Source organism: Lolium perenne, chromosome 5, assembly GCF_019359855.2.
Source record: "Lolium perenne isolate Kyuss_39 chromosome 5, Kyuss_2.0, whole genome shotgun sequence".
In the NCBI taxonomy this organism is placed as follows: Eukaryota; Viridiplantae; Streptophyta; class Magnoliopsida; order Poales; family Poaceae; genus Lolium; species Lolium perenne.
Window position 1 is genome coordinate 266,327,245 of NC_067248.2, and position 72,089 is coordinate 266,399,333.

Below are 72,089 nucleotides of genomic sequence, written 5' to 3' on the forward strand. Positions count from 1 at the left end.
CGGCCAGCCGTTGGGGGGACCTGCCGACGGACCTGCTAGGTGACATCTCCACCCGCCTGGATAACGTCGCCGACTTTGACCGGTTCCACGCCATCTGCAGGCCGTGGCGCGACCTGCATCTCCACTCTCCGGCTGCTCGCGGCGCGTTCCCGCCATGGCTTCTGGCGTCGTGCAAAGGCCGCTTAACCTTGAACTCGGTCGTCTATTTAGGGGGCGGTGTGACATCGAGCTACAACCGCAGCTGTGACGACATCACCCTCGTGAAGCCGCCTGGCGCACCATCCGCTCGCAACATGAACTGGGTGGCCAGCGAAGATGGCACCGCCGCTTGGGTCTTCACATGGAGTCCAGAGCCTAGACTCGTAGATCTTCTCACCGGACAAATCACCGTCTTGCCTTTCTTCCCGTGTGACAATGAAACAAGGCGATTCATGGAGAATCCTCAAGGCATCGTTTACAACGACGGCACCATATTGTTGTATAGCGTTACTCCAGAGGAGGTCGATGGGTGCATATATTCATCACGCCCATCTTCACGGCAGCCATTCTGCGTCGCGGTGATGGGGCGTGGAGGTCCGGGACAAGGAGGATAGGCATGCCGATAAGCTCCTATTTGTCGGTAACATATCATGACGACAAGGTCTTGCTGTGCATGGCCGAGAACCTCTGGTGTGTCCTGACAGTGGACAACTTAGGAGGCGAGAAGCTCAAGCCATGGTGGAATTTAAGCAACCAAAGAGACTACTTCCGCGATGGAAGCTATGTTTTGGAATCCCGTGGCAAGCTTATCTGGGTATCCATCCTAGTACTTGGAAAATGGGTGGCACGGGCGTTCTCTGGGCGACCTACTGCCGCGAGGCACACTTTTGGTGAAAGTACAGGTGTTGGAAGAACGAATATGTGCTGGGTGGCCACAGATGTGCGGAGTTTGGGCGACCGTGTCCTGTTTCTCGGGTCCCCGACTAGCTTCGCCGTGGACGTGGCGCAGCTGGGCGTGGCTGATGGGTGTGCCTACTTCGTCTACAGGCTTGAAGTCTTTCGCTACAACCTCGTCAGCGGTGAAGCCAAACTCGTGGAGCGGCTGCGGCCGGCATGGGCTGCCACCGAGTCTTTTATGTGGCTCAGGCGTCAGGCCACGACCTACCATTACTCCGATTCAGAAAATCAAAGAAAGGCTTCAAACAAAATACGGTGTATAATAAAGTAACTATTTGGTAGACCTAGATGCGTTTGTAAAACGTGTGACTTGATACACAATTTTCACCAAAACACTCCTTCTTAAATTTTGTGTTGCAATGAGTTGCTTTTCCCATCACTTTTGCTAATTCTTACTTCTTTCTACGGATACTATACATGTTGAGGGGATGCTAGCTGCTTCAGTGATTCCTCTTCGTTCGCGCCAAAAAAAATTGAAAATAAAATTAGGTGCACAATGAGTTGTTTTAGTGGAGATACGATCTCGAATTTGCGTGATTCCCTCTATTATGCGCCGAAGCGCTGGTTCTTATGTTGCCTAATTTCAAGTGATGCCAAATATGGGCACAACTAATTCAAACCAAATTAAGAAAATGCAAAATCTTCGCACGTTGTCTTCTTATATGACCTAGTTAGGAGAAAAATTGTGAACTTGGAATACAGGTATTATTCTAAAAAAATCTTCATAAAATACCACGTACGAAGATAAATGGCTTTCAGGGAAAATGAGTTAGGTTATGACCTTAACCGGGGCATAGTTTATCAAAAAGAAGTAATATTGTGCACACTTGTATATCTTTGAATGTTGAACAATGTTGATGAAGTTTTCTTTACACGAAAAATCTATTTTTTATTTTCTGATTGCCAAAACGCGTTTTTTGCAAAGAAAGTACAAGAATATCTACTTGTAGGCATGTCATGCACTCTAGAATTTTTTTCTTAGATAACCATAAGATAAACATATTTTCACATGAAGAATGCTCTAATCTTCACCAAGATATTTAAGGATACCAAAATAATAAGAGTATGTATAGACACAAATAGTCCATCTAACCAACATAGATTAATTGGCAGAGGAATCTAATTTAATAGTGTTATCTATTTGATTTTTCTTGTATCTATGTGAAATCAGTCAAATAGGGTTATAGGAGTATATTTGAAGAATTAAATATAACTAAAGTGTTACTAAAAATATGAACACATTGATGAATGTAGTTTTTGAAGCATATTTACTTGCTTTTTTTTTGCATTAGTAGCGATATGATTTTGGTATTTTACCGTGTGCATGCACACCTTTTATGTTAGTTTCAACATGGTCCAGAATGGAAGGACATAATAATGACCACAATTAATGAAACTGTCATTTTTTGATACAAATATGCTGATTGAAGGCCAGTTAAAGCAATAAAGATATTTTGCTTAGCATGTGGCACTACGGGAAAAACAGGCGTCGCCGTGCGGCTTTTCTTTGCCGTGAGCTACTGCACGGCAAAGAAATCTTTGCCGTGAGCACACAGTAGGACGCACGGCAACGAACACAAGCACGGCAAAGTCTGGGAGCAGCGCACGACAATGAAACCAAGCACGGCAAAGATAGACTTGGCGCACGGCAAAGAAACTTCTCACGGCAAAGTCCAAAGAAAGCGCACGGCAAAGAACGTAGACGGCAAAGTCCTACAAGCCGCACGACAAAGAAATAATGCACGGCAAAGGCCCTGGGCATTGCCGTGTCTCGCCCCTTTGCCGTGCAGGCAGACTAGTTGCACGGCAAAGGGTCCTTTGCCGTGCGTTGTCTTCTTTGCCGTGCGCCAACATACATTTTATTTGTTTTTCGAACTATTTTATTTCATCTAATACTTATATTTATTTTGTTAATTAGTTTTTCTTTTTGATGACTATTTATTAGACAATGTGCAATACAAAATTAGTCTCCATGTTCAACCCCCACATATATCGGGGTTCCGGTGCTCCGGCGATCGTCCCCCTCCTTCCCCAAAAACAGCGGGACGACGGGTCTACCCCCGTAGATTTCTCCGCGCGAGGGTGCACAATGTACTTTTTCATTCTTTTAGGTTTGTTAGGGTTAGGTTTTAGGTCCACTTGCAAGTTTTGGTGGCATTCCGGTGCTCCGGGGCTCATTCCCCCTAAAAACGGCTGTCTGTGGGCCCCGGATGGTCTACCCCCCTAGATTTCTCCGCGCGAGGTTCCACCAATATACCTTTTCATAGGTTTAGGTTTGTTTAGTCCATGGACATATGGAAAACCATGTGTGGCACCCTTTGGCACAGTCTAGCCCCCGATATACCCGCGGCGGGACACTTCACCGTGAATCTGTTAAGTGTTATCCCCCGAAGGTGAGGAATGTCAGACCGGGGATCCATGCCATGCACCATTTGGTGAATCACACCTTGCACCACACTTTGACACATATCATATGCCCACATGCAAGATTTGGTGGGGTTCCGGTGCTCCGGCGGTCGTTCTCCCCGTCCTCCCCCCAAAACAGCGGAACGTGTGCCCCGGCGGGTCTACCCCCTAGATTTCTCCGCGCGAGGGTGCACCAATGTACTTTTTCATTCTTTTAGGTTTGTTTAGGACATATACACATGGAGAACCAATATTGGGACCCTTTGGCACATATACCCGCAGCTCGAGCCATTATCACACGATCGAGGGTGTGCCTGATCTACTGGTTAGGGTTAGGTGTAGGGTTAGGGCTAGGGTCTAGGGTTTAGGGGAGCTACTTTTGCACCATTAGACCTTGCACCACACTTTGACACATAGCATAGGCCCACATGCAAGATTTGGTGGGGTTCCGGTGCTCCGGCGGTAGTTCTCCCCCTCCTCCCCCCAAAACAGCGGAACGTGTGCCCCGGCGGGTCTACCCCCCTAGATTTCTCCGTGCGAGGGTGCACCAATGTACTTTTTCATTCTTTTAGGTTTGTTTAGGACATATACACATGGAGAACCAATATTGGGACCCTTTGTCACATACACACGCAGCTCGAGCCATTATCACACGATCGACGGTGAGCTGGATCTACTGGTTAGGGTTAGGGCTAGGGCTTAGGGGGTAGGCCTAGGGTTTAGTTTAAAGGTAAGTATTTATGGTTAGGTATAGGTTTAGGATTTAGGGTTAGGGTTAGGGTTTATGATGCATGGTTCTGCAGCTCCGGTGTTGTGGTTTAGGGGTTTAGAGGGGTTTAGGGCACGAAGCCTCCCCAGTTTAGGGTTTAGGGTTTAGGGGAGCTACTTTTGCACCATTAGACCTTGCACCACACTTTGACACATATCATAGGCCCACATGCAAGATTTGGTGGGGTTCCGGTGCTCCGGCGGTCGTTCTCCCCCTCCCCCCCCCAAAACAGCGGAACGTGTGCCCCGGCGGGTCTACCCCCCTAGATTTCTCCGCGCGAGGGTGCACCAATGTACTTTTTCATTATTTTAGGTTTTTTTAGGACATATACACATGGATAACCAAGATTGGGACCCTTTGGCACATACACCCGCAGCTCGAGCCATTATCACACGATCGACGGTGTGCCTAATCTACTGGTTAGGGTTAGGCGTAGGGTTAGGGCTAGGGTCTAGGGTTTAGGGGAGCTACTTTTGCACCATTAGACCTTGAACCACACTTTGACACATATCATAGGCCCACATGTAAGATTTGGTGGGGTTCCGGTGCTCCGGCGGTCGTTCTCCCCCTCCTCCCCCCAAAACAGCGGAACGTGTGCCCCGGCGGGTCTACCCCCCTAGATTTCTCCGCGCGAGGGTGCACCAATGTACTTTTTCATTATTTTAGGTTTGTTTAGGACATATACACATGGAGAACCAAGATTGGGACCCTTTGGCACATACACCCGCAGCTCGAGCCATTATCACACGATCGACGGTGTGCCTGATCTACTGGTTAGGGTTAGGCGTAGGGTTAGGGCTAGGGTCTAGGGTTTAGGGGAGATACTTTTGCACCATTAGACCTTGCACCACACTTTGACACATATAATAGGCCCACATGCAAGATTTGGTGGGGTTCCGGTGCTCCGGCGGTCGTTCTCCTCCTCCTCCCCCCAAAACAGCGGAACGTGTGCCCCGGCGGGTCTACCCCCTAGATTTCTCCACGCGAGGGTGCACCAATGTACTTTTTCATTCTTTTAGGTTTGTTTAGGACATATACACATGGAGAACCAATATTGGGACCCTTTGTCACATACACACGCAGCTCGAGCCATTATCACACGATCGACGGTGAGCCGGATCTACTGGTTAGGGTTAGGTGTAGGGTTAGGGCTAGGGTTTAGGGGGTAGGGCTAGGGTTTAGGTTCAAGGTAAGTATTTATGGTTAGGTATAGGTTTAGGGTTTAGGGTTAGGGTTAGGGTTTATGATGCATGGTTCTGCAGCTCCGGTGTTGTGGTTTAGGGGTTTAGAGGGGTTTAGGGCACGAAGCCTCCCCAGTCTAGGGTTTAGGGTTTAGGGGAGCTACTTTTGCACCATTATACCTTGCACCACACTTTGACACATATCATAGGCCCACATGCAAGATTTGGTGGGGTTCCGGTGCTCCGGCGGTCGTTCTCCCCCTCCTCCCCCCAAAACAGCGGAACGTGTGCCCCGGCGGGTCTACCCCCTAGATTTCTCCGCGCGAGGGTGCACCAATGTACTTTTTCATTATTTTACGTTTCTTTAGGACATATACACATGGAGAACCAAGATTGGGACCCTTTGGCACATACACCCGCAGCTCGAGCCATTATCACACGATCGACGGTGTGCCTGATCTACTGGTTAGGGTTAGGTGTAGGGTTAGGGCTAGGGTCTAGGGTTTAGGGGAGCTACTTTTGCACCATTAGACCTTGCACCACACTTTGACACATATCATAGGCCCACATGCAAGATTTTGTGGGGTTCCGGTGCTCCGGCGGTCGTTCTCCCCCTCCTCCCCCCAAAACAGCGGAACGTGTGCCCCGGCGGGTCTACCCCCCTAGATTTCTCCGTGCGAGGGTGCACCAATGTACTTTTTCATTCTTTTAGGTTTTTTTAGGACATATACACATGGAGAACCAAGATTGGGACCCTTTGGCACATACACCCGCAGCTCGAGCCATTATCACATGATCGACGGTGTGCCTGATCTACTAGTTAGGGTTCGGCGTAGGGTTAGGGCTAGGGTCTAGGGTTTAGGGGAGCTACTTTTGCACCATTACACCTTGCACCACACTTTGACACATAGCATAGGCCCACATGCAAGATTTGGAGGGGTTCCGGTGCTCCGGCGGTCGTTATCCCCCTCCTCCCCCCAAAACAGCGGAACGTGTACCCCGGCGGGTCTACCCCCTAGATTTCTCCGCGCGAGGGTGCACCAATGTACTTTTTCATTCTTTTAGGTTTGTTTAGGACATATACACATGGAGAACCAAGATTGGGACCCTTTGGCACATATACCCCCAGCTAGAGCCATTATCACACGATCGAGGGTGTGCCTGATCTACTGGTTAGGGTTCGGTTTAGGGTTAGGGCTAGGGTCTAGGGTTTAGGGGAACTACTTTTGCACCATTACACCTTGAACCACACTTTGACACATAGCATAGGCCCAGATGCAAGATTTGGTGGGGTTCCGGTGTTCCGGCGGTCGTTCTCCCCCTCCTCCCCCCAAAACAGTGGAACGTGTGCCCCGGCGGGTCTACCCCCCTAGATTTCTCCGTGCGAGGGTGCACCAATGTACCTTTTCATTCTTTTAGGTTTGTTTAGGACATATACACATGGAGAATCAAGATTGGGACCCTTTGGCACATACACCCGTAGCTCGAGCCATTATCACACGATCGAGGGTGTGCCTGATCTACTGGTTATGGTTCGGTGTAGGGTTAGGGTTAGGGTTTAGGGTTAGGGTTATGGTTATGGTTTAGGGTTATGGTTAATGTTAGTGATTCCGGTGCTCCGGCGGTCATTCTCCCCTCTCCCCCGCAAAGAGCGGTTTGTGTGCCCCGACGGGTCCCCTAGATTTCTCCGCGTATAGTATTAAATAATACACATTTTGAATTATCAGACATTTCTTGAAAAGCATGACACATATAGTATTAAATAATACACATTTTGAAAAACAAGTTTAATATAATTTACAAATAAAACTTAATGTTATTGATAACTAAAATGGAGAAAAAAGCTTTGCCGTGCGTAAGCGCACGGCAAAGAATGCTGCCGCACGGCAAAGGCAGCTTTGCGCACGGCAAAGACTTCACCGCACGGCAAAGATGCTTTTGTGCACGGCAAAGGCCCAGCCGCACGGCAAAGCTCCTTTGCCGCACGGCAAAGAGGCTCGCACGGCACAGTTGCCGATAAGGCAACCCACCTGGTCGGCCACCACCACACAAACGCGCTTCCCCCAATCTCTCTCGCATCTCGCACACGACGCCGCCGCCTCTCGCACGACGCCGCCGCCTCTCCCACGCCACCTGCTCTTGCTTGCCCCTCCCCCGCCGCGCGTGCTGCTCGCCCCTCCGCCGGCCCGTGCTGCTCGCCCTTCCCTCTCCGCGCGCCGGCCAGTGCTGCTCGCCCCCACCGCCACGCGCCCCTGGTGCAGCTGTTGCTCGCCCCTCCGCCGCCGCCCGTCGTGCTGCTGCTGCTCGCCCCCTCCGCCCGCCTCCAGCCGCGGGAGCTGCGGCCTCCACCAGCCGCGGAAGCTCCGGCCACCGGCCACTTGGTATGGCTAGCTTCCTCTTTTTTTTGTAAATTTGCATGTGTGATATATGGTTAGGTGTTGATGCTCCGGCTACCAAGGTTCACATTATAAATTTTGTGTGGCAGTGTGAATTAAGTAGAGGTCCATAGGATGCACCTAGCAGCGTAGCCGCACATGTAGCCGATGTTGCCACCGGCGTCGCCGCTGTTGGCGCCGTCGCCATGGAACCAGTTGTTGCTATCCATGCGTACCCGGGTGAGATTGATTCAGTCCGGTCAGCGGTATTTTGTGGGGCACCAACACCTAAGTATATATCACACCGGTGTGGGTTTAGATCATGTTACTTACTGTATTTAGGGTCGTTATAAAATAATATGCATGCTAACAAATGATCTTTATCGCTAATTACTTTTCTCGCTATGCAGACGATGTTTCGAGGTGGACACGGGGGCCGGCGTTGTCGGGCTGTTTGAGGAGCGTTGCTCAGTGGGACCGTTTTTCCGGAGGGGATTTTGCCGGAGGGTTGTTGATCTTCTTCGCCGGCTGTCGATCACGCTTCGAGGGTGAGAATCCGTTCGCCTCTCTTGTACCTAGGTTTTTTTTGTGTCTAGATCACCAAGTCTGTCGCGATACCTAGGCGTCTCTTCCCGACCGTAAGGGTTACGCGAATAAATATGCATTAGTGGTCTTGCATATTATGAACCGTAACTCTTACGGCATTTATCGGGACAGCCGGCGGATGCGTAGTTGGGTACGTTCTCCCTGCTCTACCCCGATCCGAGACAGGATTTAGGTAGCGCCTCCCCGTTGTTCTCCGGATGCACACCCCTCTCGGCTTTTTGCCGAGACGTGTATCGGGAGAGACGCGGGGAGGTGCTGCCGAAATTCTGTCTCGGATCGGGGTAGAGCTGGGAGAACGTACTCAATCTACGGATCCGGCGGTTGCTAGGAGCCCACCTAGTAGAGTTTCAGGTTGATGCACGCGTAAAAAAAAGATATGATGCATTTATTTCCTATTTGATATATAAATGCTATGTTCCTCTGTTTTGTTGCTGATTAGAGGATGGATAATCGTGGCTGGATGTACGATGGCAGAATCAGTCAGTGGAACTATACTGATGAATGGGGAGAAAAGACCGAGCAGTTTGTGGATAGGGCGTTTGCCATCCCTAGTAGACCTATAAGAGTTTGGTGCCCTTGTAGTAAGTGCGCTAACCAAAAGGCACAGGACAAGGACACTATGAGTATGCACCTGATCAAGTTTGGGTTCACACCGTCCTACAAGATTTGGACTTACCATGGAGAAAAGGCAAAGAAACGTGCTAGGAAGGAGGTGCGGCAGATTCAACCAAGGGGGGAATATGACACTGGTTTTGATAGGTGCTTAGAAAACTTGGCTAATGGTAATGTGCCTGAAAGCTCTCATGTAGAGGTGGAGACACCTCAGGATGCGGAGACAAGTGAGGACCCGGAGGAAAACACAAAGGAGTATTATGAGGCTCTGTTTGCTTCGCAGAAACCCCTACATGAAAATACAGAGGTTACCCAACTAGATGCCATCGCTCGCCTTATGGCCTTGAAGTGCCATAGGAACTTGTGCAGAGATGGGTTCGATGAACTTCTGGTCATCGTAGGCAGCCTTCTGCCGAAAGGGCACCTCTTGCCGCAAAACTTCTACTATTCGACCAAATTGCTCAGTGACCTTAAGATGTCATCTCAGCAGATACACGCATGTCCAAAGGGATGCATGCTATTCAGAGAGGAGCACGCTGACACAAATTATTGCATCAAATGCAATTCCTCTAGGTACTTTGAGGTAGACCGCAATGGTGATGGTCAGAAGAGGCAGACCACGATTGCCAAGAATATCCTCCGCTATCTTCCAGTTCTACCGAGGATCCAGCGGCTCTTCATGACCGAGGATACTACCCAGCAGATGAGGTGGGCCGTGGAAGGAAACAGATACACCGACAAGATGATACATCTGTCGGATGGTACTGCATGGAAGAACTTTGTCAAGAAATTTCCACTGAAAGCAGGTGACCCGAGGAGCGTAGCAGTTGCGATATCAACCGATGGGTTCAATCCATATGGTATGTCGGCTGCAGTATACAGTTGTTGGCCAGTGTTTGTTATTCCCATGAACCTCCCCCCTGGCGTCTGCATGAGATCAGAGAACATGTTTGTGTCGATGATAATCCCAGGGCCCAAATACCCGGGTAAGAACATGAATGTGTACCTGGAACCGCTGGTGGATGACTTGGTTCGTGGCTGGGAAGGTCGCGGGATCCGAACATATGACGCATCAAAGAAGGAGTACTTCGATATGTATGTGTGGTACCACACGTCTCTGCATGACCTGCCAGCACGTGCTTTGTTCTGCGGGTGGTGTACACATGGGAAGTGGCCTTGCCCACAGTGCAGACAGGCCGTTACTTTCTTCTGGCTAAACAAGGGAGGCAAGTATTCATGCTTTGATGAAGCTCGACAGTTCCTTGAGCGGAGGCATGCATACAGGAGTGATGTAAAGAGTTTCAAGAAAGGCCGTGTTGTCCGTGGCCCGAAGCCAATTCTGAAGACCGGAACGGAAATCAAGGCCGAGTTAGATGCTCTTCAGCCTAGCCCTGATGGGAATGGTTTCTTGGGATATGGGGAGACACACCAATGGAATCACAAGCCGTGCTTATGGAAGCTCCCTTACTTTGAGTTTCTCGAGCTCCCGCATAACATTGATGTAATGCACACCGAGAAGAATATCAGTGAAGCCATTTGGAGCACGATTGTGGACACTGAGAAGACGAAGGATAACATAAAGGCTCGAATTGATCAAGAAATGTGGTGTGATAGGCCGGAGTTGAACATGCAGCCACCTAATGGTGCCAAAAAAACTTGGACTAAGCCACACGCTCCGTTCTGCCTCACAAAGGCCCAAAAAAGGGAGGTCTTCCAATGGATGAAGGACTCCTTGTTTTTCCCCGATGGGTTCGCAACCAACTGGATGAGGGGCCTGAACATTGAAACGCTGCGAGTACAAGGACTGAAGAGTCATGACTACCACATATGGCTTGAGCGGATAATGCCGGTGATGATTCGAGGCTATGTCCCTGAGTCGACTTGGCGAGTGCTAGCGAGGTTGAGTTTTTTCTTCCGCCAGATTTGTGCTAGGGAGTTAGACACTAAAGTGATTGAGAAGCTGGATGAAGAGGCACCCGTGTTGCTTTGCGATCTAGAGAAGATATTTCCTCCAGGGTTCTTTAATCCGATGCAACACATGATCCTGCACCTCGCGGAGGAGTGCTTAAAGGGGGGCCTGAATTGGGGCCGTTGGCAGTTTGGTCCCGAGAGAGAAACACAAAAGCTTCGTCAAATGACTGGCAATAAATGCAAGATCGAAGCATCCATAGCCGAGGCAGTCCTGAACGTGGAGGTGGCAAACTTCACCACTAAGCACTATGATCCCAACATTCCCACAAAGCACAACCCGGTCCTCCGTTACAATGCCGCCAACAATGAAGAAGTACCCAAGCTTAGCATCTTCATGGGGCTTGGTGGCAAGTCAAGTGGCTCGAAGCCGTACAGAACGGACCTACATGAGCGGACCTTGATCCACTCGTATGTCTTAAACACCATGGTCGAAGTGAAGCCGTACATTGAGTAAGTGCGAACCATTTAATTATTCGCAAACATTCACTCGTATGTTCGTGGCTAACTCTTCCTCTTTTCATCGGTATAGGAAATTCAAGTCTATACATTGGAAGAATACCCACAGGGAGCCTACCCCGGAAGAATCCAAGCAAATTTTCGATAAAGGCGGCGGTTTCGGTTTCAGTAGCTGGTTTTGTAATTTGGTACTATTCTACCCAAATTAGCTAGCACTTCCGACATTTATCGGTCATTTCTCGTTCTAAACTTCTTGTGCTAAACTTGTAGGCAAGAACTGACAAAGAGATGAAGTCAGAGCTAAGAAAAATTGCTAGGGGCTTTGACCATTCCGTAGAAGCGTTCAACTCCTATGACGTGAACGGGTATCGCTTCCAGACCCATCAATACACAACAAGCCGGCCCAACGCGAAGACAATAAATAGCGGGGTGGTATGTCAAGGTGATGATGGGCTCCATTACTATGGAAGAGTCGAGGGTATATATGAGCTGAATTACGGGTTTCACAAAGGGCTAAATCCCGTCGTCTTCAAATGCCATTGGTTTGACCCACGTCGGGTGAGACGGGATCCTGAAATTGGGTTGGTTGAAGTTCAAAGGAACTCCGTTTATAAGGGAGAGGATGTGTACATCTTGGCTACCCAGGCCTTTCAAGTATTCTATCTCCCGTACGCGTGCAAAAACCCGACAAAACGTCTACATGGATGGGATGTTGTGATGACGGTGCCTTCACGCAATAGGCCGCCCCCGCCAAACAAGGACGATTACCGCCGCGTAGACCCCTCAGCAAGGAGTGTCGAGTTTTATCAGGAAGAAGGGCTCCCCGGCCATTTCACAATCGGCTTGCCGACTATCGATGACATGGTCGTAGACGATGAACAAGAAGACGCGGGCATGGATGGAGACAATGCAGAAGATGAAGCTGAGGATGTTTGTGCCCCGGAAGACCTGAGTTTGCTCGAGGTGTTCAAAGCAGGGATTGACCTCGATGCAGATGGACCACCTCCAGGTTTCATTGATGATTATTGGTTCGCCGAGCCTGATGACGATGAGGAGACACGCGGTCCAATCACGGATGGCGACACAGGCTACTGATCTATGTAGTAGTAATTTTGAGGCTAGCCTATTTGTAATAACTCTATGTAACCGTGATTGTCTAGCTAGGTTATTTGTAAGAACTCCGTGCTATGTTTGAGAGAACTCTATGCTAGCTATTTGTTGCTTCCACTAATTAATGTTCATCTATTTGCATTATTGTTGCTTTCATTAATGTTCATCTACTTATATTTCTGTTGCTTTCACTAATATTTATCTCTTTACAATATTGTGTACTAATAAACCACTCTCTTCATTTGTGTTTGCAGGTGATTGAAGCATGCCGCCAAAAAAAAGGTGGCGGTCTTACAAAGAAGCTCAAGGACTTGGTAGGGACTTCGAGGCGGGGCCGAGCTACTACCCCCCCTCATAGCCCCCCTCCCGTCGCTCCCGCAGTGCACGTGCGACCGCGTAGGAAGAATGCGACGCGGGTACTCACTCCTAGCCCCCCTCCCGCAGCCGATGATGATGATGATGAGGTGGTGGTGGAGGACCAGGAGCACCACGGGGGTGGGGAGGACCAGGAGGAGGAGGAGGAGGGCGTTGGGGAGGACCAGGAGGAGGACGGGGGTGGGGAGGACCTGGAGGAGGAGGGGGACGAGGAGGACCTCTCGGAGGATGAGGGGTTGGGGAACTTACCGTTCGATCCTGATCCAATCCTAGTTTGGAATGCGCCGCCGGATTACGAGTACGTTCTAGCTTTGGAGAGGCTGAGGCCACGTGATAGGAGGCCATATCGGCGTGGGATAACACAGCTCCCCGCGATGAAGCACTGGCGCTACAGCCATGTTGTTCTAGTGCCCTATGGAAGGAGGTACATATTAATTTTTGGCATTTCGTTATCGCAATGTTGTCATTATCGAAATTATTATCACATACATATTGATGTTGTCGTTTCATGGTGCAGCTCGTTCACGTTTGAAGACCCGTCGCAGAAGCCGCCACGTGGGTACTCGAACATCCTTGGGGGCCTACTTAGAAGGTATTTCCCTGGGATAGTCAATCTCCCTAGTGGTGGCTGCGACGTAGCTTGGAGGTGGTGGCACTACAGCCTCGCGGAAGATGCTCTTGGCCGCGGCACCTTGGCGGACTGCGTTGTTGGCAAATTTTGGGTATGTGACTTTGGACTTCTTACCATTCATACTTGGTTGACAATAATTGCACTAATGCCCCTTGTTTTACCTATGTGCATGGTTGCAGAAATACTTCAAGAAGGCCGAGGGCAAGGAAAATGCGTGCGATGATGTCCTTCACCAGCTTGCAAGGAAGAGGGTGACTGGCATGCACTACGAGGCACGTATTCAGTGCGTCCGCGACTGGCATGCCGACCGCTTCGTCCACATGAGTAAGGAGGACGCTCGCGACACGCTCATGCAGCCGTGGCAGTACATGCAGGTATTTGCATTTGTGTGTTATTGATTTCTTTATTGTCATGTAGTTTATTTTACCATAATGGGTTTATCTTGTGCATGTAGAACCCTCCTCAGTACGTCGGCAAAGACGACAGGTGCTTCCTTGCGATGGTCATGTGGTGGACATGCCCCCAGTACCTCAAGAAGCACGAGGAGGGCAAGAAGAAGCGGGCAGAGATGCGAGGTAGATCGCATATCCAAGGCAGCCTCCCCATCTCTCTTCACCTGCAGAAGGAGGTGAGCCAATTAATGGTTCCTTCATTATTTGAATTCATGTTATATATTTGCTAACTCTGCAAGGGTGTGCCACTTCACTTTATTACATGTTCTCTTTGGCAGGAAGTGAGGACAGGAGCGAAGCCTAACGTCTTTGCCGTGCTGAAGAAGATGAAGCAAAGGAAGACGCCGCATCCTGAGACGGGGTCCATGTGGGTTAACCCGCAATCCGAGACCCAGTGCACGTCCTATGTCTCCAAGTTCAAGCAGAAGTACGGCGAGGAGGCCAACCCAGAGGCCGAGGACTTTGACCCTGAGGTTGCGGTGCTTGCGGGAGAAGGCTTGAAGCATGGCCGCCTATGGTTTGGTGACGGGGTTGTCGACCCAGCGACGGTTCCCTCTCTCCGCCAGATCCGCCGTGGTCGTAAGAGCGGCCAGCCTGAGGTAGAGCCCCGACCACGGGCTTCGGATCTAGCTGTCGAGCGGTTACGGGTATGTTCTTCCTCCGGCCTCTACCTTTCCTTTACATGCACATGCTTTCCATTGAAATGTTAATGACATCGCGGACACATCGTAGGCGGAGATGGCAGAAAAGGAGCAGGCGGCCCAGGAGCACGCACGGAACTTGGAGCGGCAGGTTCTGGAGTATCGCGACAGCAGAGCACAGATGATGCTGCAGATGCAACAAGAAGAAGCAGATGATGCAGCAGCATCAGGCACAGATGAGCTGGCTGATGAGCCAGACGGCTCTGTCTTCTCCACCGGGGAGTATTCCTGCTCCTCCACCTTACTCCATGCCGTGGATGCCGCCACCGCCCACTCAGACCCCGGGGACACGTCTCACCGTGAACAACATGAACATCATCCGGAGCATGAACCGCGGTGAGTCCTCTTGTGCCCAACCCGCTACTTGTACTTGTTCAAGTGTTCAATATGCAAATGCAAATATTCATTCCATCAACCTTGTAGATTATATGTCGCAAGGCAATGACGATGAGGCCGGCGGAAGCGGAGGAGGACAATAAGGTTGATGGCATGGTCTTGATGGATTTGTGGACATTGCACTTGTTATGGATTGTACTTGTACTTGATGTGTGTTGATGTATTTGTGGACATTGCACTTGTTATGCATAAACTATGTGTGTTGATGTATTTGTGGTGTTGTTCATGTGTTTGGTGATGCTATGGTGAATATATATGTTGTATATGTTATATATATGTGAAATGCTATTTTGAAATGCAGGGATTAGTGGAAAACAGAAAAAAAAAATAAAAAAACCAGGGGCCTTTGCCGTGTGTATGCACACGGCAAAGGACTTTTGGTCACTTTGCCGTGTGCATACACACGGCAAAGGCGCCACGTGGCGCAAGCCTGTGCTCCTGGGAAGCCAGTGGGTGTGCCTGGAGATTCCTTTGCCGTGCATGCTGGGGCTTGGACGCACGGCAAAGGGGAGCAGCACGGCAACGACTGGGCGCACGGCAATGTCGGGGCGCACGGCAGCCTCCATGACGCACGGCAGAGATCGCGCGCACGGCAAAGGGGCGAGCGCACGGCAAAGAGCGCGCGCACGGCAAAGGGGCGGCCGCACGGCAAAGGGGCGAGTGCACGGCAAAGGCCTTTGCCGTGCGGTTTGGTCAGGCGCACGGCAATGTCTTCGTTGCCGTCGAGGGCGTTGCCGTGCAGACGTTGCCGTGCGTCGACGCACGGCAAAGCCTTTGCCGGGCAAATAAGGGTCTTTGCCGTGCGAATTGTCGCACGGCAATGAATTGTTTTCCCGTAGTGTGGGAGAATTTTGCGGAGAAAATAGTTAAAACGAAACAATCAAAGCCATTGATACCGACAGAGCCTGTCCATGCGGTGGGGTCGTACTACCCTCCACCAACTTCATCTCTTCAAATATTGTCACCCCGTGCAAACAGAATCAAGATCTGACATTCAATAGAGGAGAATAATTTTCTCCACGAAATGCTGGCCGGCAGATTGAAACCCATAAAATTAGCACACCATTGTGGACAAATTTATAGATTTCAAACGATTTTGACATCATTTCATACAATTTACACATAGTTCATAGGATTTAACTAAAACATGAACGGAATTCAAACTAAACACACTACAAACTAAAACTAAAGCTTAAGCTGAGGCTGCCGCCGTTGTGCCTCTCCGCGGCCTTCTAGTCGTCAAAGGCAGAGAAGTCGTCGTCGTCGCCTCCTCCGTGGAGCCTCTCGTACATGGCGTATGCCGTCGCCACCGCCGCAATGCGTTCGGGGTTTTGGCGCCGCAGGTTGCCCATGTAATCATTGCCGGTGCACTTGGCCTCGAGGTGTTCCCATGCCTCGCGGCCCTCCCTCGCAAGCTGGGTCGCTTAGACGCGGTGGGGCGGCACGAAGAGCTCCGACAAGGGATCCTTGGACGCGATCGGGAAGTTGAGCGTGCCGCAGTCACTGCCATGGAGACGGACGTTCTCGACGTACTGCCTCCGAGCCAATGCACCGATCGGGGTTCCGTCATTTATCTCGGTCACCCACGTTCCCCACTCGTGCTGCCGCATGCCATGGTAGCGGCTATGCGGCAGTGGCGGGAGGTCGGCGGGGGCGCCAGTTCGGCGACGCGGCACGCCCCTGGCCTTGCGGATGGATGGAGGGGACCGGCGGCAGGAAGATCCGGCCATCTCCGACGTGGATGCGGCGTAGGCGAGTGACTTGGCGGCGGCAGGAGGTGGTGCGGTGGGAGTTGCGGCGATGTGGATTTGTTTTCTCCTCAGTCGGTCGCCGCTCAAATATAGGAGTGGAGGGGGGATTTTTTTCTCCTTGGTCGCGCATATATAGGCCGCTAATCAGTTTAGGGTTTCGGCTAGAGTCCGCGCAGGCCGTTAGCGGTGCATATTTGCTCCTCTAAGGCCGTTTTGGGCATCGGTTAGAGATGCTTTTACACATTGAATGCACGTTATTTTTTTCGATAAAGCAGCATAGCCCCAGCCGCCTGTGCATCAATAGATGCACATGGCTTGCTTTATTAAAAAACTAGGTATCAAGTCACCGTTTTGGGCATCGGTAAGAGATGCTTTTACACATTGAATGCACGTTATTTGGATATCTATGTACGGTACAATTTTTTGAATTATCAAAAATATATGAAAGTCAATTGATTATTCAATAAATTAGTCATGATTCATTTTTCATCCAGTGTGTTGTGAAAATGTTATACAATTGCTCATAACAAAAGTTAGTATACGAATGTAGAAAACGTATATTGGTTAACTTAGTATATTTGCCTGCTTTTACTTTACCATTAAGACCTAAATTGTGTTCCGCCGCAACCTGCGGGAAAATATCTAGTTTACTCAGAACTTTAATCAAAGTGTCCAAAAAGGCAAAAATTTAGATTACTATATATATGTAAGGTTTAGTTAAGTTTTATTTTGTGTTACTGCTACCTTTTTCTGATTTCGCGGATTGTGGAACCAATTTGGCTGGTCTTGTTAAAGACAGAGTCCGGATGTGTACATGAAACTAAACACGCACGTACGTACAAAGGTAGGACTAAAACGATATATTGCTAGCTAGATCCTGTAGTCCTGTACCTCCACGTACACATCATTCCGAATTAATTTACGATCCGGTTTGCCATGCCCATCTCCTTGAACCCCTAGCTACCTATCTCGTTACCATCACCGTCGTCTGTACCGCCAGAACCCTCGCCGCCGCCAATCCGTCATGTCCGCCGAGAAGCTACCAGCAAGCCATCGTTGGGCCGATCTACCACTCGACCTGCTCGCCGACGTCTCCGGCCGCCTGCACGATATCGCAGATTACGTCCGCTTCCACGCAGTCTGCAGGTCATGGCGCGACTTGCAGCAGCTCCACTCTCTGCCTGTTCGCCGCACGTTCCCACCATGGCTGCTCGGGTCCTACAGAAGTTCAATCTTGCACTCAGTCGTCAACCTCCGGGGCGGTGCGAGTGCGACAATGAGTTACCGCCGGGAGCGTGACGATATCATCCTTGTCAAGCCACCCGGGGCACCAACGGTCCGCAACACGAACTGGGTGGCTACGGCGGATGCCACCGCCGCCTGGATCTTCAGCTGGAGTCCAGAGCCTAGGCTCATAGATCTCCTCACGGGATCCGTTAATCTATTGCCTCTCTTCCCATGTCACGATGAGATAAGGCGATTCATGGAGAACCCTCACGGTGTCCTTTACAGCGATGGCACAGTGTTCCTGTACAGCTTCGTTCCTCCGGTGCACGGCCTCGGGTGCACCTTCACGGTGGCCATCCTCCGCCCCGGTGATGCGGCATGGACGTATGGGACAAAGAGGTTGGATGTGCCGACAAGCCGCAGATTAGCCGTGGCATATCATGATGGCAAAGTCGTGATGTGCTCGGACGTCAACTTCAATTGTGTCCTGTCAGTAGATGCCTTACGAGGCAACATGCTACGGCCAAACTGGAACGCGAGTAACCTAAGAGACTACTATCGCAATGGCAGCTATGTTTTGGAATCCGGTGGTGAGCTTATGTGGGTATCCATCCTACTTGCGGATAGGTGGTTTGCGCGAGATCCTTCTGCCAGCCACGAGCCTCCGCTGGGTGCACTATTCATGACGGTGCATGCGCTAGAAGAAACTGGGGCGAGCGGCCAGACGTGCTGGGCGGCAAGAGATGGACAGAGCTTGGGCGACCGTGTCCTGCTTCTTGGGTCTCCGGCAAGCTTCGCCGTGGACGCCGCAGAGCTGGGTGTGCCTGGCGGGTACGCCTACTTTGTCTACGGGCCTGGCCTGTTTAGGTACAACCTCGTGAGCGGTGAGGCCAAACTCGTGGAACGGCTGCGTTTGGGATGGGGCGCCAACCAATCCTTTATGTGGCTTAGGCCACAGCATAGCATTGCTCCCATTCAAGAGATCGAAAAAAAGCTTCTAAGAAAAAAGTTTAAAGAAGTTAACTATGCGGTTGACCTATGAGTTGTATACTGTGTGACTTGATAGATACATATGTTTAGAATTCAGTCTTTATTTAATTTTGTATGGAAATCAGTCTTGATGTGACTTTATGAGGAGTAAAAGGATCTACTTGATGAAACATGTTGCAGCTAGGAAAAACACTCCTTCAAGCCTGCCATAGAAAAATCATCCGATTGGGGGAAATCTAGCTTGTGCCGACTTGCCCTAGTCTGACTCCGATACAGAAGCAGAAAATAATTGAACTATAGATCATCTTTTTCTTATTCCATTTAAAAAAAATATTTTTAGGTGCACAATAAGTTGCTTCAATGGAGATACGATCTCGGTCCCGCGGTATACTGAATGAACTGAGAATCAACTTCATATTTACAATACTGAATGAACTGAGAATCAACTTCATATTTACAGCTTTTGCTAAATCGTTGCGTAAATAGTATCATCCGCATATACTGAATTATACTGAATGAACTGAAAATCAACTTCATATTTACGGCTTTCGCTAAATCGTTCCATAAATAAGATATAGCTAGTATCATCCGTATACCACCATCTGAGCAAGTAAATGCAGAACCAAGAGAAAGCAGAGCAAGTAAACGCAGAACCAAGAGAAAGCAGGGTTGCAGTGCAAGACTAGATGGAGCAGTTGGGAGCACTTTTCGATCATCACAAACATAAAACTTCGCTAGCTAAGCCTTCACTATAATACACAAGAGGGCTGTAACAACCGACTAGCATACACAGCCCATGCACAAAAGATTCACCAGTAGTGTGCCCAACTAAAGGATAGCATTAGGAACTACTCCCTCCGTTCCTTTTTAATTGACTCGGATTTAGTACAAGTTTGTACTAAATCCGAGTCAATTAAAAAAGAACGGAGGGAGTACCTACTATTTACACAACATCTATAGCTGCTGGGTGTTATCCGCCACTTACATCACTACCTACAGACGATCCCACCAAACTCACCTTGAAACTGCAGTGGATGCATACAATTGTTCGAGCAAGTTTGCTTCTGCTCTGAGTCTGGAGATCTCGGTAGCATTGTTCATCTTCCTGGTGACGGCGGACCGCAGCATGTCACGAACGAGACGAGCATATAGTCCGGTGCTATGGATAGCCATACCCAGCGCGCGCATTTGTCCGCCAAGTTCTTTGTCATCAGATTCTTTGCAAGCAATCTTCTCCCTCAACATTTTCATAGCATCATCATCACAAAGTTCAGCCCCGTGGCTATTCTTTCTGCAGAGCAAAGCTTCCACCCGTGACCTTAGGGCCCCAACATCAAAACCGTACGCCTCCAGCAAAGAGAGACCCTGCATCTTCTCTTTGCACAATTCTTCATTGTCATCTTGGTGAACATCCAGCATGTTTATGCTTTCTTGTAAATTAGGAAACGAGAGCATCAGACCAAACGCCATTCCTTCACGCAACTCCGGACAATGCTGATGGGGCTGATTGAGATGTGGTCACTGTGGCGCTTTACTGACAATTTCCATAACGTCCATCTGTGCACAAGGTTGTGTGGTCTTCACAGTTGGAACATGCTCGATTGCCAGGGATTCTGGAAGCCAGTCGTCCATGGCTGAACCACCACCCTGTTGTTTCATGACGTGCTGTGAACCTGAAAAAGTTGAAGGTCTAATTATGGAAATGCTAGCAACATAGTGACCGACTCTTCTGTAAGAAGAAGTCACATACCTCCAGCGTCCTTTAGTGGCATCGTTGGGTCAACACAAATCCCTGTATTTATTTCTGAAACCATTCCACGTCCAGCAGTCACAGTAGAACCGAGTTCAGCATCGTAAGCACCATTTTTCAGGTTGGCCACTGGAAATTTCGTAGTTAGGTTAGGACATTGTAGTGTATTCCGTAGCATGAGAAGTTACTAATCCAAAACTTACGATTTTCAGATATAGGTACAGTATTTCTGGATTCCTCAATACTTTTAGCAGCTGTCCTTTTCTTTGGCTAGATATAGAAATGCAAGTGTCAGCTAAGAATAAATGATAATTTGAATGGTCCTAGGATTAGTTCAAAATTATGAATACAATGTGTTAAAAGTAACAACTCACGATTTGAGGGTTATGTGATGGCACTCCAAAAAGTGAGCCCTGTGGGAGAGGTCTTGGCTGTCCAGAAGATCCCAATAGTGAAGCCTGTAACTGTGGACTTTGATGCACCAGTGGAGAGGGTGTGATAATCTTCTGAGAAGATGCTTGTTCAGGATGACTACTTTGAGGAAGTGAAGAAACACTTAAATGTGCAGTTTCTGCCATTGATGGTAGCAAAGGAGGTGCCAACTGAGACCCTAATGCCGCTACTGCATTTTGTTGTTTCATTGTTTCCTCCGAAGAACATCTGGACCTATGCATGATTTTATAGTCATCAATACGAACAAACAAGGTAGGAGAAGTTGGTTCTGATACTACATCTGCATTCTTGAACCTTTTTTCACGATAAGAACAATGTTTATCTTTATCACTGGATTCACCAACTTCCTTGTGTAATGACATGGCAGAAGAACTTGGCCTTTTTCGAGAAGTTAACTTAGTTCCATTAAGAAATTCCTGAAATTAAAATGAGATTACGTCATCATGGACATAATTATCATTCAAAATATCACTGAAGATATTATTTTAGATTAAGCAAATTCAACAAAGGAAATCAGAACAGATGCATGCACAATCACACTATGCTTATTGCTGAATCTATTATCTTCAAGACAATTGATAGTTACGTTTAAATACGATCTTTGTAGTTGGAACATAAGAGTGCATAACATTCTAGGCATGAATAGACTTGCATATTCCTAATACGTCATCAGATGTTTTCTTTGTGAAATGTTTCTGGACCTTGAAACATTTCAAAATTCTAGTATGAAATACATATACCATCAAATAAAACAACACCAAAAAAAATTACTAGAGACATATGCGCTATGTGTACCTCTGTCAAGCGGCGTACCCATTTTTTTCCATCCCAGTCAAAATGCGGCCTCAGCTGTGTAATTCCAACTATCAACACATCCAAAAATTCCACGTCCTCCATGTCCGTCTCACAACTCTTCAATTTCACTACATATTTGTTGTCACTTCCATTACCAGCTAAAACCTCCCGAATAACACCAGGCCACCAGCTACCTTCATATATTACCTCCACATGACAAGATCGAGAAACTATGTACTTAGAGTCCATATGGGTGTCGCTGGGTGCTGGCCGAATATACTGAGAATCTATGATCTCGGTGGCTACTTGATCTTCTCTGATATTCGTGTACTGTACTAAGAAATTAGTAGCACCAATCACTTTAAGAACAGAAGCTGGACTCCAGGATTCACCAAATCTTTTTGCAGACTGACTCACTTCAACTTGGGTTCCCTCACGAAACAGAGGACTTCCATCCTTCTGCACACAGCAACAACATTAGAAATATGGGATTTCAGATTGTAAACGGTGAGCTCGCTTATATTGGTACACTGTCCTTTTTTTCAAACATACGTCAATTTTTTTTAAAAAAAAAATCCGTTCTTCATAATACAGTCTCAGATTTTCACATAGCAAGCACATTGTTCACATACGTGTATTTTAAATCCTTATTTCGAAGATGTCCAGATGTATCCTACAATGTTCACTTGACAAAAACTGAGGCTGCACAACTCCATGAGTCTCAAAATACCAAGTTTCATACAATTTCCACAGTAGCATGCCTCCATGAAAATTGCATAGACTATGTTCTCAAAGAAGACAAACAGTTAAAGATTTAATTGTTCAGCTCTAAGAGTACACTACTGAATTCGTTTCCAATATTACTTACAAATACAATACTAAATATGTACCAGTGGTGCTGGCACTTGGAAGTTTTACTATTTTATTGTAGCTTGGAATAATCTCACAATGGTGAAATGAGAAAATGCGAACTATTGGTTCAGCTGAAAGGAGAAAATACCAACTTTCAGCTGAAATTCAGATGTAAAACCATAATCCTGTTATAATTAATATTTCGCTGAACTTTTAGAAGCAGCATTACTTTTCAACATCTTTTATAGCTTAACTGGCACATGACTAGTTTGACTAGGTACTGTACATGATAAATACAGCTGAAAAATCAAATGAGAAATTGCAGAAAGTAAACACAGACGACTTTAAAACACAAATAATACGAAGCTAGGTTTAAAACAATCATTCAATTTTACTGCCTATCGATATTAACACAATGATCTCTCATGGAATTTAACCTTGTTAAACATGCATCAGCTTTCGACAGATCTGGTAAGATATCATCTGAATTCATTTTTCGGGTGAGCCCAACATGCTTGTGCGATATCAAATGGCATGTCTTGATATACAATATTGAAACTGAAGAAAGAAAATTCATGGAGCAGTAACAAGCAAGTTGAAATGAATAAAAGTAATAAGTAGTACTACCTCTGTCTATTTTTAGATGCCCAAAGTTTGTTTAAATTCGAATGTATCTAGACACTCTTTAGTGCATAGATACATCCGAATTTAGACGAACCTTCCGACATTTATTAACGCAAGGAGTAGAAGATTTATTTACTCCTACTTCAATCTAAATTAAATTTCGAAAATTTCAGAACATGGTTTTCTTCATATAAGTAAAGCTAGATTAATTTTCAATCCTCTTTTGACACTCCAATTAAGCATCTGAATACTGAAGAGTTTCTATAAGAGACGGAGCCAGCAGCTAGCACACTTACCACCTCCGCAGCAGGGACCCAGCGGCCAGCTTGGAACACGCGGTGCGGCCGGAGAGCCGCGACCTCGAACTCCATGGTCTCACGCGACGTCGGGAACGCGACCTGGTACACGCTGGGCGCGCCAGCCACCGGCGGCGGAACGGCGGAGACGACGCCAGCCCACCACCCCTCGTTGTGGAACGCCTCGACGGCCTCGTGGACGGCGAACTCCCGCCTCCCCTCGCGCGGCGGGCGCGGCCGCACGTCGTCGGCGGCCGCGGTCTCCTCGAGCGGCCCCCCGTCCTCGGCCACCAGCGTGGAGTAGGCCACCGTGTAGCGGGAGGCGAGGTGGCCGGTGACGGTGACCTCGTAGAAGGAGCCCACGAAGCCGGGGTCGTCGCTGCGGACCTCCGCCTCCGCGCCGACCGGCAACGTGAGGTCCGACTCCGACGAGTCAGTCTCCGATTCCGACGAGTCAGTGTCGTCCTCTGACTCGGAGGGAGTCGGCGGACGCTTGGGAAGGCGGACGCGCACCATCGGAGATCGTGGGTTCTTGGGGAGCTGTGGGTGAGAGTGCGAGGAAGAAGCAGTAATGGCGGAGGCAACGATGTGGGAGCTCGCCTGTGTTCAATGGTGGTGAGAGCAGCTCGAATTTCAAGGAAGGAGTGACGCGTGTTGCCAGTGACGCGTGTGAGACGGAGAAACAACGCACATTAATTTGCTGTGGATCAAACGGTTTTTGCATTTTTTTTTTCCCTAGGCCATCGATCTGACCAATTTCGGACACGTTTGGAACAAACCGTCGATACCAAATTAATCTTATGTTACATATAACTGTTTGGGTTAGATTGTCTATACTTTTTTACCAAATTCATAAAATTGTCATACAAACAACGAAAACAGTGGTTCAAAACTCGGCTCATTTACAGATTGCAAAAAGGGCACAAGTTGGAATGAAATAAACAAAATAGGACATATGTGGGCGATCACGCGTCACGTTCACGGATTATAGCTCGTTTATTCTCTAACCATGTCGTTTAATCTGGAAACCATGATGCTCAAGTCGGCGAACATGATCTGGTTCTTCTCTGCAAGCATCTTGGCCGTGGCATCCATCCTTAATTTCGATCTCTATAGCCTGTGTGGTGAGGCCGATGAAGGTGGCAGCGCCATGTGCCGCTTCCCGTCCCTCTTAGATAGAGCCTCTTGTGTCTCGGCCATCATCGTTTTCAAGGTCCTGCTCAACACAAGGAACGAAGCGTCGCACATCAGATTGACCTTGGTGGACTTGTGGCTCCTTGACGGAGATGGAAGGGAATTTTTGCACGGGGATTCGTCTTAACCATCGAAGGCCACCTCCAGCGTGGCCATTCTTGACGTTGATCATCTACGCCACATAACCTAGCTTTCATTTCAGAGGGCTCTTGACCAGATGCCAATAATGAACCTTGTGTGTAACCCTTGCCCATGATGCCTTCAAGAAGTTAAAGGCTTGTGGCCCGTGCATATACGGAATTAGCTCGTTTATGCCATGTAAAAGATCTTAACCTAGCGCACCTGGCTAAAAGGGCATAGAATCTAATAAGAGGTAGCTTATTTTGTGAAGTGTTTTTTTTTTGAATACATGTCGTATTCCAAGTTGGTAATTTTACCTCTCAACTAGGTCACCATAAATATCGTCTCGCAAAGGATCTCCATTTTTTGATTGTTTTTTCTTTTCTAAACTAGGCTTAAAAAGGAACCCATTGAATGACCTTTTTGCAAGAACGGGTGCTGCAAGGTAAACTGGAGCGAACCTCGTGAAACCAATATCATATCTACCATAAGGGCTCCTTTGAATCATATGATAGGAAAAACATATAAATAGGAAAAGTATTGGATTCATGCCATGTGAATCCTATATGAAGATAGAGTGTGTTTGATTGTAGTAAAGGAATTTTTCGATGAGGTATGACATAAATTATTTTTCCTATAGGATATATACTACAAAATTCTTATAGGATTAGCTCCTATAGGATGTGTTCCTATGAATCAATCAACTTGTATAGGAAAATTTTCCATATAATCCAAATCCAACACAATTTCTTTACAAATCGTATGAATCAAAGGAGTCCTAAAACAACACACTATGGATCTAAAAATGATTTGCGCAAAAATCTAGAACAAGCGAAAGTTAACGTTGATGGCTCGTGAATACAACCATATTATCTTCATCTAAACCGAGATATTTCGTTATAATACGAGTTGAATAACTTCAACGACCCACCGGTACATAAACCTAGGCCTCCAACCATTCATACACAAACAACACAACAAAATTGTTGGTTGGGCAAACGAGATTTAAGCGAAAACTAGGAGTCTTTTCGAGTGATCTTACACCAAAAGCAATTTTCACATTGATTCAATAAACCTATGCCTCTAGAGAAAAAAACATCAATACTATAATCCGTAATCCAGATTGAATGTATTGCGTGCTCAGTTTAAATCTGGTCCGCTTCCACCGAAACCGGTAGGACGCCGTACAAAATACAAGAAATTTCCAGAAAGCAAATGCGTACAACAGGCATGAAAAACCGTAGTGCGGAAAGTGCGGAAATGGTTTTTTTTAATTTTGTGCATAGATTCCGTACCATTCCAGATTGACTTTCTTGATATTTCACAAAGAAGCTCATTTCAATGCTGGAAAAATTGAAAATAAGATTTTTGTGACTAGGAAAGGATAACTCATAAAGTGTTCTGGCGAACTACGGCATGACGAAGGTCAAGATCTAACTCATTTTCCAAAAAAAATCCATATAACAAAGTAGGAGGTAGATCATTTTGTGAATATTTTTTTAGAAATAATTGTCATATTTCAAGTTTGTAATTTTTCCTGCACCTAGACCACATAAAAATCGTTTCGCGAAGGTTCATCTTTTTTTCTAATATCTTTTTTGTTGACTTTGCTCAATTAGAACCCGCCGAAACGACCTTTCATGAGAAAGGGTGTTACGATCCACACCTTTTAACCAGTTGCATAAAGTATTAGCAACGTGTCTACCGAGAATACGCGTGTAGTTTATTTTCCAAAATTATGTGTTATTGTGGGTGTGTGTCTGAGCACACTTGTACCAGATGCAGCTAATAAGTGTGGGATCATGCAAGCTTGATTATGTTTGGTATGGTAACTCCAAAAAAAAAACACTGAGGCTTCCATGTTTGGTTCAAGCACTCCGTGAGAGACCCGAATCGTCTAGGACGAATTCATTACGAGCTGTGTTGGGATTCATCTGCCCCTTTGCTATGCATATATGCATCCGTAGGGTAGGGCGTACCGTGATCTCTTGATTTCGCCCTGATTTCTCTGGATCCAATTCGACGACCGAGCTAGTCGATCTATCGCCGGGCACGCGCGCGCCGCAGCTCTGTGCTCCGGCCGGCATGACGGCAGAGTTGGAGGCACATGCCTGCTCATGGGCCGATCTCCCGTCGGAGCTGCTCATGGACGTCTCCGGCCGACTACACGACCCTGCTGATTTCGTTCGTTTCCATGGCGTCTGCTGTTCATGGCGTGCCACAGCGCCGCTGCGCTCACCTTCGACGCGACCGACCTTCCCGCCGTGGCTACTAGGGCTGTACGACGGCCACATCGTCCACTCCCGCGTCAACTTCCCTGCAGCGGTGTTGCCGTCAACCGACCATGACCACGTACTCTCAGAGCCGGCACCGGGGGACGAGGAGAACTGGGTGGCTAGAGCCGATGGCACTGTCGCCTGGCTATTCGTCGCAAGTCCCGATCCAAGACTCATCGACCTTGTAACTGGAGCCATCACTCTGCTTCCTCGATTTCCTGATGATGACGAAGACATTAAGCAAATGATAGGGACTGGAAAAGGACGGAACCAACTTGTCACCTATCCATACAGATCTTGATTTGATCTGAGATGGCTTCACCCGCTGGAAACCCTAGGTGGCGGGTGTTGTACACGGCGACTATTCCGGCGCCGGCGGCGGAGCCCGTCCACTTCGACGGCGAGCTTTTCCTCCGTCGGGAGATCGCACGCCTTGTTCTCCTCGATGCGGAGGGGCTCACGATATGATCGACGCGAGATATCTTCGGGCTGGTGACGTGGTGATCGGCGGGGCTCACATCGAGTTCCCGGCGGACCGCGTGAAGATTCTGCGGCCGGCGATTCCTATCGCGGCTCCGGCGATCGATTCGCCGGCGCCTCCTTGCCGGGATTCCTCACGCGTGGGAATTGGTGATTCGAACGGGGGAGCTGCAACAAATGTTGGGTCTAGCCCATTGAGCCCAACTGCTACAGCAACAGGCCCCCATGGCGCAAGAGGTATATCTAGGGAGAGACCTGCGGGGCTTGACCTAGATTCCTTATTCGCCCAATTCTGGACAGCTTCCAGGGTTCCGCCGCCGCCCATCGCCGCCGATTCCTTTGGCTGGTGGTTGGGTAAGGTGGGCGGCGACCATAGATCCTTTGCTCAGGTGCTAAAATCTCCTTCCAAATCCACAAATCCTACCGATCCTGTTGGCTCTACATCGGCGATGGGAGATCGCGGGGGGCGCAATTTCTCTGGCGGGAGGCGTGGTGGAGGTGTGTTTGGTGGTGCGGGAGGCCGTAACTCCATCCCTGCTCGTCCGGACGGGGGCAACCGTAACCTCGTCTAGCAGCGGGACGATGGGGGTAGCGGCGGCGGGGGCAACAACTCAAGTGAAGGCGGATCCGCGCGATGGGATGCAGCAACGGCGGCCGCCGCACAAGGATCTAGGAAGGACAAGGCTCCGGTTGCCCCGGCCGCGGGCAACCGCTCGTCGCAGCTTCAACAACAACAGCGTGTCGAGAGGAAACCGTCTCATGGTGATGTTTCATGCCTTAACTGTGGCAGTAATGCACATTTCTCTGCTCGTTGTCCCACTATTCGCTGTGAGAGATGTGGAAAATTAGGGCATATCAATCAAATTTGTCAAGCTGTTTTACCTTGGGAATGTGTGGCTTCTATGTGTGGTTTTCAGCAACCTGGTCAAGGCTTCTTCTACTTTCATGATTCCTCATCAGCTAGGCAGGTCAAGGACCGTGCTTCTAGCTTAGTTATCACTGTGCTTGAGGGTAATCCTACCTCTAGAGACCTTGAGAAAGAATTCAATGAATATTTGGGTTCGGGGTGGAGATGTACTGCTCGACCGTTGAATTCAAAGCAATATACTATGAGATTTCCTAGTGCAAAAGAGGTGGATAAGGCTGTGTTCTATGGGGGAAGTATGGAAATGAAAACCTTTGATGCTGTGATAAATCTTTCCCCTTGGTCTGCCGCGATTGGAGCCTCTGGCATGTTGAACAAAGCTTGGGTTCGGATCCGAAATATACCTGCTGAGAAAAGATGTGATGCAAATGTTGCTTATGTTGGCTCCCTGGTTGGTGTTACCTTGGAAGTGGATCAGGCTACTCTTCATAAACCTGAGTTCTGCAGAATTTTATTGTGTTGCAGAGATATTGATAAGCTTGCTGAAACTGCTGAGGGTGTCCTGGGTGATTTCTTCTATACTTTTGCTTATGAGGTGGAGTCGGTGGTGGTTCAGGGGCCTCCTGTGGTGAAAAATATGGTGACAGTTGCTAACTCCTCCACACCATCATCGCCTAAACGTGCTAGAACTGAAACATACTCGGTTGCGGCCTCAGATGCATCTACAGGTGGCTTTACTGGTGCTACTTCCCAATCTGGTGGTGCGGGGTATGGGAAGAGTTGTGCCATGGCGCTTGCGACGGTGTCGGAACATGAATCTGAAGAAGAGGAGGAGAGTGACATTGGTGACAATGATTCGGAGTTGTTCATTGACACAATTGCTCGTGAAAACAGAATCAATATTGGTGATGTGGCTGCTGAGTTGGTTGCTCCTGATGGTGACATGGTAGAGCAGCCAATTGTTGAAAAAGAAATGAGCCATACTCCTTCTTCCCAGCTTGTCATCGCTCCCATTACTCCTGTGGTTGAGAAAGAAGTGGTTTCCCCTGATGTGATAAAATCTGATAGTAGGATGGCAACTTCCTATGCTGATGCGGTGAAAGGGTGTACATGGTCATCGTCCCCTGTGGTAACGGAGGTTGAGAATGAGGAATTGGTCGAGGGTTCGGGGAGGGCTGAATATTATGTGCAGTCTCCTAGTACTGCAGTGATTGATGTGGTTTCCCCTGTTGAGAAATTGGTGCTTCCGGAAGTGGAGACAAGAGTCAGCTCTCGCAACCTGGAAGGAAAGATGGGCTCAATCATGGAGCAGGCTGCTGCCTTGACAAAGAAAAGGAACCTTGAAGGTAACTCGATTCCTCCTCCATCCTCTAATTCGTTTGGTGTTTTATCAAATAATGAAATCATGGTTAGGGCTTCTTTGATGGGCATAGATATGCCATCTGACAATTTCGAGAGAATTGATGTGCTAAAAGAATTAGAGGTTGCTAGGAATAATATGGTGCAAAAAAATGAAAAGTTGCATGATTCTTCCTTTATTTTTCATCATGATCATAGTAAACAAACCCCTTTATGTTTAACCTGGTTGGATGATGATGAAGTTGATGAATCCTTTACGGTGGTTAGTTCCAAAAAGTCTAGGAAGAAATCTTCAAAAAATGTGGTAAAAATATCGAAACCTATGACAAGAAGTCAAGCGAAAGGCGACAGTGCTGCCCAAGTCCCTGGCAGATCTATTAGGCCTAGAAGGAAACCTGAAAGATTCAAATGATAGTTCGTATTTGGAATATTAGAGGGGTGAGGAAAAAAGGGGTTTCGTCCTTTCTCAATGACATCATTGCGGATTATAAACTGGACTTTATTGGTTTACAAGAAACTATGAAAACAGATTACAAACAAAGCTTCTTTAGAAAGATTGATCCTGGTAATAATTTCTTTTGGAAGTGGATTCCTTCAATTGGCAAATCTGGTGGTATCCTTTGCGATGTGAGATATGAGGTGCTTGAGGTACAAAGGGGAATTTATGATCTTGATGTTCCTTTGGGATAAAATAAAAAAATGTAGATGGGCGGCTATTGTGGTATATGGACCTGCTCATGATAATAAGAAGAATGAATTCCTTGCTGAGTTATCTCTTTTTTGTAATTCTGTTGACTGTCCTTATTTCGTTGGAGGGGATTTTAATATTCTGCGTACGGTTATGGAGAAAAATAAACCTTGTGTGTTATCACATTACTCCGATACTTTCAATTCCATTATTCATACGCTTTGTTTGAGAGAGATTCATATGACGGGAGGGTTGTATACTTGGTCGAATAAACAAAAGAATCCTACCCTGGAGAAACTTGATAGAATTTTGATGTCTCCTGACTGGGAGTTGTTATTCCCCTTGGCCTCGGTGAAAAAATTGGTGAGAGATCAATCTGATCATAATCCCCTTGTGTTAGATACAGGTGATACGATTTCCCTTGTAAAGAAAAGGAGTTTCAAATTTGATACTGCCTGGTTAAAAAATGATGAGTTTCTCCATAAAGTTGAATCGATTTGGAAGCAACATGTTAATAGTTCAGACCCTATTGATGTGTTGAATATCAAATTGAAAAGGTTTAAAAAGTATTTTAAAGGCTGGGGTTCAAATGCCTTCGGCCATATTAAAAAAAGAAAAGTGGAGTTATTAGATGAGCTCGGGAGGTTAGAACGTAAGGAAGAGAACAATACAATTTCACCTGATGAGGTTGCGAGGAGAACGGCCATTTTGGTAGAGTTGTATAATGTATATGCAGAAGAGGAGTCTTATTGGCATCAAAGATCTCATGCGAGATGGCTCTTGCATGGTGATCAAAACACATCCTACTTTCACAGAATTGCGAACGGGAGAAAAAGAAAAAATTATGTCCAGTCCCTGGATGATAATGGGGTTTTGGTGGAGGGCACGGATAATCTGTTGAAACATGCCACAGCCTATTATAAGGAGCTTTTTGGACCTACTCCTGGTAATATGTTTAGTCTCTCACAGAACTTATGGTGTGAGGATGAAATTTTGAATGAGAACGATAATACAAATCTTACTAGACCTTTTACTACAGAGGAGGTTAGAAATGCCCTCTTTTCCATGAAAAGTAATCGTGCTCCTGGGCCGGATGAGATTCCCACTGAGTTCTATCAACACTGTTGGGAAGTAGTAAAAAATGATGTGATGAACCTTTTTCATAGTTTCCATAATGGTAGCCTGAACTTGCAGCGTCTCAACTATGGGGTTATAACCTTGTTGCCAAAAATGGCGGATGCGAATAAAATTCAGCAATATAGACCCATTTGCCTTCTTAGATGCATTTATAAGTTGATTTCAAAAACTTTAACCATCAGGCTTGACCCATATGCACCAAAGCTTTTTAGCATTCAGCAGAATGCTTTCATAAAAAATAGACATCTGATGGATGGTGTGTTTTCCTTGCATGAAGTTATGCATCATGTCCATATTAAAAAACAAGTTGGGGTGATTTTAAAGCTTGATTTCGAAAAAGCCTACGACAAAGTGAATTGGGATTTTCTTTTGAGTTGTCACGAAGCTAGAGGTTTCTGTCCCCTTTGGTGTTCGTGGATTCGACAGTCGCTTCATAATGGGACGGTGAGTGTCAAAATCAACGATAAAATGGGTCCATATTTCCAAAGTGCCAAGGGGGTTAGACAGGGAGATCCGTTGGCTCCTTTTTTGTTCAATATGGTAGGTGAATCCCTGACTAAGATGGTGTTACAAGCACAACGTAATGATCTGATCTGCGGTTTGGCTCCTGATTTGGTGGATAAAGGGGTAGGTATCCTACAATACGCGGATGATACGGTGCTATGTCTAACTCATGATCCTGAAAAAGCTGTAAACCTGAAACTGTTGCTTTATTTGTTCGAACTCTTGTCTGGACTCAAAATAAATTTTCTGAAAAGTGAGATTTTTACTATCAATGCTGACAATGAGACCACGAGATTTTATTCTGACCTCTTTAACTGTCAAGTTGGTCAGTTACCGATGAAATATTTGGGTATGCCGGTAACCTTTGCAAAGCTGAAAAGAGTTGATTGGGATTTCCTTGATGCTAAAATGCTTAAAAAACTTGATTCCTGGATTGGGGACTCCGCAACCTTGGGAGGTCGCTTAATTCTTCTGGATTCCAGTCTCTCGGGGATTCCATATTTCTATATGTCTATGTTCCTTTTAAACAAAACATTTATTGAAAGATTGGATAAACATAGAAGGAGCTTCTTTTGGGCTGGTAAGAATAAGAAGAGAAAGTATCACATGGTCAAGTGGTCGAGAATCTGTCGATCCAAAAACAAAGGAGGTCTTGGGGTCAAAGATCTCAGAAAACAAAATATTAGTCTCCTGTGTAAGTGGTGGTGGAAATTAGAGACACAAGATGGATTGTGGCAACAAATTTTGAAGGCGAAATATCTTAGAAACAAATCTGTTGCGATGGTGAAACCTTGCATCCGGGATTCCCCAGGTTGGAAAACACTCTTGAAAGTAAAGGATTACTATTTTGAGGGGCGTAGAGTTGTGCTAAAAAAAGGAGACTTAGTAAGATTCTGGATTGATCCCTGGCTGGACGATAAACCTTTATATGAGGTATATTCGAATCTTTTCGATATTTGTCAAGGTCAGGAGTGGACCTTCGAGAGAATGCTTAGTTGTGATTTCAATGTCCCTTTTAGGAGAAGGTTGTTACCTGATATGATGGTACATTGGGATTTTCTCAAATCCAAGGCCCGGGCATGGCCCTTGGTAAATGAGTCGGATGTAGTTACTTGGAACATGAATAACAAAAAGGTTTTCTCTACCAAATCTATGTATCAACACCTTGAGAGAAACCTGGCTGGTTCTCACAACAAATGGATTTGGAAAGCTAAAATTCCTCTCAAAATAAAAAATTTCCTTTGGCAATTGTTCAGAAATGCTATTTTGACTAGAGACAATCTGAAAAGACGCAGATGGGCAGGTTCCCCTCTCTGCTCTTTTTGTAATCAATGTGAAACTGCTAGACATTTATTTTTTGAGTGTGCTAATGCCAAAGTGGTCTGGGGGGTCTTGGGGAATATTTTGGGAACTGAGGTTTGCCCCATGTCTTTATGGCAAAGTATAACCTGGTTACATTGTTTCTATCCACATGGGAAAAAATTCCATATGCTTCTCCTTGCCACAATATGTTGGGGGATCTGGAATGTCAGGAACAAGATAACCTTTGACGGAAATGTTGTTCGCTCTCCTCTAGTAACGATCGCCACAATTTGCTCTTTCCTGCATTTTTGGTCAGGGCTTTATGGCGTGGAGGAGGGGGAGAAGATCAAGAACGGCGCGGATCAGATGCTACAGCAAGCGTCAGCACTACATCATGGTGCTGCGGCGGTAGCTCCAGGGACTCCAAGGCCCAGGACTGGACTTCTGATGATCACTAATGGGGAAGACTAGAAGAAAAAAGTTGGGCCTTTTGTTGGTTGTGGCTTTGTTAGCTTCTGGATTGAGCTGTTGCTGTGGTTTTCTGGTATCCTGAAGCTCTTTTGTGGTTGTGGTAACCTGAAACTTTGTAGTGTAGGGGTAGGTTTTTTGCCCCGTAGCTTAGTTTTCGATGCCGAGGCTGAGCAGCGGGTTTTCCTACCAAAAACTTTCCTTTTGCTGGGCAGTTAGTCTTCCTGTTTTTCAGTTGGCTCGTTCCTTTTGTGTGTTGTGTGGTTGAGACAGTAAACTGAATGATGTATTTCCGTTATATGATGTAATGGAAATGGGAAGGAAGTCCCAGTTGGAAAAAAAAATGATAGGGACTGCGTGTGGCACCGTCTACAAGGATGGCACCATCTTTCTCTACAGCACTCTATACACAAACTATCCCGTCTTCACCGTTGCCATCCTAGGTCCCGGTGATGCAGCATGGAGAATCATGAAAAGGATTCTAGAGCTCCCAGTTCCCCGCCACCGTTGCGCCGTCTATCACGACGGCAAGGTCCTACTATCCGTCGGCGTGGACTTCTGGTATGTACTCACACGGGATGGCGTTGGCGACAATGATAGCTTTGCGAGGTGGGATGCAAATGACGAAACAAAGAAAACTCGTGATTGGAACTACGTCATGGAGTCTCGTGGCGAGTTGCTGTGGGTGTATGTCCTGGCCAAGCACAGCATCTTCAATGAAGACGCCATTGTCGACCCGTCGGAGCTGTCAGTGACGGTGCATGCGCTGGAAAAAGGAGCGAGCGGCGAGGTGCGGTGGGCGCCGAGGGATGGCAAGAGCTTACGTGATCGTGTCCTGTTCCTCGGGCACCCTGTCAGCTTCGCCATGGACAGCTCCCAGCCATTGGCGGATTTACCATATGGGCACCATGGGCACGTGCCCGGGCTCCATGCCATCGCTTGCAGGAAGAATTGAGCTGAAATTTATGAGTAATACGTTAAATGGGCCAGCTTGGGCCTGCTCTGCTGTTTCCTAGCAGCATAACTTGACCCAACTAGAAACTAGGCCACAAGCTACTTCTCGTCACGCACAGATTCACGAAGCTACTCAAATCGATCGGTCGGTTTCTCGTCTGTTCGTCTTCGTCTACTCGCACGGGATAGCAGCGACTCCGTGGCGTGTGCCCTAGCTCGAGAAGAGGCCGAGAGGGAGAGGCGACAGGGGGAACTGGGAAGGAAAGATGGCGCCCGGCCGTCGCTCCCATCAGGCCGCGAATCCGCCGCGAGACAGCGACGTGCGGAAACGCAAGCGGCAAGGCGGCGACAGCAGCGGCGGGAGCGGGAGTTCCAATCCGGATCCGGCGAACGGTGGCTCATCAACGCTGCAGCTAGGAGGTGAGGCAGGAAGCAGCAGCAGACCAACGAAGACGCCGATGACTACCGTCACCGGTCGTACCCGGCAACTAGGTGAGTTTTTCTCTGTAATTTACATGGGTTGGGGGCGGGAGGGTTTATATTCAACATCCATAGTTCTATTAGTTTCTGATTTACAATTCAACTTGTTCATATTTCAGATCTAGGGAGATTTCTGCTCCATAGAAGGAATTCACCGCAAGTAGAACCGCCGCAAGACCCACAACCGATTAATGAAGATGAACAAAATGTGATCAGCAATGAGGACGATGTTGATGAGGTTGACGAATGGATTGAGCAAGGATCTAGAGGATGATGCTATTGTTAGACGATTTCAAGCCATCAAGGATCGGAAAGGAAAATTGCCTAGACCTAATTAGCACATTATTGGTATGCTTCATTGTCAGAAGTTTACTTTTATCATTGTAATGCTACTACCCTAGTACATTCGACATTATATTTCCTACTTAATTTATGTTTTTTTACATATATGATCTATGAAACATTATTGGTTATATGCATATGATGTTTATCTGAATATGTGACAATTGTGGTTCTTGGTAGACAAAAATGAGGTATTTTAGTTTGTAGTGTGCCCATGCTTTGAAAAAACTGTAGGTCCGCCAATGCTCCCAGCTGGACATGGATGGTGGGTGCGTCCATTTTGTTTCAAACCGCGATGTCTTCAGGTATAGCCTGGTTGACGGTGAGGCTAAGCTCGTGAGACGGTTGCATCCTGGGTGGAACGAAGGGCCATCGCCGCGCGTGTGGCTCCAACCTCGACCTCCCATTGCTACCATCCAAGAAATTCAAGCAAGAATCAGCTCGGATGAAGCGAAACCTAATTTACTTATTGATCAGATTTGTTAATACTACTAGAACTCTTTGTTGGGATATTGTTATTTATTATACAGTAAGAATATTTATGTCACGGGTGCATACTCCCGTTCACAATTAGTTCGTGTTTTTGCTTTAGCCAAATTTAAACTTTGTCAAGTTTGACTAAATTTATAGGAAAAAATATTAACATCCACAATGTGAAAGTTATACTAATAGAATCACCATAAAGCTATATTTTCGTACTCCCCCCTCGTAAAAATAGGTGTCTTAACTTTATCTAGATATGGATGTATCTCTAACTAAAATGCATCTAGATACATCCGTATCTAGAGAAAATTGAGACTTTTTTTAGAAGGAGGGAGTACTATATTTATTAGGTATTAGGTGTTGATATTTTTTAGTACAATTTTGGTCAAACTTGACGGTGCTTGTCTTTTAAAAATGCCAAAACGCATAGTAAAGAAAAAATGAGGGAGTATCGTAATGTTGTGTGAAAACAATTTTGTTTACAACGGCTAGGACGCCGTACGGGCTACGGCCAGCATCTGTTCCTGTTCAAAAAGGATCTTTAATTCTGGTTAGAGACATATTAAACCAAGACTAGCATGTTGCGGTAGGCGCGAGCCCCTTTAGTCCCAGTTTAGAGCATCTCCAGCCGCGTCCTCCAAAGCGTCCCCCAAAGGGATTTGGGGCGCGCCGGACAGAAAATGCGTTCCAGCCGCGTCCCCTAAAGCCCTTTTTTGTCCGGCGCGCCCCCATTCGGTGTCCGGCGCCCCGAGCCCGTCCCCGTCCCACAGGGGACGCACTGGGCACGCCGGACACAACGAAAAGCGAGGCGGGGAGTGGCGGGGCCGACGCATCAGCGGCACAATTAATTTTAACCTAACCGTCGCCTACCTCGCGACGGAAGTTATTCGCGCGCAGTGACACATGGCGGCATCTTTGCCTTAATGGCGACGGAGGGGCAGGCGAGACGTCTCGTCGGTGCTGCGCCGACGAGACGCGTCGCCGGCGTGCGCACGCCACCGCCCGTTCCCGCGCTTTCTTCCCACCTCTGCTCGCTTGTTCCCGCGCTTTCTTCCCGACACCGGCGTCTATAAAAGGCCTCCCGGCTCAATGGTAGCCACCACACCCCGCCGGCAACAAACACAGCCCTTGTCGCTCCACCGCCGTCTCCTCCACCACCAGTAGCAATGGCGAACCGCCCCGGCGCTGGCCACTTCCCTCCACCGCCGTCCCCTCCACTTGCAGTCCCGGAAACGCAGGTCGACACCGACCCCTCAGCAGCGGCCCGGGAAGAGCGATGGCGTGCACACCATCAGCAGCGGCGGGAGGCAATGCAGCAGCAGGCCCGCCAGCAGCGGGAGGCGGCGGATCTGGCGGCGTTCTGCGCCCATGGCCCCGCTGCTGGCGAGGCCGCGACGGCAGCAGCGTGGTAGGAGCAGCAGGACGCCACCGTTGCGGCGTCTGACGCCTCGACTCTACAGGAGGCGCGACGGTGCTGGTACCGGGCGGAGATGGAGCAGCGGTGGGCTAACGAGCGCCAGCGCGGTGAGCGGGAGGCGCTGTACCGTGAACGGCGGGAGGCGATCGAGCGCCGACGGCGGGAGTCGATCGAGCGCCAGCATCAGCTGGCGGTGGAGGAGCGTCATCAGCGGGAGGCGGCGCTGAGGGCGATCTGGGGGAGGCGGGCGGACCAGTTGGCGGCGGAGGACGGCGTGTTGGCGGCGGCGATGATGGAGGCGCCAACAGATGTGGAGGAGGAGGCGCCAATGGAGGAGGAGGAGGCCGAGGCGGAGGAGACCGAGGTGGAGGACGACGACAGCGACGAGTTCGAGTGGTCCGACGACGACGGGCCGTACCCGGACGAGATGGCCGATCAGCAACGCGCGCTCGTCGAGTCCTTCGAGTCGGAGAAGAAGCTCCAGGACGACGCCCGTGCCCGCGAAGAGGCGCAGATTCGTCGCGCCGTCGAGCTCTCCCTCCATGCGGCCCAGCAGGGGAGGGCGGAGGAGGACGCGCGGCGGGAGCGGCACCGTCTGGCCACCGCCGAACGCAAGGAGAGGAGGCGCGCGCAGGAGGAGCTGCGGCGTAGGGGAGGCGACGACGGGGCGGGGCCGTCGAACGCACCGCCGGGCGGTCAGTAGTCTAGGTTTAGATGAAATCTAGCCGTTTTCATTCAAACTTTGTAATATATAATCAAAATTGAATGAAAATCTTTATTTTCGTGCACCAATATTCATTTGGGGGCGGCGTTTGGGGGACACGGCTGGGGAGCGACGTCCCCCAAAGGCGGCACGAACAAAACACGTCTCCCAAACGCTCGATCCGGCGCGCTTTGGGGGACGCTTTGGGGGACGCGGCTGGAGATGCTCTTATGTCTCCAACCGAAAGTAAAGGTCCATCTTTAGTTCTGGTTGGAGACACAACCCAGGACTAAAGTTTTTCTTATATATATATCATCATGACTATCCGAGTTTGTGTGTGAGCCACACTTAGTTTTGAGAGGTATATGCTGGTTAGCTTTCCGTTCTTATGTACAAGAGGTTCTCGATGAAATGCGTGAGAGCATGATGCCACTTAAGTTCGCACAAAAGAACATGATATGAAGTGCCAGAGCCACTCTTAAGTTTCCTCCTCTATCGATGTTAGCAACTTTATCCTTTCATTTGTCATTGATAATCATTTGTCATTGATAAAACGTATGTGTCGACGGTGATGGACCTAGGATTTTGTCATTGGGTATGACGCACCAAATAAACTTTTTGACACAAATAATGACAGCTATTTGCATAAACTTCATTAACCAATTCAGTAAATGTGCTGATGTTGATGATGGATTCGCTCTTTGTCAAAGAAAACACATCTTGGATCTTTTAAAAAAAGCAAATATTTGATCGGCAAGGCTTGTAGTACTCTGATGAACGTTACAAATAAGCTCTCCAGGGTACTCGAACTCCTGCCGATGCTACCTAGTACTACGGTGTTGTTGGTGTCTTTTATAGTTTCTCTTGTTGACACGGCCATATATTTCCTAGTGTTAACCGAGCTTGTCAGTTTCTACACTTGACAGAGAGGCAATCAGACTTTTGGGGAGCGTTTACGCGTAATTACTGGCAACACGATGCTATCCGACGACGAGTTCCTGAACGACAACTTCTTCCTAGACATTAATAACCTCTTCAGCAACTTCAACATGGGCAACAACGCCAACAATGCTATCTATTCATCTACAATGTTAATCTACATGTCTAGTTTACTTTTTGATTCTATAGTCATGATTTTATCAACTGTTTATTTGAATTAAATCATATGGTAATTTGATTATATATTCAACAACCTCTGCCTCCTGCCTGTTGATGGGTGTTTGGAGGTGCAGGCGGCTCTCAACCCGCACTGCTCTTGCTCCTGCAGGGAAGGAATAAACATGTGGACAGACAAATTGAGCAAAACTACATAGCTTCAGGAATCAGGATTGGGAGTCCCTATTGCATCAAGTGATGTTAAACCATACGGCACGTAGAAACTATTCAACCAGGATCACAAAAAAAAAAACATTTTGGACTCCTTTTTTGCATATCATGCAAGCATGAATCATGGGGATTAAACATATATATGTCAGACAAAACTTTTGCATTGCATCGACAAATTGAGATCAGGGAACCAAGGGACAGATAGCAAGAACAAAAAAAAACACCAGAAAGAAGAAACATGGCACAAGAATGGATGGGAGGATAACGGAGGGTCTAAAACGGTATTGGACGTGCTATCGTCGCTCTTAAGCAGAAGGCATGCTGTATTCCACCAACAAATACATCATCTAGAACCGCCGCGGTGGCCGCTCCTCTGCGACATTCACTCGTAGGGCACGCCCCTCCAAACTCTGCAAAATTCAGACAGCGATCAGACTCATCGAAGGACATTGATTAACTCGGTATAAACCATAATTGTTTCATGGTATGAAAGTGGCAATGATATCAATTGCATACTAACCTGTCCATCAAGGGCAGCAATAGCATCATCCAGTTCCACCTGCGATGCCATTGTCACGAAACCGAATCCCCGTGAGCGCCCGGTGTCCCTGTCGTAGACAACCCTGGCATCGACGACTTTGCCATGCTCACTGAACATCTCTACCAACCTAGAGTCGTCCACCTGCCATGGCAGGTTGCCCACGTAAATCCTGAATGAAGACCCGGAATCACGGGGAGGCCTCTCCACACGGGCACCTCTAGGAGCCGCCTTGTTTACAGTCAACAGCCTTCCACCCACATCCTGTCCACATTAAAGGTCAAACGGGAAAGCATCAAATTTGCATGCATTCTTTAGCTCGTGCTTAATATAATGAACTGCACACGATCTTTAACTTGAAAATGCAAACAGATTCAATCAAATTGAGACCTAGGACAGAAAACATATTCAAATGTAAAATGGGAGCACACATTCAATGAGGCTCCATAGACTAAATTCAGAGCATGCAAGGAAAATAGCCTCATGAGTTATTAAGTACACTCACATAGCGATGGAACATTTCCACAGCCTTCTCAGCCTCCTCAATGGTGCTCATGGTGACAAACCCGAATCCACGGCTCTGGTCTGTTTCCCTGTTGTAAATGACCTGTACAGCCACAAGACAGAAACTGCATTTTAGGACAAAGGAAACACATACAGTATCCAAGCAACTACTAACTGACGGACTGCCCCACCAATAATGCTGGTGAAGCAGATACAACGCTACGTGTTAATAATCCACACGAGGTCAGGAAACAATACTTGTTCAGTTGTTCTGTAGTACAAATGCATTTAGATTCTACGTCTTGTGCAAGCAAAACTTGGTACTAGAAGCCAAATCACAGTAGGATCACTTTAAATTTCGCAGTTTCAGAAAAAGGCCACATTCGTTGGTGTAACGAGTAAACAGGCAAAGACATAATAATTCTGACAAGAACTTGCAATCCCCACAACATAAGCATACTTCAAACAATACCACATAGCATCCTAGTTCAACCTGAACATACAACACAGAGAGGCATGCGAAACAGCACCCCTTAGTAGTCCCTATATATGTCATGTTTCTTGAATCATTTACAAGCGGTATTCAAGCTCTTATCTTTGCAAGATTAGCCGTAGCCTATACAGGTGAATCCATGGAGGCTGATCATTGAATTGACTAGTTTTTAAATAGCCTTTTTTTTCAGCTTAGCTCATTCATGAATTCAATTGCTTGGTAACAGTCAATACCGAGAATCTGCTTGGTTGCAAAAAAAAAAAAAAAAGTTACAATCCTGGTAGCTCCACCCTGTGAGGTTCTGAGCAGTGAAACCACCGCATTGAGCGAGAAATTTACACGGCAAGCACAGAACTGAATTCAATTGCTACAGTAGCTGCAGTGCCAATTTCAGTCGCATGACAAACAATGTGCCCGTTGAGGATTTAAGTGATTTCAAGCAAACGTATGCATGCCGACGACCATCGTGCAGGCAAATTAGCAGCAAGGAAGGGGTAGCGAAGATGGAGTGGTGTGGTGCTCACCTCGGAGACCTCGACGACGCCCGCCTGCTCGAATAGCTGCGCGAGGCGCTCGCTGTCGACGTCGTAGGGCAGGTTGCCGACGTACACCTTGGCCTCCTCCGGCGGCTCCACGTACTCACCGACCTCCTCCTCCTCCGCCGCCGCAACCTCCTCCTCAGCAGCCGCCGGCTCCTCCTCGGCGACGGCCTCCAGGGCCTCGTCCTCGGCGACTTCCGGCTCGGCGACCTCCACGGAGGAGTCGAAGGAGTCGGAGGCGGCGAGCGGGGCGAGCGGGAGCCGCGGGCGGGCGGAGCGCAGGCCGAGGTGGCGGGCCGGGAGAGCCGGGGAAAGGAGCACGAGGAAGGGCTTCGGGAGGGAGACGGCGGCCGGGGCGGCGACGAGGGCGCGGAGGGTGGCGGCGAGGGAGGACGCCATGGCCATGGACGGTGGAGACGGAGGATAAGGGATTTTGTGGGTTTGGGGAGGAGAAGGAAAGAGTGAGGATTTTGCGGGATTTGTTTACTCATCGTTTTTCTGCGTTTCTTTTTTCCTCTGTTCGTTCTCGTATTTCATTTGGGCTGGACTAGACTGCCCCGGGCCAAAACGGCCCGCTATCCACCCATTCTACAAAGTTCATCGCCCTAAACAGATAATTAGGTAAGCTAAAAAAAAGATACTCCGTAATTAGGAAAAAAATCACTATTTATTCCAGAATATTAAACATGACTACAACATATATTAACATGTGAAACTCAAACATATTAGATGTACTATGCAACATGAACAGCAGCAACGGCGCATACGGATCGGAATATGGTGCATGTACCGATCAGTTGTAGATGAAGTGGGTGTTGATCGATGCAATGGTGACATTGCCGTCGGCAACGTCGGCGCGCGAAGACAAGTCGAAGGAAACGGTGACGTAGATGACGGTACGCGGCACCGCTCGACTTGTCCGTTAGGCGATCCGTGACAAAGATCTTGAGCAGTCGCGCCAGAGCACTTCACACAAACTTAATTCGCCCTCTCCTATACATGATCACAAAGACGAGTGATTCCGGAGACCTGCTCTCCCGTTCGTCGGTGCACGCACGCCAGCGAGCGAGATGGAACGTGCTAGGATGGCGGCGCAAGCAGAGAAAGGTGGAAAAACTCTAACTCGTGTATCGGATGTGTTTCAGCGACAGGAGGTACGGATAGCCCACGATCCGAGAGCGACCCGAACCAATTAAATGTGACTCTTCCGTCTATGACTATATTTTTCCCGAACAACAACAAGAAAGCAAGTCTCGGATCAATCCACTCAACACGAGCTGGCGCGTACATGTGACGTGTCGAGCCGAGCCAAGATGAAACGAGCGAGGAGGATGAGTGTGCGTGTACCACTCCTCTTCTCACGCACTTACTAGTGGTGGAACAACCCACCTTATAAGGTGGTCTAAATTCCTCCCAACTTTCTATGTGGGACTAAAATTAGCTCTCAATCCTCTTGCCACTCCCTTATGAGCTGCCACTAACTTGAACTCAAACTCACGTGTGCTATCGCATATACTGATTAAAGAAGAGAGAGAAGAAAGATGAAAGATGAAACGGGAAGAACAAGAGGGATCAGAACATACTGGCAGAACGGGCACGCTGGTTGAGGACTCCGGTGCCCGCGCGCCTTGAGCATATTTGGCGGTACCAGCAAAGTCCAACACACAACTCTTGAGCTTAGGCATATGCATGTGGGGAGAGGATCTATGGTTCGAAGTGATGATTATAGTGGTGTAGTGCGAGATCTAGGGTTCGTATAGAGGGGATTGTTGTGAGGTTTAGTTTACATAGTGGAGAGAGTGGAATGCGGTGGCATGGTTAGATTAGTCAGCAGTCAGTTTTTCGTGTATTATATAGAATCATGGGACATATATGGTTAGTTTTATGGGTCCATGAGTTAGTGCTGGCTCTCCAGACTGCTATCATGACAGGTCTCTGAGCAATATTGGCAGGTTCCAACCCTACCTCGAGGCGGAGGAACCGAGACATGTGCCTTATTTTCTCGTTGGAGCAAGTGAGGAGCGTTGGAGCTTTGGGAAGGGCCCATCCATCTCATCTTCTGACCATCCAAGACACTCCTTGATGTGGGAAAGCTTGGCCCTAATAATGTCCTCGCTCAGAAATCCTACAGCGCGTAGTGCAATCTTGAACATTCCTGACCCGCACGGCACACCCAAGCGTTCCGGGTGCTCAACCATGGCCTCAACATGGTGAATAGTTGATGAAATCTCATAACATTATAGCCAAATAAATATTATTAAAATTGGCAAGATATTTTATGCAAAACTTTTATACTTGTATTAAACTATCGTAATCATATTATATTCAAATTGATTATAATTTTAGACTACTAGATTGCTTAACTAACAACATTGCACTATTTCGGGATATTAGTTCTCTATTGCACAACTGTAATGAATTCAATACATAGTTTTTTCTCCTAATTTAAATTTATGTTGCAATAAAGTTTTACTTAAACTATTTTCACCTGTTGCTAAAATTATATTGTGTATTTATATATGCATATATGTGTTTTGGTGCATATATATATATTAATATCCACAATTACCATGATACAGATCTATAACGTACAATCAAATAAATATCTTAGTTGTGGTTCTGGTTTATTGTTAGGTACGTAGTACATTTCTAACAATTGCCAAATTTTCTTGTAAGTTAGATTTCGTAGTAAGTTCACAACATGTGCGGGATCTACACATGATATTGGAACCATATATACAATAATAATATATGGACATAAAATTACCTTAGATATGCTTGTTTTGAATGTGATTAGTGTTCATATAGTGTATGTAAGTGCTCCGGCTAGTTGTTCAGATAAACTTTTTTTGAACGAAATTAAACATGAGAATCTATCACATGCGGTATACATACAAATAGCTAATGACATGAACTAGTAAAATTGATTCCGAAAAAGAGACATAATGTCACAATTCATCTTCATGGTTGATTATGCAATTACAACAATAAACCAAAACGAAAACCAACTTTTGCTTGGGCTGCTCGGGTTACTGTCGTGCTCACAAACTACCATGGCCCATACGAGCCATGGCCGATTTTCTTCCTTCTTGCATTGCGATTGTGTGAGATGTTGCCGAGCGAAAGAGCATGTGTTGCATCCTCGCGTGCATCACCCGTCAGCAACCAGAGTGAAGTTGTTTGCGCTCAATCACATTCACGTCACGAGTAGGGGTGTAGACTGTAGAATGAACCTAGGATGATAGGGAAGTGCATGGATCGCCCCAATGGAATGTACAGAGGTCATTCTACGGGCTATTTGATCGGATGCTGCCTAAATGTTGATATCATAGTTATTTTTGAAAATTCAGGGTGGGTCATTGCCTACCCGGCCCATCCTCTAGGTCCGCCCATAGCCTGAGGGCAGTGATGCTGAGCACGGGGTTGAGTATTCGCTCCGTTCTAGCGCATAGGAACTCAGGGTCCTTGGAGAGGAGGGAAGCAATGTCACGGCGGGAGAGGCCCAGGCCGGCGAGGTATGCGATGACGGCGTGGGGCTTTGTGGGAGAGTTGAGGTAGGGGATGTCCTCGGAGGCCTTGTGGGCTTGGGGCTGCGTCAAGCCGCATGTGGCGAAAAGGTACGTCTTGAGAATGAAGTGAGGGCTTGCCGGCGCGGGGTAGACGATGGCGCGAGAAGGGAAGATGCGGCCGACCACTCAAGAAGCAAACATGAGGGTGGCCACACGAGAAGTGGAAAGGCGGGTGGCAACGTTTCTGCGGCTTGATCCGCGTCTGAGCGGTGGATGTCGGGGGAGGCGATGGTGGAGGTGGCGGGAGAAGGGAAGAGCCGGCAGGCCACGCAAAACACGAAGAACCGGGTGGCTGCACGAGAAGCGGAGAGGCGGTTGCCGACGCGTCTACGTCTGCGGGTTGGATCCGCGTTTGACTGGCGGATTCCGGTGTAGGCGGTGGTGGAGGTGGCAGGAGAAGGGAAGAGCTGGATGACGGCTTCTCCTGTGGCTTGCCTCCGCGTCGGAGGAGATAGGGGAGGCCGCGGGAGAAGAAATCGGCAAGGCGGACGGAGAAGGGGCCGTCGGAGAAGAGACGGGCGAGGAGATGGGACCAAACCATTTGTGAAAAGATAAGTAACGAAAGCAAAACTACATTAGAGAAGGTGACATATTAAAGCAATACACGTTATAGCAGAAGCAAAGACGATACTACTTATTCATACCGCTCACGATTGTTCTAAAACCCGGCCGATTCTAGAACATGTTCAACACTCCATGCGGACAACCGAACAAGAAACATCTTCCCAAGCAGCCAAACACACCTAGAATGTTGAGATCAAATTACACACGGACTAACAGTAGATTATCCACATAAGTACACACCAGGCATGTAGCCTATTACTTTATTGAGCTAGCACGCCGTGGAGACGAGCAAGTAGGTAGCTAGCCACAACGCTGACACACACAAATTAAAGACTTGGAAGTCGAAAGCAAATGGCTGGATTTATAATCAGTCAACAATCTGATCATTCAGACTGTCACCATGACAACAAGCATGCTTCAGCTGAAGTCCGACCAGGTTATTTTCACCTCGCCGAGGCTGGGGTCAAGGTGGAAGTTACGCCAGATGACGGGCGACGCGCCCACCTCGTTGTCGCAGTCGCGGCACTCGTCGACGACGATGGCACTCATGTGAAGGTTGCTCGAGGAGTCCGTGATACGGATCAGCTTGCCGCACCGTACGCCACCGTGGAACCACTTAGAGGACAGGGACACAATGAACTCTTCGTCGCTGTGGTACTGGCCGTCGCACGCCGCCGGGCCGCCGCCCCCCTCGCCTTCCTGGAAGCCGTTCACCGTCATGACCGCCGGGACGTCGACGTACCGGGAAACGGCGCACGACACCTGCAGAAGAACAAGAGTGCAGAAAAGCACGGCGACCCTGGTAGTGTTGGCCATGGTATTGAGCTCCTGTGCCAGCGTTCTCCTTATAATTTTAGCAGCTAGCTTGCCCTGTGTGGTTTCTCAAAGCTGTTGGTTCGAGGAGTTTATATAGGCTTATGTTGTGCTGCAGCATGCAGACATAACAACGGGCATACTTAGTGCATGCCGCCCTCGATCTTGTGACCGGTCTAAGCCTGCGGATAAAGCAAGGATAATAATTAGTTAATTGCAATTGGCTCTACTGCAATAGCAGATGATTGCGTACGTTGTCGACGCCACCCACGCTGTTGAGTCTAATGGCATTGCTGGTTAGAGCAGTCACATCGTTCACTGTGCAAGAAGGAAAATCCTATGTTCATATTCATCATTTCTCACTCCCAGATGGGAACTGCCACGCAAAAAAAATGTCCTTTTACGGTACATCAAGAAATCTTGAGATGTCTATTCTGCTGACTGCCTAGATATGGGTCTGCTGATTTTTCCTTAAATTTCACTCGACTGTATGAGCCACTGATTTGTTTCCTGGTCTTACATTCTTGTCCCACGTTGCCTTCTTCCTGGTGGTAGTTCTCGTTTGTTCCGTCTTCTCTTTGTTCATCTCGCTTGTGTGCTTTCGTTTGAGACCCGTAGCCATCTTTTTCTACTAGTACATTGTTTTGTGTGGTCTATAGTCTATAGTGTACTCTGAGCCCTCTCCAAGTAATTTTCTTGAACAATATCTTGAGCTGTTGTTTTTCTTGGAAGTTGAGTTCACATTTTGAACAAATGCAATAATATTAGACTAGTTAAAACCATGTGTGTTGCCACGGAACATTATAATTACGTCAGTCACTTAAAATTAGAATATGATGCCTGGCCACGTCGCCCCGAATCCGTCCACGCGTACAACAACCTTTTGTCCCGGTTTGTATGGGCCTCTAGTCCCGGCCGGTGACACGAGCCGGAACTAAAGCTCATGTGCCTGCTGGCACCCCCTTTAGTCCTGGTTGGTGACACGAGCTGAGACAGAAGTCAAACCGTACGGCTCCCACGTGGAAACCCATTGTCGTCGCTATTACAGACACGCGAAACCGATCGGCCGGCCACGGGAATTCGCATCGCCGGCCCCGGCGGCCGGCCACACATCTTCATCTCCCGGCGGCCGACCACACATATTCATCTCCCAGTGCATGTTCACCTCCCTCACCTACATATGCATCTTCATCTCCTCCATTAGCCATATCTCTCCCATCTCGGCCCCAATGGAGCAGCTCGCGCGCGTCCTGGCTCCTCGATCTCGGGTGTACTACCTCACGACCGAAGAGATACACTTCAAGATCACGGCCACTCTCCGTGCATTAAGGGTGGAGAGGTGGATCCATGCCGTCAAGAGGGATTTTCTCGACGCCGCACCAATCAAGTGCATATATTATTTTATAATAATAAAAAAGAATAAAATAAAATTATTTCATATTCAAATTCGTCACGTTTTTTAATAATAATGGATATATTATTTGTCCAAATGCGATTTACAAATTTAAAGTTATTAATTATGCCATATTATATGAATAATGCATATATTATTTGATAATAATAATAATAAATGAATAAAAATAAAATTATTGCATATTCAAATTCATCATGTTTTTCTAATAATAATGGATATATTATTTGTCCAATTGCGATTTACAAATTTAAAGTTATTAATTATGCCATATTATATGAATAATGCATATGTTATTTAACAATAATAATAAAAATAAATAGTTTTATTACTTATTTTATTTTCATTGGAATTTATTACCCCCTCCGTTCCTTTTCATAATGCCTATAGATTTTTAGCATTTGTTTCAGAATATAAGGTTGTAGTTTGGCTTTTTTTCAATTACCCTCTCTACCGGTCAGGTCCCACACAGAAATGGCTTTTTCGTGCGATGGAAAATGGCTTTTTCGTGCGATGAAATGGAAAACCTCCTCCTACAACATCGTAAGACATCCCAAGATGCACGTGTGCGCACAATATGGGCACATTATCACAAACTATGCCGCGATTCTATCCATAATATTGGTCGTTTGACCTAAATGTCATGAAACCTCGAACGTGATAACTCATTTAGTGAAGGATTTTTTGTGATGTTTGCAATTCTCCAAATTTAATATTTTGTCTTGCAACTATGACACATAATACGACACCATGCAAAGGTTTCACATTGTTTGGATAGTTTTCGAATTTGTTATGCCCGTTTTAAACTATATTCTAAACGGCGTGCATGAAGATCCTTTGCCCGGGGCCGAGGCTCGCTAAACTTGCGCTGGATCTATGATGAAATAACATGTTGTGAACCTAAAAATGATTTTTACAAAAAATCTTGAGCATTATATTATGTACCTGTAGTTCAAATCTGGTTGGCCTCCTCCCGATTCGGCAGGAATTTGTCTTTTTTCATGAGGGGTGGATGGAAAGGTTTTAGATACACCGGTTGGGAAATTGTCCATCTTATATGGTCTAATATTTTTGAAAAATGTGTTGGTACCAACGTAAAACTTTAATTTGGTGGTTGCTTCACAAAACATCCCGTTTTCGACACCTCAAAAATGGAAAATGGCTTTTTCGTGCGATAAAATGGAAAACTTCTTTCTGCAACATCGTAATACATCCCAAGATGCACACGTGTGTACAATATAGGCACATTATTACAAACTATGCTACGATTCTATCCATAACATTGGGCGTTTGACCTAAATGTCATCAAACCTCGAACGTGATAGGTCATTTAGTGAAGGATTTTTTGTGATGTTTGTAAATATCCAACTTAATATTTTTCCTTGCAAGTATGACACATAATATGACACCACGCGAAGGTTTCACATTGTTTAGATCGTTTTCGAATTTTTTATCCAGTTTCAAACTATATTCAAAACGACGGGCATGAAGAACCTTTGCCCGGGACAGAGGCTCGCTAAACTTGCACTGGATCTCTGATGAAATAGCATGTTGTGAACCTAAAAATGATGTTTACAAAAAATCTTAAGCATTATATTGTGTACCCGTAGTTCAAATCTGGTCGGCCTCCTATCGATTCGGTAGGAATTTGTCTTTTTCATGAGGGGTGGACGGAAAGGTTCCAGATACACCGGTTGAGAAATTGTCCATCTTAGGTGGTCTACTATTTTTGAAAAATATGTTGCTACCAATGTGAAACTTTAATTTGGTGGTTGCTTCACAAAACACCCCGTTTTCGACACCTCAAAAATGGAAAATGGCTTTTTCGTGCGATGAAATGGAAAACTTCCTCCTGCAACATTGTAAGACATCCCAAGATGCACATGTGTGCACAATATGGGCATATTATGCCAAACTATGTGATGATCCTAGCCATAACATTGGTTGTTCGGTGTGAAAGTCATGAAACATCGGACATGATAGCTCATTTTAGAAGGTTTTTTGAGATATTTGGAATATTCCGTGTTTGATATTTTTCCAAGATAGATCTTATTTTTCTGAAAATTTTGATATAATAGTTGTATTTTTCTGAGTTATAATAATTTAGTTCTGATTTTTGAAAGATTAATGTGGTAAAATGGAAAATAAGCCGTCGGCACAGGCCTGACGCTGTTACCTCGCCGTCACGGCGGAGAGGTTGTGCCGACGACCGAAACTGTGCCGACGGTTTATCCGTCGGCACAGGCCTTCCTGTGCCGGCGGCTTACCTGCTAGTTGCTGCTGGCGTGTGACGGGTCTTGCAACGGCGCCAGGAAGTAGCTCCTTGTGACGGTAAAGCACACGTCCGTTGGGAACCCCAAGAGGAAGGTATGATGCGTACATCAGCAAGTTTTCCCTCAGTAAAAAACCAAGGTTATCGAACCAGTAGGAGATGAAGGCCACGTGAAGGTTGTTAGTGAAGGAGTGTAGTGCGGCGCAACACCAGGGATTCCGGCGCCAACGTGTAACCTGCACAACACAATCAAGATAGTTTGCCCCAACTTAACAGTGAGGTTGTCAATCTCACCAACTTGCTGTAAACAAAGGATTAAACGTATGGTGTGGAGAATGATGTTTGCTTGTAAAGAACAACAGAGAACAATTATTGCAGTAGGTTGTATTTCAGATGTAAAAGAATGGACCAGGGTCCACAGTTCACTAGTGGTGTCTCTCCAATAAGATAAATAACATGTTGGGTGAACAAATTACAGTTGGGCAATTGACAAATAGAGAGGGCATAACAATGCACATACATATCATGATGACTACTATGAGATTTACTTAGGGCATTATGACAAAGAACATAGACCGCTATCCAACATGCATCTATGCCTAAAAAGTCCACCTTCGGGTTAGCATCCGCACCCCTTCCAGTATTAAGTTGCAAACAACAGACAATCGCATTAAGTACTGTGCGTAATGTAAACAATACAAATATCCTTAGACAAAGCATTGATGTTTTATCCCTAGTGGCAACAGCACATCCACAACCTTAGAACTTTCTGTCACATCGTCCTGCATTCAATGGAGGCATGAACCCACTATCTAGCATAAATACTCCCTCTTGGAGTTACAAGTATCAACTTGGCCAGAGCCTCTACTAGCAACGGAGAGCATGCAAGATCATAAACAACACATATATGATAGATCGATAATCAACTTGACATAGTATTCCATATTCATCGGATCCTAACAAACACAACATGTAGCATTACAAATAGATGATCTTGATTATGATAGGAAGCTCACAAGATCTAAACATGATAGCACAAGAGGAGAAGACAACCATCTAGCTACTGCTATGGACCCATAGTCCAAGGATGAACTACTCACGCATCAGTCCGGAGGCGGGCATGGTGATGTAGAGCCCTCCGATGATGATTCCCCTCTCCGGCAGGGTGCTGGAGGCGATCTTCAGAACCCCCCGAGATGGGGTTGACGGCGGCGGCGTCTCAGTAACTTTTCTCGTATCGTGGCTCTCGGTACTAGGGTTTTCGCGACGGAAGGATTATATAGGCGAAGGAGCAGAGTCGGGGGACGCCCGAGGGGCCCACCCCATATGGCGGCGCGGCCAGGGGTGGGGCCGCGCCCCCCTATGGTGTGGCTCCTCTTCGTCTCCTCTTCGGTGTTCTGGAAGACTCCGTGGAAAATAAGTCCGTGGGCTTTTGTTTCGTCCAATTCCGAGAATATTTCCTGTGTAGGATTTCTGAAACCAAAAACAGCAGAAAACATGAACTGGCGCTTCGGCATCTTGTTAATAGGTTAGTGCCGGAAAATGCATAAAAATGATATAAAGTGTATATAAAACATGTGAGTATTGTTATAAAACTAGTATGGAACATAAGAAATTATAGATACGTTTGAGACGTATCAAGCATCCCCAAGCTTAGTTCCTACTCGCCCTCGAGTAGGTAAACGATAAAAAGGATAATTTATGAAGTGACATGCTACCATCATAATCTTGATCAATACTATTGTAAAGCATATGAGATGAATGAAGTGATTTGAAGCAATGGTCTATAGTTTACTAACAAAAATATAATGACTAAACAACTGAATCATATAGCAAAGACTTTTCATGAATAGTACTTTCAAGACAAGCATCAAAAAGTCTTGCATAAGAGTTAACTCATAAAGCAATAGATTCTTAATAGAAGGTTTTGAAGCAACACAAAGCAGGAAGATTTAAGTTTCAGCAGTTGCTTTCAACTTTCAACATGTATATCTCATGAATAATTGTCAATACAAAGTAATATGATGAGTGCAAATAAGCAAGTATGTAAGAATCAATGCACACAGTTGACACAAGTGTTTGCTTCTAAGATAGAAAGAAGTAGGTAAACTGACTCAACATAAAGTAAAAGAAAGGCCCTTCGCAGAGGGAAGCAGGGATTACTCATGTGCTAGATCTTTTATTTTGAAAACATGGAAACAATTTTGTCAACGGTAGTAATAATTCATATGTGTTATGCATAAAACCTTCTATAAGTTGCAAGCCTCATGCATCGAATACTAATAGTGCCCGCTCCTTGTCCTAATTAGCTCGGATTTCCATGGATTATCATTGCATTACATATATTTCAACCAAGTGTCACAAAGGGGTACCTCTATGCCACCTGTACAAAGGTCCAAGGAGATAGATCGCATTTGATCTCTCAATTTTGATAGATCTCAACTTGAGGACATCCATACCGGGACAACATAGAAAACAGATAATGGACTCCTCTTTTATGCTTTAAGCATTCAACAACAGATAATATTCTCATAAGAGATTTGAGGATTAATGTCCAAGCTGAAACTTCCACCATGATACATGGCTTTGGTTGGCGGCCCAATGTTCTTCTCTAACAATATGCATACTCAAACCATTTAACTCATGGAAAATCTCCCTTACTTCAGACAAGACGAACATGCATAGCAACTCACATGATATTCAACAAAGGTGTGACAGGTTGATGGCGTCCCCAGATAACATGGTTACCGATCAACAAGCAACTTATAAGAACTAAGATACATAAACGACATATTCTTTACTACAATAGTTTTTTAGGCTACTTTTCCATGAGCTATGTATTGCAAAGACAAGAAATGAATTTTTTTTAAAGGTAGCACGCAAGCAATTTACTTTGGAATGGCAGAAAAATACCACATAGTAGGTAGTTATGGTGGACACAAATGGCATAGGTTTTGGCTCAAGGTTTTGGATGCACGAGAAGCATTCCCTCTCAGTACAAGGCTTTGGCTAGCAAAGTTGTTTGAAGCAAACACAAGTATGAACCAGTACAACAAAAATTACATAAGAACATATTGCAAGCATTATAAGACTCTACACTTTCTTCCTTGTTGCTCAAACAGTTTTACCAGAAAATATCTAGACTTTAGAGAGACCAATCATGCAAACCAAATTTCAACAAGCTCTACGGTAGTTCTCCACTAATAGGTTTAAACCACATGGATCAAGAGCTTAAACATGATCTACTTGAGAGCTCAAAACAATTGCCAAGTATCAAATTATTCAAAACAATATACCAATTACCACATGAAGCATTTTCTGTTTCCAACCAAATAGCAATAAATGAAGCGGCTTTCAACTTTCGCCATGAACATTAAAAGTAAAACTAAGAACACCAGTGTTCAATATGAAAAGGCGGAGTGTGTCTTTCTCCCACACAAGGAATGCTAGGATCCGAATTTATTCAAACATAAAAAAAGCACATAGACGCTCCAAGTAAAGCATATAAGATGTGACGGCATAAAAATATAATTTCACTAGAGGTGACCTGATAAGTTGTTGATGAAGAAGGGGATGCCTTGGGCATCCCCAAGCTTAGATGCTTGAGTCTTCTTGAAATATGCAGGGATGAACCACGGGAGCATCCCCAAGCTTAGACTTTTCACTCTTCTTGATCATATTATATCATCCTCCTCTCTTGATCCTTGAAAACTTCCTTCACACCAGACTCAAAACAATCTCATTAGAGGGTTAGTGCATAATCAAAAATTCACATGTTCAGCAAGGACACAATCATTCACAACACTTCTGGACATTACCCAAGGCTACTGAAATTTTATGGAGCAAAGAAATCCACTCAAACACAGTAAAAGAGGCAATGTGAAATAAAAGGCAGAATCTGTCAAAACAGAACAGTCCGTAAAGAAGAATTTTTTCGAGGCACTTAACATGCTCAGATGAAGAAGCTCAAATTTAATGAAAGTTGCGTACATATCTGAGGATTACTCATGAATTGTTACAGAATTTTTAGATTCTCCTACAGAGAGAACAGCTCAAATTCGCGACAGCTAAAAATCTGTTTGTGCACAAAAATCCAAATCTAGTATCAACCTTCTATCAAAGACTTTACTTGGCACAACAATGCAATAAAGTAAAGATACAAAGGTATTGCTACAGTAGTAACCAGCACCTTGACTCAAATATAAAACAAAAATTGCAGAAATAAAATAATGGGTTGTCTCCCATAAGCGCTTTTCTTTAACGCCTTTCAGCTAGGCGCAGAAAGTGTAAATCAAGTCACATCAAGAGAAGAAGCATCAACATCATAATTTTCCTTAAAAACACAACTTGTCGCAACAGGTATCTTAGATGCTCCATTATCTAAATTTCCCATAGTGGTACTAAAGGTTTTATCAATTTTAAGCTCATAATGATTCTTTGGCTTAGGCATCTTAGGGACATACATGAACTTTTGCTCCTTACCCACATAAGCTTTCTCCTTAAACTTAAGAGAAGAAAAAGTTGAATCCAAGGTTCCCATAGCTTCAAGTTCACCAATCATATGGGTTTGGTTATCATGGATAGCACAAGTTTCTAAAACAGCAATTCTTTCATTAATTCCTCCTAGAGTTTTATCAAGTTTATCAGTATTATCAAGTAATATTCCCAATTTAGTCTCAACACTTGGAAGATTTTTATCTATGGCCTCCAACTTTTTCATGACATCCTCAAGAGAGATTTCAATTTTAGCTTCATTAGCAGGTGGTATTCTAACTAGACTCTCAATAACGCAACTAGCTTCTAAAGCAGGAGTGCCTAGGAAATTACCCCCCGTAAGAGTATCAAGAACATACCTATTCCAGCTAGAGATACCAACATAAAAGTTCCTAAGGAGGATAATAGTGGAGTGTTTCTTAGTGCACCTATGATGAGCATCACTAATTCTATACCAAGCATCTTTAAAACTTTCTCCCCCTTGTTGCTTAAACGAACGATCTTCAACTTCAGGATTACTCATTTTAGCAATAATAAAAATAAATCAAGCAAAACCGAATTAAGTAAAGTAAAACAAGTAACTAATTTTTTGTGTTTTTGATATAAAGAAAGTAAACAAGACAGAAAATAAAATAAAGCAAGACAATAAACAAAGTAAAGAGATTGGATGTGAGAGACTCCCCTTGCAGCGTGTCTTGATCTCCCCGGCAACGGCTCCAGAAAAAGTTTGTTGCTGGCGTGTGACGGGTCTTGCAACGGCGCCAGGAAGTAGCTCCTTGTGACGGTAAAGCACACGTCTGTTGGGAACCCCAAGAGGAAGGTATGATGCGTACAGCAGCAAGTTTTCCCTCAGTAAGAAACCAAGGTTATCGAACCAGTAGGAGATGAAGGCCACGTGAAGGTTGTTGGTGAAGGAGTGTAGTGCGGTGCAACACCAGGGATTCCGGCGCCAACGTGGAACCTGCACAACACAATCAAGATACTTTGCCCCAACTTAACAATGAAGTTGTCAATCTCACCGGCTTGCTGCAAACAAAGGATTAAACGTATGGTGTGGAGAATGATGTTTGCTTGTAAAGAACAACAGAGAACAATTATTGCAGTAGGTTGTATTTCAGATGTAAAAGAATGGACCGGGGTCCACAGTTCACTAGTGGTGTCTCTCCAATAAGATAAATAACATGTTGGGTGAACAAATTACAGTTGGGCAATTGACAAATAGAGAGGGCATAACAATGCACATACATATCATGATGACTACTATGAGATTTACTTAGGGCATTACGACAAAGAAAATAGACCGCTATCCAGCATGCATCTATGCCTAAAAAGTCCACCTTCGGGTTAGCATACGCACCCCTTCCAGTATTAAGTTGCAAACAACAGACAATCGCATTAAGTACTGTGCGTAATGTAAACAATACAAATATCCTTAGACAAAGCATTGATGTTTTATCCCTAGTGGCAACAACATATCCACAACCTTAGAACTTTCTGTCACTGTCCCAGATTCAATGGAGGCATGAACCCACTATCTAGCATAAATACCCCATCTTGGAGTTTGATGACCCACAAGTATAGGGGATCGCAGCAGTCTTCGAGGGTAGTATAACCCAAATTTATTGATTCGACACAAGGGGAGGTAAAGAATACTTATAAGCCTTAACAACTGAGTTGTCAATTCAGCTGCACCTGGAAAAGCACTAGCAACAGGGGTGATGTGAAAGTAGCAGTAATATGAGAGCAGTAGTAACAGTAACACAGCAGCGGTAATAGCAATATGAGAGCAATGGCACCAGAGAATAGTTGATACTACTTCCAATGACATGTAGAACGAGTATATTATGATGAGAGATGGACCGGGGTTCCCAGCGATCTACACTAGTGGTAACTCTCCAATAACAAGTGTTGGGTGAACAAATTACAGTTGGGCAATTGACAGGAATCAAAGCATTAAGATAGAACATCAGGCTTATTAATTATGTAGGCATGTTTTCCGTATATAGTCGTACGTGCTCGCAATGAGAAACTTGCATAACATCTTTTGTCCTACCAGCCGGTGGCAGCCGGGCCTCAAGGGAAACTACTGGATATTAAGGTACTCCTTTTAATAGAGTACCGGAGCAAAGCATTAACACACCGTGAAAACATGTGATCCTCACATCACTACCATCCCCTCCGGTTGTCCCGATTTCTGTCACTTCGGGGCCATTGGTTCCGGACAGTGACATGTGCATACAACTTGTAGATACAATCTAAGCAATAAGTATAGAGCTCAAATCTAAGATCATGCCACTCGGGCCCTAGTGACAAGCATTAAGCATAACAAGATTGCAGCAACAATAACTTCACAAACTTTATAGATAGACTAATCATAATGTATCATCCATCGGATCCCAACAAACACAACACCGATTACATCAGATGAATCTCAATCATGTAAGGCAGCTCATGAGACCATTGTATTGAAGTACATGGGGGAGAGTATACCGACATAGCTACTGCTAGAACCCGTAGTCCATGGGGGAACTACTCACGGAGCATGATGGAGGTGGTGGCGTTGATGGAGATGGCTTCCGGGGGCACTTCCCCGTTCCGGCAGGGTGCCGGAACAGAGTTCTGTCCCCCGAATTGGAGTTTCGCGATGGCGGCGGCGCCCCTGGAGTCTTTCTGGAGTTTCGTCAATTGGTGATGCGTTTTTAGGTCGAAAGGGATTATATAGGCGAAGAGGCGGCGCAGGGGGGCACCTGGGGGCGCCACACCCTAGGCCGGCGCGGCCTAGGCCTGGCCCGCGCCGCCATGTGGTGTGGTGGCCCCCTGGCCCCTCTCCGACTCTTCTTCGGTGTTCTAGAGCCTTTCGGAGAAAATAGGAGGTTTGGCGTTGATTTCGTCCAATTCCGAGAATATTGCCCGAACAGCCTTTCTGGAACCAAAAACAGCAGAAAACAAGAACTGGCACTGTGGCATCTTGTTAATAGGTTAGTTCCGGAAAATGCATGAAATCATCATAAAGTGCAAGCAAAACATGTAAGTATTGTCATAAAACGAGCATGGAACATCAGAAATTATGGATACGTCGGGGACGTATCAGAGTTACAAGTATCAACTTGGCCAGAGCCTCTACTAGCAACGGAGAGCATGCAAGATCATAAACAACACATATACGATAGATCGATAATCAACTTGACATAGTATTCCATATTCATCGGATCCCAACAAACAGAACATGTAGCATTACAAATAGATGATCTTGATCATGATAGGCAGCTCACAAGATCTAAACATGATAGCACAAGAGGAGAAGACAACCATCTAGCTACTGCTATGGACCCATAGTCCAAGGATGAACTACTCACGCATCAGTCCGGAGGCGGGCATGGTGATGTAGAGCCCTCCGGTGATGATTCCCCTCTCCGGCAGGGTGCCGGAGGCGATCTTCAGAACCCCCAAGATGGGGTTGATGGCGGCGGCGTCTCAGTAACTTTTCTCGTATCGTGGCTCTCGGTACTAGGGTTTTCGCGACGGAAGGATTATATAGGCGAAGGAGCATAGTCGGGGGACGCCCGAGGGGCCCACCCCATATGGCGGCGCGACCAGGGGTGGGGCCGCGCCCCCCTATGGTGTGGCCCCTCTTCGTCTCCTCTTCGGTGTTCTGGAAGACTCCGTGGAAAATAAGACCGTGGGCTTTTGTTTTGTCCAATTCCGAGAATATTTCCTGTGTAGGATTTCTGAAACCAAAAACAGCAGAAAACAGGAACTAGCGCTTCGGCATCTTGTTAATAGGTTAGTGCCGGAAAATGCATAAAAATGATATAAAGTGTATATAAAACATGTGAGTATTGTCATAAAACTAGCATGGAACATAAGAAATTATAGATATGTTTGAGACGTATCACTGGCCTGGCCGGAACGGGTCCTGTGCCGACGGCCCCGATATTTTACCGTCGGCACAGGATCTGGCCGTTGGCACCTCGGCGCGTTCCCGTAGTGCTCCTACTATAGCAGCATTGCTGGTTAGAGCGGTCACATTGTCTACTGTGCAAGAAGGAAAATCCTATGCTCGTTACCTCATTCCTCGCTCCCAATGGGACATGCCACATACAAAAACAAAAGAGTCCTTTTGCAGTACATCAAGAAGACAATAAGTCACGGGCCGACTTTTTTGGTTACGGTTAGAGATGCTCTGAGACATTTCCCGCTACTTTGATTCCTGAAGCTACATCCTGAGAAATTTCCACCTCTATACCTTTCTTCCGTAACAAAGAACAACCTAAGGTGCAGTTAGATTTCCCCTCGGAATTCAATAGAGTTGAAGCCAAAACAATAAACCATTGACCCATAACGTTTCCATTGCGACAAAACTTGCAGGTAGGTGTTGCGCCTTCAGGTGACAACAACACAGCAAGATCCAAGGGATGAAAATCAGTTGAGAACCCCATCCAACAGCTGACACGCAGAAAAATGATGAAATAGCATGAAGAACCTTTGCCCAAGACTGCGGATCGCTAAACTTGCACTGGATCTATGATGAAATAGCATGTTGTGAACCTAAAAATGATGTTTACAAAAAATCTTAAGCATTATATCATGTACCTGTATTTCAAATCTGGTCGGCCTCCTACCGATTCGGCAGGAATTTGTCTTTTTCATGAGGGTGGACGGAAAGGTTCCAGATACACCGGTTGAGAAATTGTCCATCTTAGGTGGTTTACTATTTTTGAAAAATATGTTGCTACCAATGTGAAACTTTAATTTGGTGGTTGCTTCACAAAACACCCCGTTTTCGACACCTCAAAAATGGAAAATGGCTTTTTCGTGCGATGAAATGGAAAACTTCCTCCTGAAACATTGTAAGACATCCCAAGATACACATGTGTGCACAATATGGGCATATTATCCCAAACTATGTGATGATCCTAGCCATAACATTGGTTGTACGGTGTGAAAGCCATGAAACATCGTACATGATAGCTCATTTTTAGAAGGTTTTTTGAGATATTTGCAATATTCCGTGCTTGATATTTTTCCAAGATAGATCTTATTTTTCTGAAAATTTTGATATAATAGTTGTATTTTTCTGAGTTATAATGATTTAGTTCTGATTTTTGAAAGATTAATGTGGTAAAATGGAAAATAAGCCGTCGGCACAGGGCAAAGCCGTCGGCACAGGCTTGACGATGTTACCTCGCCATCACGGCGGAGAGGTTGTGCCGACGGTTTATCCATCGGCACAGGCCTTCCTGTGCCGATGGCTGACCTACTGGCCTGGCCGGAACGGGTCCTGTGCCGACGACCCCGATATTTTACCGTTGGCACAGGATCTGGCCGTCGGCACCTCGGAGCGTTCCCGTAGTGTTCGTGCTATAGCAGCTTTGCTGGTTAGAGCGGTCACATTGTCTACTATGCAAGAAGGAAAATCCTATGCTCGTTACCTCATTCCTCGCTCCCAGATGGGACAATGAGGTCACATTGTCTACCCGTACCCATCTTTTTCTATTTTTCGATAAAGAAAATATATTAATATCAAAAGATACCAATTACACACAACCTCTGCAACAACACACCACCCTAATGGCACTACGGATGCACACACCACCCTAATGGCACTACGGATGCACACAGCCAAAAAATAGAAAAGAAAACTAAGAAACAAAAGTCCCGCTACAGTATCTCGGGCCTAACAACAGCAATACATCCACCACCAAGACAACACCTGAAATACAGACTCTCCAAAAATGACGCCTTCAAGAAGGGAACAATGCTCTAACACCGTCGTCGCCCGATCAAGATCTTAGGTTTTCACCCTGAAGATAGTCCCCGCTCTCAAAACAATGTCTCCAACAAGATCATTGCCAGGCACAACCAGTTAAGGCCAGACATTGGGTTTTCACCCTGAAAGGTAGGACTCTGAACTTCATCTATGTTGTCGCTCTCACTTTCATACCGCTGCTGTGAATCCTGGAACACCAAGCAAGTCCCTCAACAGCGCGGAGACTTGAACATCCCTTAGCTAGTTGACCTCCCATCCGGCCTTCATGAAATTCTCTTCTTCCGACTTTCATCATGAATCCATAGTCACTTGATGTCAACACAGAAAAAGAGCTTCGCGCCACTCCCTCCAGAACCAAACGGTCGGAATAAAAGAATGGGTGTGCGTGACCGAATACCACCCGATCCATCAAACTACAGGAAAAATATGCGCTGATGCATTCGCCGGCCGAGCCTTCCGAAACTCAACACTCCGGCTAGATGAAAAGGATCATCATCCAGTAGGTCTTCATATTCGCAGAAGAAGAACCCTAGGACCACCACCTTCAAACCTGAAGCAGACGAACAGGCCCCCACGCCGCCATCCGCTGACCAACAATGACGAAGGAGAATTCGGTGGACGGCGGAAGATGCAACCACACCATCCTCGCCCCGCACATCGCTGCCCCCTTCCTCGGGCCGCCAGGAGAAGATGACGGTGGATCTCAGCGGGCACAAGATCCAACAGTCGCCGCCACCACCACCATCCATCGCTGGAGGCCGTGGAGGAGGAGCCGCCACCGCACATCCAGGGATGCCGCTCTAGATGCGGAGCACGCCGAAGCCGGAGGTCGCCGCTCTAGATGCGGAGCACGCCGAAGCCGGAGGTCGCCGCCCCAGCTGCCACCGCCGGTTGCCGCCTCCAACAACCCCCCGGGCACTTTCACGCCGGGGCCCACCGCCACGCGCCACTGTGGCCAGCACCGACGGCAGCGGCAGATGAAGAGAAACAGAGGGAGGGGCAGCGGAAGAAGGGAGATCGGCCCCCCGGTGGCCCCCTGGGGAGCGCCACGGGAGGGGTTACAGTAGGACGTAAAAGAAAATACTGGGAAAGTAGCTCCAAGTACATTGTTTTGTATGGTCTATACTAATAGTACATTGTTTTGTATGGTCTATACATTTTTTTGTATGGTCTATACTCTGTAGTGTACTTCATAGCTAACGCTATATATAGTTCCAAGTTACATTAACTCTGAGCCCTCTCCAAAGAATTTTCTTGAAAAGTATCTTGAGCTGTTGTTCTTTTTTTTTCAAAATGGGGATAAGCCCCGGCTTCTGCATCATGATAATGCACACGGCCTTTTATTAATAATAATTTGAAGAAAGGTATTGTTTACATCTCAAACATCGCCAAGGATTGATACAAAAATCAACCAGCGATAGAAACATGACATAAAAAGAGTACACATCAACAAAGCCTCCTAGTATGCCGCCAACCAGCCTGGTACAAGATATCCTAAGTGACCATCAGAAGCCGTGTGCATCCAGTAGCCATAGCATCCCGATGTCCCTCCGGTGAAAGGATAGACCAAAGGTGAACCCAATGTGCCACCATATGTATAACCTGCAAAAAGTGAAAATAATTTTTCCTGTTAAATATAATATCATTTATGATCCTCCATATAGACCAACATAAAGCGAAAACCCCAATTTGGATAAAAACCTTAGATTGTCTATCTACTCTATTCAACCAATTACCAAACATATTAGTAATATTTGATGAAGGTGGAAGACCATAAGTGAAATTAACTGTATGCCAAATAAGCTTAGCTAAAGGACACTCCACAAAAGAGATGTTGGATAGTCTCCTGATCCCCACAGAAAACACATTTTGTACACCCATTGCAGTGTTGTTTGGCTAAATTATCTTTAGTTAATAAAACCTTGTTACTCAAGAAACACATATAAATTTTTATCTTAAGAGGAACCTTAACCTTTCAGAGATACTTTCGCAAAAAAGGGGTATGGTCGTTCATAAGATCTTCATACATAGATTTAACCATAAAGAGACATGTGGATGTCAAATCCCAAACAAAGCGATCATTATCTTCACTCAAGTTTACCCTCATCAATTTGCGACATAAGTTTACCCAGGAGGACCACTTATTACCACTCAACACTCTACGAAAAGTAATATTGCGTGGGGTTTGAGCTAACACATGGCAACTGTTACATTCTTGTGATGTACAATATTATATAAAGATGAATACTGGTGTGCTAAAGGAGTTTTTCCTAACCACGTATATTCCCAGAAGCGGGTATTCATTCCATTTCCCACTTTGTAAAAACCTCTAGAAAAAAACTCCCCCTTAACTTTCATCAACCCCTTCCAAAAGGGAGAATCAGTAGGTTTAGCCAGCACATCAGATAAAGTCTTAAAGCCTGAACTTACAAATATCGACTTAATAAAAACCGTAAGTATTTATTATGTAATAACTCTTATCACACCCCTTCTTCATTAAGAAGTTTAAAGAGCCATTTACTCAGAAAAACATTTGTTTTTAATATCAAGAACCTCAATACCTAAACCCCCTTGATTCTTAGGTCGACACACAATATTCCATTTTGTAAGTCGATATTTTCTTTTATTCTCATCAGACTACCAAAAGAACCTAGATCTATAGAAGTCCAGACGTTTCCTTAGCCCAACGGGTATTTGTAGGAAGGACAACATAAACATAGGTAAACTATATAACACTGAATTGATAAGGACTAACCTATCACCATATGATAGTAATTTCCCTTTCCAGCATCCTAATTTGCTTTCAAATCGGGTCTCTACCGGATACCAATCAAAATTTCTGAGTTTTCTGTAATGAATGGGAATGCCCAAGTATCTAAAGGGGAGTGAGCCAGCATCACATCCAAAGATCTGCTTGTACTGATCCTCCTCCTCCTTGACCTATCCAAAAAAATCTCACTTTTATGGGAATTAATCTTAAGTCCCGATAGCTCTTCAAAGAGACACAATATTAATTTCATATTAACCGCTTTCTGGAGATCATGCTCCAAAAAAAGAATTGTATCATCGGTATACTGTAATATGGAGAGGCCACCCTCAGCGAGATGGGGAACCAGCCCTCCTACTTTGCTATCCTCTTTTGCTCTTTCAATTAAGATAGCTAGCATGTCTACTACAATATTAAAAAGCATTGGAGACAAAGGGTCCCCTGTTGCTGTCCACAACTGGCGCATGGTTGACGTGGGAGGTTTAATGGTGGTTGACGGGCTTGATGGAGTGTCTTGATTCGTCCCCGGCAACGGCGCCAGAAAAGTGCTTGATGTCTACTCACGCTTCTATTCCTGTAGACAGTGTTGGGCCTCCAAGAGCAGAGGTTTGTAGAACAGTAGCAAGTTTCCCTTAAGTGGATCACCCAAGGTTTATCGAACTCAGGGAGGAAGAGGTCAAAGATATCCCTCTCATGCAACCCTGCAACCACAATACAAGAAGCCTCTTGTGTCCCCAACACACCTAATACACTTGTCAGATGTATAGGTGCACTAGTTCGGCGAAGAGATAGTGAAATACACGTGGTATGAATGTATATGAGCAGTAGTAACGGTGCCAGAAAAGTGCTTGTTGGCGTGTAGTAAGTAAACATGCAGCAGAACAGTAAATAAACAGATATTGCAGTATTTGGAAACAAGGCCTAGGGATAATACTTTCACTAGTGGACACTCTCAACATTGATCACATAATAAAACCACTCTACACTCTCTTGTTGGATGATGAACACAACTAATTGTGTAGGGTTACACGAACCCTCAATGCCGGAGTTAACAAGCTCCACAATATTCGATATTCATGTTTAAATAACCTTAGAGTGCATGATAGATCAACACAACTACACCAAGTACTAACATAGCATGCACACTGTCACCATCACACTATGAAGGAGGCATAGATCACATCAATACTATCATAGCAATAGTTAACTTCATAATCTACAAGAGATCACAATCATAACCTACGCCAAGTACTACACGATGCACACACTGTCACCATTACATCGTGTGCAGGAGGAATAGAGTACTTTAATAACATCACTAGAGTAGCACATAGATAAATAGTGATAAAAAGCACATTGCAATCATAAAGGGATATAAATAAGCACTTCACTATGCTATTCATAACAGTGAATAAGTATTCTGTGAAATAAAGCCTAAGAGACCCACACGGTGCACACACTGTCACCTTTACACACGTGGGACAAGGAGTCTCCGGAGATCACATAAGTAAAATCCACTTGACTAGCATAATGACATCTAGATTACAAGCATCATCATATGAATCTCAATCATGTAAGGCAGCTCATGAGATTATTGTATTGAAGTACATAGGGAGAGAGATGAACCACATAGCTACCGGTACTGCCCTTAGCCTCGATGGAGAACTACTCCCTCCTCATGGGAGACATCAGCGGTGATGAAGATGGCGGTGGTGTCTGATGTCTACGCCCCCTCCTTTTCCTGTAGACAGTGTTGGGCCTCCAAGAGCAGAGGTTTGTAGAACAGCAGCAAGTTTCCCTTAAGTGGATCACCCAAGGTTTATCGAACTCAGGGAGGAAGAGGTCAAAGATATCCCTCTCATGCAACCCTGCAACCACAAAGCAAGAAGTTTCTTGTGTCCCTGATACGCCCAAAACGTATCTACTTTCCCGAACACTTTTGCTATTGTTTTGCCTCTAATTTGTGTATTTTGGATGCAACTAACATGGACTAACGCTGTTTTCAGCAGAACTGCTCTGGTGTCTCGTTTTTGTGCAGAAATCCAACTTTCGGGAAAATCCTCGGAATTTATGCAGAAGGCCCTATTTTCCCAGGAAACTAACGGAGCCAGAAGGACAATTGAGGTGGAGGCCCGAGGGCCCCACACCATAGGCGGCGCGGCCCAGGGGGCCCGCGCGGCCCGTGGTGTGGCCCCCTCGGCCGGCCTCCGACGCCCTCCTTCGGACTACTTATTCGCCTCGACCTAAAAACGCAGGGGGAGAAGTCGAGTCGCCGAAACCCTCCGTAACGCCGCCACATCGCGAAACTCCGTCGCGGGAGCCAGAAGTCTCCGTTCTGGCACTCCGCCGGGACGGGGAATTGGAGGAGATCATCGCCGCCATCACCGCCAACGCCTCTACATCAACCAGCCATGTTTCCCCCATCCATGTGTGAGTAATTCCCCCGCTGTAGGCTGAAGGGGATGGTAGGGATTGGATGAGATTGGTCATGTAATAGTGTTAGATTGTTAGGGCATAGTGCCTAGTGTCCGTAATTGGTACTTTGATGATATTGTTGCAACTTGTTATGCTTAATGCTTGTCACTAGGGCCCGAGTGCCATGATCTCAGATCTGAACATGTTATTGTTTCATCATGATATTCATTGTTTATGGTCTTACCTATAAGTTGTATACACATGTCGCTGTCCGGAACCAATGGCCCCGAAGTGACAGAAATCGGGACAACCGGAGGGAATGGTAGTGATGTGAGGATCACATGTGTTCATGGAGTGTTAATGCTTTGCTCCGGTACTCTATTAAAAGGAGTACCTTAATATCCAGTAGTTTCCCTTGAGGCCCGGCTGCCACCGGCTGGTAGGACAAAAGATGTTGTGCAAGTTTCTCATTGCGAGCACGCACGACTATATATGGAACACATGCCTATTGATTGCTTTGTACTTGGACACCGTTTTATTATTATCTGCAAATGCCCTGCTATGATTGTTACATGAGTTTCTCTCATCCATGCAACGCCCGTCATCCGTCCCCGTGCCTACAGTATTTTAATCCTGCTGTTTACTAAAATCACTACTGCTGTCTTTGTTACTCTGCTGCTATTATTTCACTACTGCTACTGCTATAAAACTGTTACTACTGATAAACTCTTGCGAGCAAGTCTGTTTCCAGGTGCAGCTGAATTGAGAACTCCGCTGTTAAGGCTTCCAAGTGTTCTTTGTCTCCCCTTGTGTCGAATCAATAAATTGGGTTTTACTTCCCTCGAAGACTGTTGCGATCCCCTATACTTGTGGGTCATCAAGACTATTTTCTGGCGCCGTTGCCGGGGAGCATAGCTTTATTTGGAAGTTCACTTGGATTAATATTGTTCTCTGCAAATTCTCCATCATGGGTAAACCTCGCGATACTAAGATCGCCATATTACCATCCACTACAAGAAAAGGTACAATTCTGAATACCTCTGCTGCTCTTGATTCACCATCTGTGATTGATAAACTTGTTTCACCGCCGCATGCTTCGCATGCGGGTACTTCTGCTGAATCTGAAAACTCTCATAATATTGATAATGTTTCTGCTGTGCTTGATGATAGTGGTTCATTGGGATCCTTTCTAGATGCTACAATTGCTAGGTCTAGACAAATAGAAAATGCTGAAACTCCTAATGTTACTACACCTGTTAGTTCACCTGAACTTGATTATTTTAGTGATGATCCTGAGGAAGATTATGTGGAGCTTAATGATGATTTTATTGAAAAATGCAATGCTACTACTGATGCAAGAAAAATTAAAAAGTTGCTTGCAGAACATGCTGTTAAATATAAACTATCTCCTGATCCTAAATTTGCCACATCTCCTATAAACATTAGGGATAAAGATTATGATTTTTCTCTTGATCTATCTCATATAGCTATTGTTGAGAAAACACCCTTTTGTGGTACTGAAAAAGAGAGTGCTGTTGAACACATGACTGAGTTATCTACTTTGAGTAGTTTGTTTTCTGATGATGTCAAGATGCGTACTTACTTTGTTGCTAAAATCTTTCCATTCTCATTAAAGGATGACGCTAAAACTTGGTATAATAATTTGCCACCTAATTCTATTAAAAGTCCAAGAGAATTGCTTGATACTTTCTTCCGCAAATACTTTCCTGCTAGTGCTCAACATATTGCTTTGCAGAGAATCTACAATTTTGACCAGGGAGATGAAGAGAAATTGCCTGAGGCTTGGTCGAGATTTTGCTCTCTTATTAGAGCTCGGCCTGAGCATGATTTGGAAAAGCATGATTTACTTGATATATTTTATAGTGGACTAACCATTGAGTCTAGGGCATACCTGGATAGTTGTGCTGGTTGTGTTTTCAGGAAAAGAACTCCGGATGACGCTGAAGAATTATTGGCTAAAATAAGCCGGAATCATGATGATTGGACTACGCCTGAACCAACTCCAACACCAATATTGAAGAAGAGGGGTTTAATTAAATTGAATGATGAAGATATGAGGGAAGCCAAGAAGTCTCTCAAGGAGAAAGGTATTAAATCCGAAGATGTGAAGAATCTACCTCCTATAGAAGATATATGTGAGATAATTCCCCCTTCATCCATGATTGAGGTAAACTCCCTTCAACGCTTTACTAGGGAAGATATTCCGTATTCAAAACCTCCTGCACAATGCTTAGATGAGTTTGATAATTATATTGTTAAGCAAGAAAATTTTAATATGAGAGTAGAGAATCATTTAATGGAAAATTCTCGAGCTATTAGTGAATTGCATGGTATTGTAGAGAGAACCTCTAATGATGTTAAGATGCTTGTTAAACATTTTCATATGATTCAAACTCAAATTGATCAACTCACTAAAGTGCAAAATGACTTGTTAGGGAATAGTTCTAAAGAGAAACATGCTTATGAAGTAACAACTAGAGGTGGTGTCTCTACCCAGGATCCTCTATATCCTGAAGGGCATCCCAAAAGAATTGAACAAGATTCTCAACGCATTGAACCTAGTGCTCATTCTAGGAAGAAAAAGAAGAAGAAACATAAAAATGTTGTAGAATCCTCTGAACCTGTTAATGATCCTAATAGTATTTCTATTTCTGATGCTGAAACTGAAAGTGGCAATGAACATGATAAAGATAATGATAAGAATGATACTCCTGATAAAGAAGAGGTAGAAGAAGAACCTGAAAAGCATGCTAAAAATAAAAAGTATACTAAAGAAGATTTTATTGCTGAGAAACATGGTAATGAAAGAGAACCTTGGGTGCAAAAGCAAATGCCTTTTCCTGCTAAGAAACTAAAATCAAAGGAAGAAGAACACTATAATAAATTTTGCGATTGGATGAAACCATTATTCTTGCAAATCCCTTTGACTGATGCTATTAAATTGCCTCCTTATTCAAAGTATATGAAAGATATTGTTACTAACAAAAGGAAAATACCCAATGAGGAAATTTCCACTATGCTTGCTAATTACTCTTTCAATGGCAAAATACCAAAGAAGTTGGGCGACCCAGGTATACCTACTATTCCTTGTTCTATTAAGAATAATTATGTTAAAACTGCTCTATGTGACTTGGGAGCCGGTGTTAGTGTTATGCCTTTTTCTCTTTATAAGAGACTTTACTTAGATAAGTTGATACCTACTGATATATCTTTACAAATGGCTGATAAATCTACTACTGTTCCTGTTGGTATATGTGAGAATGTTCCTGTTCAAGTCACTACTAACTGCTTGATATTAACTGAATTTGTTGTGTTGGAAATGCCTGAAGATGATAATATGTCTATTATTCTTGGGAGACCTTTTCTTAACACCGCAGGGGCTGTTATTGATTGCAATAGAGGAAAGGTTACTTTTAATGTTGATGATAAGGAGCATACCATCTATTTCCCCAAGAAGATTGATAAAGTATGTGGAGTCAATACTATTACTAATGTGAGAAGTATTAAAGTGGGAACTATTGATTGTCCTATATATGAGCCTAAAGAAGAATATCAAACTCTCGTGATTGGATCCATATCAATACAATTCAAGGTAACATGATTGATTTGAGGTTTATTTTTTCTTATGCTATGTAAAATTTATTTGGTGGCAAGACTTGATCAACCTTGTTAACAAATACCTTTTATATGCATAGAGGAGGTAAACAACATCTCTTTCTACCTCCACTTGCTCTAGTTGCTGTAGCACTTTTTAATTTGCAAAGTTCCTTAGTTATTTGAAGATTTCAAAATTTTTCCTGGCCAGTAATAATAAACTAAATACCCAGAAATGTTCATTTTTCAAAGTTTTCAAAAATTCACAAAAATTATACCGTTGGTCCTATTTTTCGACGAGGAACCTGGGAGCACCAGAGGATGACCTGTGGGGCACCAGAGGGCGCCAGACCACAGGCCGGCGCGGCCAAGGAGGTGGCCGCGCCACCATGTGGTGTGGGCCCCCCTTTGCCCCACTTTGTCATCTCTTTCTCCCAGCACCTTCTCTCTCCCGAAAAAACTCGTACCAAGTTCCTCTCTCTCGCGTTTTTGCTCCAGAGCTCCAGATTTCTCGATCTCTTTGCTCAGCCCAGATTTCCTGCTGAAATTTGGCACATTTGCTCCTTGGTATGTGACTCCTCCAATGATCCAAGTAGAATTTCGTTTGGTTGAGTATATCTTGATTATTTTGCTGCTGTAGGTAACATGTTTAGTGAGCTTGCATGCTTGTTCTAAGTGGTAGAAATTAGTTTTGATGCATGATTAGTACTCTAGCAAGTTCCTATGGTAGTTTCCCTCAATTATATGTCACCAAATCAAATTTTTTATATTGTTTGTTGAAATTTCAGAAAATGGAGTGGAATAGATATCACTTGAACCAGCAAGAATTGGAAGTCCAACAAGTTACGATAGTCAATCGTGAAGAGGGAGTATACCCCTCTTACTACCCGTGCGCGGATTTCATGAGAAGCGCGGGGATATTTGAAGATGTTCAAACTCTAATTTCTCGTGCAGGGTTGAGCAATTTTGTTGATGAGGAACCAAGCCAATATGTAAAATTAACTATGTCTTTTGTGCAGGACTTTAAATTCAATTGGTCGCGATCTAACCCCGCGGTCCAGTATAAAATTTACAATAAAGCTGTCAACTTGCCATTTAGTGCTTTTTGTGCAGCAATTAGAGTACCGCAATGGGGGTCATGCGAGAAGATAAGGGGATCGCCGCAAGAACTCTCGGATCTATACAAGATGATTTGCGATGGAAGGAGTTTCTCAGGTGATAGTGGTAAAATCACTAATATTCAGCTCCCGGCTATCCGCTACTTTGCCTATTTTATTACCAAATGCGTTCTTGCTAAAAGAATTGGTGGTAAACTTTCTATTTCGGATTTGGCTTTTCTAGCTGCGGCACTTCAAGGTAGTAAGACTTATAATTTGGGGGCATTGATAGCTTATAGACTTGCTACTAACCGTGAGAAAGGTGGAATTTGTGGAGGTCTCATCGCCTCTCGTTTACTAGCTTTTCATAATGTAGAACCTCATCATTTTGATATTCCATTCCCCATAGAAAAACTTGACATAGCCTCTATGATTAAACATGAATTTGTTTCTGATTCCTCCAACTTGGGTAACCTGTATTACAAGATGATATTTTATAAGAAAGTTTGGAGAATAACTAAGAAAACTGAGAAATTAGTAAGATTGCCTGCGCCTGTTCTGTCTAACCTTGATTCCAGGGGAGATTGGTCGGTCACAGAAGGTGCACTGGATGCACACATAGAGAGAGGAGGCCAACATGCAAGAGACGACACGGAGATCGAGGAACACCTCGACTCATCATCCGATGCAGCAAGTTCCTCACATCAACATGGTGGATATGCGGAGCCTCCACGCTTTTCTTCTGCACAGGAGCTTTACTATGACTACTCCATGAATTACCCACCGGCGAGGAACAATGACCCTCGTTGGGGTTGAACTCCACTTAGGCCAAAAGCCTAAAGCTTGGGGGGAGGTATACCGGAATCACTCATTCTTTGCATATTATGATTGCTGGATACTTGTATATGCTTGTTTTGTTCGTTTGAGTGGTTTTCTAATGAGAGGAAGATGATATTTTGGGAAGTGCTGCCTGAAAACAGATTCTGGACTGTTACTAGAAAAATTCGTGCGCACAGCCAGAGCGTTATTTTGAGCTGCCAATTTTTGTGCAGGTTCCCCAGGTTGTTATCTAACTTTCATTAGTTGAACACTTTTCGATCTGAGCAACGTAAGATTTTTGTAAAAATCGATTTCCGTACTGCTGTCAGGTTTTGGCAGATTTCTGTCATCCTGCTGTTATGTGTTTCTTTTAGTTTGCTTTTTCTTGTTTTTGCTTTGTTTCCTTCCCAAAATACAAAAAGACCAAAAATATTTCTGTTGTTTCTCTTCACCATTTGTTTGCTTTGGTTTCTTGCATTTGTTTCACTTTATTTGCTATTGTTAGTTTGCTATAAGAAAACCCAAAAAGATTTTGCTTTGTTTGTTTGTTTCCTTTTGTGCTTGTTCTCAAATTTGAAAACACCAAAAATATTTGC

At 45.6% G+C, this 72,089-nt stretch overlaps 3 protein-coding genes across 5 annotated transcripts; all 3 read right to left on the bottom strand.

Moving 5' to 3' along the window:
- Nucleotides 1-19,614: 19,614 nt before the first annotated feature.
- On the bottom strand, nucleotides 19,615-24,342 carry LOC127303031 (DUF724 domain-containing protein 3). Of its 3 annotated transcripts, XM_051333783.2 has the most exons (7): nucleotides 23,716-24,342; nucleotides 21,944-22,402; nucleotides 21,443-21,564; nucleotides 21,070-21,361; nucleotides 20,899-20,965; nucleotides 20,696-20,824; nucleotides 19,615-20,618 (listed from the first exon to the last, which is right to left on the bottom strand). In XM_051333783.2, exons 1-7 carry the CDS (start codon nucleotides 24,229-24,231, stop codon nucleotides 20,464-20,466), a joined length of 1,740 nt encoding a protein of 579 aa, XP_051189743.1. In that variant the 5' UTR covers nucleotides 24,232-24,342; the 3' UTR covers nucleotides 19,615-20,463. The 3 variants fall into 3 exon arrangements, with proteins under 3 accessions (XP_051189743.1, XP_051189742.1, XP_051189741.1); XM_051333782.2 differs by having other exon boundaries at nucleotides 20,899-20,959; nucleotides 21,070-21,564; XM_051333781.2 differs by having other exon boundaries at nucleotides 21,070-21,564.
- Nucleotides 24,343-39,956: 15,614 nt separating this feature from the next.
- Nucleotides 39,957-42,352, bottom strand: LOC127303032 (28 kDa ribonucleoprotein, chloroplastic). The gene is made up of 4 exons (XM_051333784.2): nucleotides 41,873-42,352; nucleotides 40,857-40,958; nucleotides 40,334-40,615; nucleotides 39,957-40,223 (listed from the first exon to the last, which is right to left on the bottom strand). Exons 1-4 carry the CDS (start codon nucleotides 42,290-42,292, stop codon nucleotides 40,161-40,163), a joined length of 867 nt encoding a protein of 288 aa, XP_051189744.1. The 5' UTR covers nucleotides 42,293-42,352; the 3' UTR covers nucleotides 39,957-40,160.
- A 3,959-nt stretch (nucleotides 42,353-46,311) lies between these two features.
- LOC127298428 (putative ripening-related protein 7) lies at nucleotides 46,312-46,881 on the bottom strand. The gene has a single exon (XM_051328277.2). The coding sequence runs from the start codon at nucleotides 46,834-46,836 to the stop codon at nucleotides 46,438-46,440; it is 399 nt and encodes a 132-aa protein (XP_051184237.1). The 5' UTR covers nucleotides 46,837-46,881; the 3' UTR covers nucleotides 46,312-46,437.
- Nucleotides 46,882-72,089: the final 25,208 nt, after the last annotated feature.

Excerpts from the sequence above, each read along its gene's own strand:
- LOC127303031 (XM_051333781.2), bottom strand. The coding sequence starts at position 24,231 with ATGGTGCGCGTCCGCCTTCCCAAGCGTCCGCCGACTCCCTCCGAGTCA. Across the intron at positions 20,966-21,069 it reads CATCACATAACCCTCAAATC|CCAAAGAAAAGGACAGCTGC; the intron begins GTGAGTTGTTAC and ends TTCTATATCTAG. Across the intron at positions 20,825-20,898 it reads TGTACCTATATCTGAAAATC|TGGCCAACCTGAAAAATGGT; the intron begins GTAAGTTTTGGA and ends CGAAATTTCCAG.
- LOC127303032 (XM_051333784.2), bottom strand. The coding sequence starts at position 42,292 with ATGGCCATGGCGTCCTCCCTCGCCGCCACCCTCCGCGCCCTCGTCGCC. Across the intron at positions 40,959-41,872 it reads GCGTCGTCGAGGTCTCCGAG|GTCATTTACAACAGGGAAAC; the intron begins GTGAGCACCACA and ends GTGGCTGTACAG. Across the intron at positions 40,224-40,333 it reads TTGCTGCCCTTGATGGACAG|AGTTTGGAGGGGCGTGCCCT; the intron begins GTTAGTATGCAA and ends TGAATTTTGCAG.
- LOC127298428 (XM_051328277.2), bottom strand. The coding sequence starts at position 46,836 with ATGGCCAACACTACCAGGGTCGCCGTGCTTTTCTGCACTCTTGTTCTT.